At 33.5% G+C, this 72,089-nt stretch overlaps 1 protein-coding gene and 2 pseudogenes across 2 annotated transcripts; 1 reads left to right on the forward strand and 2 right to left on the reverse strand.

Moving 5' to 3' along the window:
- The first annotated feature begins 23,068 nt into the window (after positions 1–23,068).
- On the forward strand, positions 23,069–28,176 carry LOC105953912 (protein NLP9). Of its 2 annotated transcripts, none has more exons than XM_088820975.1 (7): positions 23,069–23,444; positions 23,936–24,943; positions 25,241–25,285; positions 25,380–26,072; positions 26,172–26,295; positions 26,717–27,277; positions 27,490–28,176. In XM_088820975.1, exons 2-7 carry the CDS (start codon positions 24,266–24,268, stop codon positions 27,984–27,986), a joined length of 2,598 nt encoding a protein of 865 aa, XP_088677101.1. In that variant the 5' UTR covers positions 23,069–23,444; positions 23,936–24,265; the 3' UTR covers positions 27,987–28,176. The 2 variants fall into 2 exon arrangements, with proteins under 2 accessions (XP_088677101.1, XP_088677100.1); XM_088820974.1 differs by having other exon boundaries at positions 23,145–23,444; positions 25,241–25,297.
- A 4,419-nt stretch (positions 28,177–32,595) lies between these two features.
- On the reverse strand, positions 32,596–35,660 carry LOC105953911 (uncharacterized; annotated as a pseudogene).
- A 2,236-nt stretch (positions 35,661–37,896) lies between these two features.
- Positions 37,897–38,975, reverse strand: LOC105953910 (uncharacterized; annotated as a pseudogene).
- Between the last annotated feature and the right edge of the window lie 33,114 nt (positions 38,976–72,089).

The raw sequence follows: 72,089 nt of genomic DNA on the forward strand, positions 1-72,089 counted from the left end.
TCTCCAAATTAATTTTGGAGAGAGAGGATGCTGCAGTGGAGATTTTTTTTGCTCTTTATCCCTCTCCAAAGTTGGAGAGTGCCCAAACCCATCTCCACAGTTATAGAGTCATTTAGCCAGCACTTGTGGGCCCATGTGTTCCCTTGTAATTCTTTATTGCTTTTTTTTTATTATTATTATTTAAAAAGAAAAAAAGGGTTTCATTAGCCTCTACGTATTACTTATGTAAAACGTTTTAAATATAATTAATTTGAAAAAAATGCAATGTTATAATAAAACTATATTATTTTTTACGATTCTGTAAAAATAATTAATATTACATTCATTTACTAATTAAAAACAAAATTATAATGTACTATGAGTTTTTTTTTAAATATTTTATTATACTACATGATATTGCAAATTGTAATTAATAGATAAAATATCATAAACTAAACTAATTATATATTGTAATTCACTAATCATAAGTCGTGAACGAAAAAATAAGTCAACATTTACGGATTCTGATAATTAATTTCCATGCATTTTCGTAAATTTTGATTTATTTTGTTTTTGCTTATAGTTGGAGGGATGTTCCAACATTTTTATAATATCATATTCTATGTTTTTAATATTTATGTTATTTTTAAATAATAAATAAATTTTAATAATTAATACATTGTATATGAAAATAGACAAATAAATAAACTAATGAAACTCACAACATAATTAAACATAATAAAATATTAAATAAAGAGGTCGTAATTTAAAAATTAAAGTAATCAAAGAAGTATATCTTATCTATTAATTAAATATATGAATTTTAAGTAATTATTTTTTTAATTTTTATGTTAATTATGAATATATTTTATTATAATTTAATATTTAGAGAGCTATTTTAGAGATGATCAAAATGTACTCATTGGAACAAAAAATATTTTGGAGAGTGTATAAGTGGGACCCACTTTTATTGAGTAGTTAAAAGAGGATGAATATGTGTATGTGGCATATGGGTCCAACGGTTTGGAGAGTTGATTTAGAGAGCACCATTGTGGATGCCCTAAGCAATATTTTAAGATCCAATTTTGATTTCCAGAAATAATTCTAATACTTTTAATCTATTCCAAAAATAACATTTATCATGTTAATAGTGAGTATTATGCATTTTACTTCATAGGTCAATAAATAAATCAATTTTGGACGGAAAAAATTTCGATTTTGGAATAATTTTTTTCATTCTATTTTCCAAAAGTTCATTGTGTCGAATTTTTTTACAATTGAAATTAACTTTTCACATCTATAATTTCGATCTAATCCGTGTGATTTTTGTTCCAGCTAAAACTATATGTAGTTTTGCTCGAATCAAATTTTGTTAGAAAAAATAATATAGTAAAATATCATAATATTCATGTTGGAAATTGCCGAATTTCTCTTTCCCATAATACGCTCTAGTCAAAGTGGTTGTTGATTCTCCTAACATTATGGTTGGTGTTTTCAACCCCATCTTGATTCATCTACTTGTGACTATAAATAGTGTTGTTTTCTTCAAAAAAAAAAATAGTGTTGTTGAAAATGTGCAGAAAGTTAGAGAGAAAAATCGAGAGACGCTTGTGAGGAATAATTAATTGAACACTTCGTAAAAAAAATTGTAGTATTTGAATAAATACTTGGTTGCCACTCCGAACCGAGTAAATCTCGTATCTCACCTGATTTCGTATTTGTGTGCGTGAATTCTCATTTATGTTATAGTTTCCACTATGCGCAACAATTGGTATCAGAGCTCCAAGGTTTTGAATATTATTTTCTTGGAATTACTTTTAATATTAAAGTTGCGGTCGACTCAACGAGTCAAAATTATTGTTGAATATTTTTTATCTCGATTCTACGGAATTGGCCCACACGCGCTAGCTATTGGAGGAAAATTCATTGAAGTATTCGTACCAGCTGACTTCCAAAGTCTTGCAAGTGTAATGTGACATCTTTCATTGGTCCAGTCACATTTGCATTAGTGGCATTTCCAAAAAAAAAAAGTATGTGAAAGACATATTTATTAAGATTGCATAAGACAAAAGGACAGGTGGCTTCGAAGTTTCGAAATTTGATGGAACAAATAATTTCGGGATTTGGCAAGATGAAGTCCTAGGTCTTTTGGTATTGCAGATTTTGGATCTCACGTTCGATTGGAAGCTCGAGGATATATATGTCGGACTCGGTGTCGACAAAGCTTAAATGACAGCTTGTGCGATCATTCAATTGTGTCTAATTAGAATGGACCAAAAATATCCGTTCATGAAATTGATGAACATGGTCTTCCACCAGTATCCTGACAAGTTTGTGATCCTATTCATCGATGATATTCTCATCTACTCTCCGAGCAGGAGAGAGCATGAAGAACACTTGAGAATAGTGTTACCGACTTTAAGACATAAACAGTTGTATGGAAAATTCAACAAGTTTAAATTCTAGCTAAGAGAAGTGACTTTTGTAGGCCAAATTGTCATATTGTCCCCAAGGACGGAATTTTAGTTGATCCCAGCAAAGTTGAAGCAGTTTCTAAGTGGCCAACACCTAAGATCGTAACAAAGGTGAGAAGTTCCATCGGTTTAGCTGGGTATTACAGAAAATTTGTTAATAAAGAAAATAAGAGAGACAATTCAAATTTGGAGTATTAAAATGTATTATTTGTGTGAATTCAATAAGTAAAACATAACCCTAGTTGTTCCTTTACATTTGTTTATATACGAGACTTCTAAATAGACATTTCCTAGTTTAGAATCTCTTGATTTGTCTGAGATTGGATCTTCATTACATGACTGTCGCACACGATCTATTAATTCCCTCGTCTATTTATGAAGAATATATCTGAATCCTTATTGATCTCAACAGCTCTTAATTAGCTCGCCACCTGCTCCGCCCTTTCCTTTGACGCGCGTTGGTTGAAGTATGTTGGCGAGCTCCTTGGTCAACTAGCACTTTCCAAGTCTGCGATCTAGGGGTGAGAACGGGTCGGTTCGGTTCAAGTTTAGGCACAAATCAGAACCGGAACCGAAGTGTTCGGTTCCTAAAGAACCAAAAACCAAACCGATCGGTTTCTTGCGGTTCGGTTTCGATCGGTTTCGGTTCGCTTTTGATTCGGTTTCGATTCCTTCCCGGTTCATACAATTCTCGGTTCGATTTCAATAATGGTTCAGTTTTTGGCTCATTTTGGCCCGAAAATCAGCCAAAAAAGTCAATAAATCAACTCAAAATTCAGAAAAAAAAAAAAAAAAAAAAAAATCAATAAGAAACCAGCCCAAACGTAGGCCCAAAATAGGTCCAAAAATCAATGAAATTCATTCAAGTAAAAAAGAAATATATATATATATATATATACACTTAATGAAACACTTCGTATTGATGTCGTCATGTCGGTTCGGTTCCTCGTTCTGTTTCCTACTTGGAAAACCGAATACGAACCAAAATTTTCGGTTCACATAAAATTGAAAACCGAGTATACGGTTTATGCTTCGGTTCGGTGCAATTCGATTTTGTCGGTTTTCGGTTCGGTTCCTCGTTTTTTTTCTTCTCACCCCTAGTTCTTGATACTACATTTATTAAAAAAAAATTAGATATCATGCGATCTTTCTAGCTTCTTGGCGAATATTGGGGCCCACTTTATATACTTTATGGTTCTTCGGCCCAACCTTCAACTCTAACACCTTTCTTGTCTTTAGGCCCAATTTTGAGTGTTCGGCCCAATATGCAGGAACCGGGCCCCATCAACTAGAGCTCTAATTTGTATAAGATATTCTTCATCCTAAATATTCACATGTAAAATAATCTTAAAATCTCATAGATTCATGTCAAGTATATATATTTTATCTTTTGCAATATTACTTATTATTTATTTAATTTTTTAAAAATAATTAATGAATTTATTAAACAATGCATCGTAATAAATGAAATGAATAAATATTCCATTTGTTCGTAAATCGTAATTGGAAAACTAATTCCAATTTATATATTTTCTAAATCGTAAATCGAAATTTTGGAAGTTTGAATCAAAACAATTTCAAAATCGGAAAATTTTGGATCGAACCGGAGGAATTCAGTAATTCTAAATTCTGGTAACCTATAACAAAAATACATACTAATATTGATATCATAAGTATAATTCTCAGGAAAAAAAATCGTAATTTTCAAAAATCAAAATCGGATGGAAAATCAGAATATATAATATGTATTCCATTTTCATTCTAGAAAATATCGGAGAAAAATAGAAATCGGAACTTTCGGAATTCGAATTGTATGGCTTTCATATATAGCGTAGATTGTGGATTATTTTGCATATCTCGAAATCTAGTATAGTTTATATATATAAATTATAAATTAATAAATTGAATCAACACAAGAATCGAAGACCTTAGTTTAGAATACAGCAAATCTTAACTAGGAATGGATTTATAGTTTATAGTAATAAATGATTAACATGGAATCATATCAGATACTTTGAATTAGTTGAGATTCTGTCTCCACAGGAGGGATCAATCCTTTCTTTTGAAGAATATACTTATTTATTAATTAATTAATTAATTAATTAATAGCAAGGAATATTTTGGAGTTTGCAAATATTGTGACACAATTCCCAACTCACGCTCCATGTGATGAACCACTAAGTCACATGATTAATTCATAAATGATTTTTACTTTCTTAATTTACGGTTTGATTTTTCAAGAGAGCGCTCTCTCTATTACCGGTGGAAATAAGACGGAACGGATCAGAATTAGGATTTTTGGAAAAAAAGTAGGGCTAAATACACTTTGCACCCCTGAAGTATAGCTCATGTAACACTTACCCCCTTAAAGTATCATTTGTAACACTTACCCCCTCAATATTAACTATTTTATATTTTAAAATTTTAAAAAATAATAAACATAACAATATAATAATCTATCTCAGAAGTGAAAAATATGTTCCGATTTCTGTTTCAAAAAAATTGGAATCCAAAAATTCATTCCGATTTCGGAATACCTCGGGATCGGTGGAATTTCGAAAATTTTAGAAATTACATTAGTTTATAATCTCTTGTTCCAGATTGGATATAATAGAAATTTTCATAATATTTTTTTATCTTTTTTTGAAATTTCGCAGGAAAAATGCAAGAAAATTCGAAAAAAGGTCCGACAAAACGCAATAAATAAAAACACATATAGGAACATCAAAAAATAAATTGACAGCAAGAAAAACACAATTATTAGGCCACCATGGCCAAGTTCAAAAGCAGCGAGAAACCCTCGGTATAAATAAATTAAAGTGCCTTGAGTGGCTAATCTACGAGCAAGAAGATTTCCAGAACGCTTAGCGAAATGAAATTCCCAATGAGAAAATAAGTTGGCGATAATTAAACCGTCTTTGACAAATGAACCAAATGAATTGAGCGTGAGAATTCCATCTTTGAAGTGTTGATCACCTCTACACAGTCACCTTCAATGATCGGAAATCGAAATCTCCGGTAATTTTATACAGCATTGCAATTCCATTCCAAATAAATTTGAAGAAAATAAAAAATCGGGAATAAAAAATACGATTCCAAATTCGAGTACCTTTTGAACAGAATTGACGGGACTTGAAATTCCCATATCCGCAAAGTACGGTGGGTTGGACGTGAACAAAGCTTTCCGCACCCAAATTGATTGTTATGCATAAATTATTTTTCTTCTTTTCTCAAATTAATTAATTAGTTTTTCAAATAAATGTTTTAGGAATTGTTTAGTTTAGATAAACTATGTAGCACAGAAACTTCAACTTCTTAACGTTTCCACGTTTCAGACATGTTTTGTGTCGGACATCCGACAACACCTATCGGACACCTTATGGGCCATTATGCAATTTCTAAGAAGTTAGAAATATGTTTGAACAATAATTTTTTTAAATATTTTTGTTAATTCCCTAATTATTTACATAACTTAATGATCACTTGTAAATTGATAGTTGATAGTAAAATTTATTTTGAATACTTTTTGCATGAAAATATATAAAAGGAATTTATATATATAAAAAAACCTTATATATATGTTTATATAACATATTTATAAATATGTCCATATAATTTTAATATTTACACGTTTCCCCAAGTTCCCGTATTCCCATTTTTTGGGATATGCCATTTCCCAATGTCCGTTCACCCGTTTTCCCGTATCACTGTTTCAATGTCCGTGCTACATAGTAGATAACTGATGTTTAGTTTAGTCATGAGTTTCTTACTTAAATGATTTTATAGTTACCCCCACCCGGGGGCTGTTTTGTAATTACCGAACCCGCTGCATGGAGTTAGGTGGAGAAATTGGACAAGTTTGCTTAATTGTGGTTCAACCCCTAGGGGCCCTTTTGGAATTATCGAAGCTTTTGCTGCCTTAGTACTAGAAGCTTTAGTTTATTTCCTTTTTTACCTCATTTTGTGGGTGCACTGTAATAGGCTCGATAGGGTCGTCTCTGATTTTTTATTACCATTGTAGGGGTACTCTTTTTTCTTGTGTTAGGCCCACAAGGTTTTAACGAGACCCCCAAACACTTTATCATAATGAAATAATAAAATCTCTTTGGCCAAAAGAAAAAAAAAATGATCATTAATTCTTTAGTTAAATTAAAAAAATATTGCTTAATTAATTAATTAATTGTGTAGTAATTAATTAAAATATATTTTTTTAATCACAGATGGATAATAAAAATAATGGGTTAATACACATGAGAGATATACAATGGAGGAGACTACTGCACCTCAGGAGGGTAGGACATATATATATATATGCAAAATCGGTCTTGTCTTATAACTTATGATCGTTCCATTCGGCTTGATGAAAATAATATGGTAAACTATGTAGCATCGAAACTTCAACGTCCTAATGTTATTGCGTTTCGGAAATAATTCGTGTCGAAAACTCGAAGACACCTACCGACACTTTATGGGCCATTTTATAATTTTTAAAAGGTTGGAAACATGTTTGAATAACAAATTTTCAAATATTTTTGTAGTTTTCCCTAATTATTTTCATGATTTAGTGATCAACTGCAAATTGATAGTTGACAGTAAAATTTATTTTGAATAATGTGAAAATAATATATATACTCACCACTATATTTGGTATAAAAAATAGGACTTAGTAAATTCAAACTGATGGAAAATGGAAGACGAGGAACGATTCACTAAAAAAATTGGCGAAAAAATAGATTTGAAGATATGGTGATATGTCCATAATCTCCATAATCTTAGGTACAATAATGGTTTGAAGATTGAATATGGGGAGCTAAAAACACCTAAATTGCACGATAAAAATAGGATTCCGAGATATATGGGAATGGGACGACGGCTACTACACAACCCTTCATAAAACATTCTGCAAATTCTTGTACAATTCAATGTAATTATTATAATTTGAAATGAGTTTTTATTGCATTCTTTCAAATTTATTTAAGCTTGACGAAAATATAAAAACTTAATTAAGTTTATTATGATTGCTAAATATTGATTTTTGTTGGGGAATCAGTAGAAATAAATTGGTTTGTGTGGTGATTAATCACAAAATAATATTTTAAATTAAATTATAAATTAGTTTGATATTTGTGGTTGGAGTTATTAAAATACTATCTTAGATATCAAATGAGTTTTTGTACTCTTTTTAATTAGCTAAATGAAACAAAAATTTAGGGTAATTTATGGGCACTAATAAAACTAAATAACTTAAAATTTCTGTAGTATTAGTAATTACAACTATTCGCTGAAATATTTCTTTGTCTACAATTTCATTTTTACGGAGTTATAAGTAACAGAGTTTTGAAGAGAATTCTAAATTACCCTAAGGTGTAAATATAATATACCACATGGCTCTAATGTAATATCTTATCTAATCCTGAAATTTAACCATAGTTTTATTGGTAGAAAAATCTTTTTAACTACAACCACTAACCGTAGCAAACATGTATCAAATTCATCGTAAAAAGGCTTTTGCTACCCATTTGTATGAATTTACTCTGCAGCATATACGACCGTGACAAAAAAATTGCTATGGTAAATGATCGTAGCAAATATTTTCTTACTATGGTAAAACCTAGCTTTTAATAAGACTCTAAGATTGTCCCGTAGTAACATGTGTCTTTTGTTACGGCTTTTTACCGCAACAAAAAAAATCGTAGGAAAAAACCTTTTTTCTACTAGTGTTTTTTTGTTTAATAAAAGTATAATTTATAACATAGCAAAAGCAAAAAATAGTACTTTGCTATGGTAAAAGGCCGTAGCAAATACTTTTTTGCTACGAATTTGCCGTAGTATATACGGGCATGACAAAAGCTTTCCTATGGTAAATGACCGTAACAAATACTTTTTTGCTACAGTAAATCCTAGCTTTCAATACGACTCTAAGATTGTCCCGTAGTAGGTGCCTTTTGTTACGGCTTTTTACCGTAGCAAAAAAAATCGTAGTAAAGAGATTTCTTGTTTGTTTGATAAAAGTATAATTTAGACAATCCATTTAGTTCGTTATTCCATTAAGGTTCATAACATACTATTAATTTTTAGGTGTATTTGTGATTACCGATACCACATTAAGGTTCATAACATACTATTAATTTTTAGGTGTATTTGTAATTACAGATACCACAAAGGTTTGTATAAGTTGTTTAGTTTTACTTGAGGAAAAATCTGTTATTTATCCAAAAAGATACTCCCTCTGTCTCATATTATATGTCTTTTTAGAGAGTTTTTTTTGTCCCAAATTATTTGTCATTTTAGATTTTCAATGAAACATTAATTGCACTATTTTCAATTTTACCCTTAATCACTCCTAATTAACTAATTGAGAATCAATTAATGTCAAGGATATTTTAGTAATTTTATATGTTCTTTTACTATAATCTATACACATTTATTAATTTTCTTAATATGTGCAAAACAACCCAAAACAACATTTAAATTGAGACGGATCGGATGGAGTATTATTTATCCATTAAAAAATATGGTTAGGGATTCATTAAGAAAACACAAAATAAAAAGAAAACACACTTGTTCATTTTTTATGATGCATATCCTAAAAAACAACACACACAAACGACAAAATTAAGTTTCTTTTACTTTTTCTAGGTGCATGCATGTATGTATACTTCCTCTTGATGAGTTGAATCTTATCACACTATTTATTCAAATCCTTTTTGCTACATACATATTAAAATATTCAAGTTTTCAATTGTTTATCCATTTTCCTATTTTAGGCTATAATATAACCTCTTAGCAAATTAAATGGTAATCATTGAAAAATTCACAATTAATTCAGATTATAAAAAAAATATTATTTATGTAAGATTATTAATTTATCAGTATTATTGTAGTTGGTGGAGTAAACAAAAAAATTGCAACGTCAAACAATTGACCCGATATAGGAGTTTGCGCAAATATTGAACATATATCGTTTTGGAAGTTATTTTTATTTTATTTTGAAAAAAATATGTATTGAGGAGATAATTTGAGAATAAAAGTAACGTTTGTTTTATAATTTGAAATTAAACAAAATACACCGTAGTAGAAAAAAAAAATTGAAAAATAAAGTGATGTTTCTTTGTTTCTTAGCGAATACATTTTTTTACTGTAATAGTCAAACACTTTTACTATGCAGTCAAATCATGTCGAAACGAGAGGAAAACTTTTGGAAATTTGTGTTGGAAATGTTAACAAAGACAAATTTATTTTGGGGAAAGAATTAAAATGAAATAAAAACAGAACCAAACATTTCGAATTATATCTTCCGAGTAAATGCAATTTGATATGCCTAATTAGGTCAATCTAATGGGCCTATAATTTCTTTACTTAATGGCCGTTTTAGTAGACCACTAATACGAAGGTCTAATCACTTTCAAATAAAGTTTGGACCCGACAAATTAACTTCAGCCCAATAAACGAGGTATAAATAAAATTTTAATTCATTTCTTAAGGTACATTCAATATTCAAACCATACTACTGCTCGTATTCTCTCTACGATTTTTGTAATCCACACGCCTAACTTGATCGCCGGAGAGGTTTCCACCGGATTAACCCCCAACTTAGTTTACGTGTTCTCTGATCGCAGGTATTTCAAGGCCATCAAATTTATAAGCCAACGATCCACTTTGCTCTTCCAGCTCATCTTACTTCAATTACTTGAGGTGATCTATCCTTTCACAAAACAATAATTCAAATAAATAATTTTGTGTCAATACAATTATTCCAAAAAAAAAAAAAATCTATCCTTTCACAAAACAATAATTCAATATGCTCAAGTTGACAGTGAAGAAAATTGATAATTAATTAGGCAATCGTCATCTTATTATTATAATAAATAATAGTTTTATGTTGTTTTCAGATGATTGCACGTACTTCCAATGCTAGAAGAGATTAATGAGCACGATTCTGATTTTGATTCTTCAACATACTATATATATATTTTGTACAATAGTGCCACTAGGGGTTGAATATTAATTCTTTTTTCTTTTTTTTAATTAAATTCTAATTTAATTAACTAACTTTAATTTTGTATTAGTTAACACATACGTGCTAACACAGTTCAGTGATTAATGGATCATGATTCATGATTAATCATCAATCATATCATATATTTTTATCTCACCCTAATCATATTAACTTCAACGCAATAATACGAAATATATATATTATATTAATTAATTAATTAATTAATTAATTAATTGTTGTCACCAAATCAAATTAGACTCTTAAAATTTTGACCACGAAATTAGACTCTTACAATTTAGACCACCAAAATTAGATATGCCATATAGGGTTCATTTTTACCGAATTGTTTTTTATTTTATGAAAATGAAAACAGTTGCTATATTTGTGTCACGGATTTAATGAATTAGTGACAATAAAAATACCTATTCGTAATAATAACTATTAAGTAATAACAAATTAACAGTACAATTAAATTTAATAGATTAATCAATTTGTTAAGTTCATCTAAGTTTTGGAGTTGCATTTAGGAGTGCGAGTTGGATGGAATAGATCGGAAATGGCTTTTTCGAAAAAAAAAAATGATATTTTTTTCGGAAGTAAAAAATGGACTATAATTTCTATTCCAAAAAACCGGAATGCAAAAATTCAATATGATTTCGGAAATTTCGGAAATTACATTAGCGTACAAACTCTAGTTTCAAATTCAGATATAATGGTAATTTCACAATATTTTCCAATCTTTTTCGAAAATTTTGCTGTAAAATACATGCAAGAAAATCCACAAGAAAATCCAAAAGAGAGTGATAAAACGCAATAAATAAAAACACATAAACGGAAAAACACCAAAAACCGAAACATAGATTTTCTTATAAGGAAAAATGCAACATAAAGTTTTTGATACCAATTAATCTATTCTAATGTTTTAATTTACTTAACGTATTTATATTAACCTTAAAATATAACATAAGTTATAATATGGAATTGCAAAATATATCATAAAATTATATTATATATTTCGAAAAACCATAGAAATATTCGGAACTAAAACCAAACAGATATCGGAATTTCCAGCAATTTTATATATACATTCCGATTCCGTTCCAAATAAATTTGAAAAAGTCGAAAATCGGAACTTCAGACATCAAAATAAAAAATATGGTTTCAAATTCAGATATTATCGGATCGAAATTTTCGATTTCCACCCCTAGTTGCATTGTATCTTTCGAACCATAAAACAACCAATTATGAGATGTTAATTTTCCTTAAGTAAATAATAAATTCCTGTTGATTTTATGTACATGCGTGATTCAATGGATGGTGGTGCAAATTGGACGACTTTAAATTTTCAAAATGTTATTATAAGAAAATAATTATTATTTCATTAAGTCTTTTTCAGGCACTAATTAATTGATTAATTAATTTAATTATGCCTAAAAAACTCCATCGTTATCACTTGAAATGTCAATACATATTGTTGGTGGTTAGTTCAACACTAAGTAGGTTTGTTTCAACTTGCTGCTGAAAGTGAGACAAATCCCATTTGTTTAACACTGTGTTTCGTCTTAATTACAAAGCTTACATCCCAATAATTAACCTTAAAATAATCACTTAATTATGTAATTGTGTTATTTGCTAAAACTTTCGAAAAATAGATTAAACGGTTTTTTAGCTCATAATTTGTTTTTAGGGGGAATATGTCAAACACCCTCCATTGGGTTTTTTATTCTTGATAAATCCTTAATTAATTAATGGTATTTGAGATAAATCCATTGGACTTAAAAACCCATATTGCCCCTTCTTATTAGTATAATTATTAAATTAAATATTACGATAAATTAATACCATATTCCTTCCAAAAATAAATCAATTCCAAATCAATCCCAAAATCACATTACCGTATAATTCGCCCCTCTTCCCCCAAATCACGGTAGAAAACATAACCGTATAATATGCAGTCTTTTTTTTTTTAAATAGTTTTTTTTTAAATTAATTTAAAACATAAGTTTTTTTTTTATTTTACTTTTTTAAATGGTTCATATTTAAAAAAAAAAAAATCCACTACATACACATCGAAAACCACTAAATTTATCGAAAACCACTATGAAATTAAAGTAAAAATTACTATAAAATAAGCATAATTCACATTAATATTAACATAATCCCACTATGTAATTAGTGAAAACCACTATGTAATTAACAAATTTCATTAAAAAAATTCACTAAAAACCTATCAATTAACAAAAACCACTATTAATTAACAAAAACCACTCTGTAATTAACGAAAACCACTGTATAATTACAAATTCCTAGACTTGTTTGTTTATTAGTATGGTTTTAAAAAAATGAATCTTTACAAATATTCACCTCGAGTCGAGGCAGATGAATCATTTTGCTTCGACTTAGTAAATAACTCAAAATTGATTTATTATTATTATTAAGTAAATGTATTTAAATTTTTTTTATTAATATTTCCATTAACCATGGAATATTTTACATCTGGTTACGTCATCATCACAATGAACCTTCACACGAAATAGCGGGATAATTCATTTTTTCTGCATCTTTGGCTTCTCATCAACTCTAAACAATTTACGAGTTTCTCCACGGTGGTCCTCGGCGACGGAAGACATACTCAGTGCACTTCCACCGCAGCGGCCGCCGCTCCTCCACATGCAAATCCTCCTCCTTCCATCGCCGGACCTGGAATATTTATAACCATTAAATTTTTTTATTTGCTCCAATCTTTAATTAGGGTTTCTGCAATTTCCTCCAATGGAGTCGCTGATTCTCCAAGCCCAATAATGGAGGAAGAATCATCAAAAAGAAAGAGATAGGCAAAGATAATACATATTACTTTGAAACGGTTTCTCTGTAATTAAGAGGTGTAACCGTGGAATTATATGAGGATGTGTTGTTACGATATAATAGGAAAAGATATTATAAATATTTTTTAATTTTTTTTTTATTTCCAATCCTAAAACATACGTTACTTTTAAGTTAAGGGTATAATAGTGATAATTTATTATTTTTTATTATTTAATGCTGAAATGGATTTATCTCAAAAAGTTCTAAAAAAATTGGACCTATTGTAATTAGACTTGTGTAATGGGGGGCTTTTGACAAATAATCCCTTGTTTTTAAATATACGCGAACGTGATTTTTTTTTGTTCTCTCTCTTAACATAAGTTGTTTTGAAATATTTAGAGGGTATATGTATAATCTTATACGCTGTTAAAAATAGTTTATAAGATATTTAAATGATTATAAGCTCTTCGAAAGTGTGATAATTTTTTTTCTTTCTAAATGATCTGAAAGTTTTAAATAATAAGATGTCGGGGAGTACATAAGATCTTAAAGAAAAATACATTTACCTTATTTTTTTATTTAAGATTTTATTATGAATGAAAATAACTTTAAAAATTAATATAAATAAGATGTAACAATTTATCTAGTTTAAAATAACTTATTAAATGTAAGTGCTTATCAGATATTTAAAATAATCTTAGTCGAACAGGCTCTTAGAGGGTGTTTGGCTAAGCTTATAAGATGTTAAAATGAGCTTATAAGATGTTTTAGAGCTTATAAGTTCTTCCAAAGTGTTTGCTAATTTTTTTTTAAATATGTCCTATTTTTTTTAAAAATAAGCTGTTGGAGAGTAAATAAGATCTTTTAAAAAAAATACCTCTACCCCACCTTTTTATTTAAGATCTTATAATGAGTAAAAATAGGAAATAAGTCATTATCCAAACACTCTAAAAATTAATCATAAAAATAAGATGTAACAGTTTATTAGCTCTTAAAACATCTTATCAAACATTAGAGCTTATTAGTTGTTTAAAATAAGCTTAGCCAAACACCCTCTTAATCTCAACAGATATATGGAGAAGTTTTTAACTCGGACATGAAATGGAATTGGAGATTTCTTGATTTGTTAATTTTTTTTTACCTAAATTCATTGATTTTTGCCGACATGTTATAAAAATAATCTAAATTTCAATTTATATTGCCAACACATCAACTTCTGAATTAAATGGCTTAATCTTACTTTGCACTCTTGAAATATACCGTTTTGGCACTTTGCATCCTCGAAATAAATTAATAGCACTTTGCACACTCGAAACACAATAAATCATGCTAATGCACCCCAAACGAACTTTTAAAAGCTAAGAAATGTAATTTAATATTTTTGTGATATTTTTTTAGGTTGCCAAATGTCAAATATTTTTTTTATTCACCAATCATTTTGAAACTATAAAGTACAAAAATAAAAATACATTTCATCAACATATTTAAAAATTATATTTTTGTTATCAAAATAAAATATTTTTCGGAAAAAAAAAATCATTCAACTATTGCGTTATTCAAAAATCATATTTTCTTCCAAATATTTTTACCTAATATTTTCAACTAGTTACAATAAAAGGTCCATCAGTCGGATAGTGATAAAAACTTATTTTATTTTATTTTGTAAGGAAATATAATTTTTTTATATAATCCGGTGTACCAAACTCGATCTATGGAATTAAAATCCAACTTTCGTATGAAATGTTATTTATTATTATACAATTTCACAAATTACAAAAAAAAACAAAAAAATAAAATAAAAAATTAAACACCTAAACGACGTCGAATAGTAAAACTTTGAGTTAATTTCAACTCATTATTTGATTTTAGATTAGTTTGACTAACCTCAATTAGCTTAAGTTAATCTTTGAAATTTTTATTTTTTTATTCAATAAAATAATCTATATATAATATAAAAAGAGGATCTATGCCCTCAATGATTGACATGTGGCAAATGATGATGTCATTTGTCAAAATTGCTTAGTTGGAGTTCAATTGATGAGGTGGATTCTTCAATTGATTAGGTGGCATTTTTATTTATGGATGTTTTTAAGTTTTTTCCTATTTTACATTTACAGAATCATTAAATAATTACCACATGTATATATATTATTTCCAAAGTTAATATTTTATAAATTCGAAATATAAAAATTTTATTTATATTTTCAGTATTTCAAAATATATTTATTGAAAAAAGATCATGAAACTCAATTTTTTTACGAATATTCAAATAATTTTCAGAAAAAAACATTTTTTTTAATATTAAAATAAAGGAATACGGTTTTTTTTTTTTTTTTTTTTAATTTTCAATAGTTTGGAATATTCGAATATCCATTCAATAAAAAAAAATTGGGATATCTGTATAAAATGAAAATATTAATAAATTAAAATATATTTCATAATTTTTCATTTGAATCTATAAATTTAATATATATATATAAACTAATATATATATATATATATATATATATATATATATATATATATATTTATATTCAAATTTTTTATAATTAATCAAATAAAATATATAATAAAATTTATATTTTATTAATATATGCAAATATCGTATACATGGAAATAATATATATATATTTATATTCAAATTTTTTATAATTAATCAAATAAAATATATAATAAAATTTATATTTTATTAATATATGCAAATATCGTATACATGGAAATAATATATATATATATATATATATATATATATATATATACATGGAAATAATATATATATATATATATATATATATATATATATATATTCGAATTTATTATTTTTTAATTAATCAAATAAAATATATAATAAAATTTATATTTTATTAATATATGCAAAATATCTTTATACATTGAAATAATATATATATATATGTATATATAATCGAATTTAGTATTTTTTAATTAATCAAATGAAATATAATAAAATTAATATTTTATTAATATATGCAAATATCATTATACATGGAAATAATATATATATATTACAAAATCGATTAAATTTAAATTTCATGATTTCATTTTTACTAAATGTTGATTTGTTTGACTTTATTAAGGAATTTATAAAATAATTTCCTATTTTAACAAAATATAAAAAAATCTTCTCATCTTAAACCCTATAAATACTCCATTGTTTTCATTCATTTTTCACAAACATTGTTTTCGTTTCTTATTCCGTCGTTCCTTATTTCGGTTGAATCTTTAGTTGTTCTTCATAATTTCTTACACATCGAATTTCGTTTTTATTATGTTTTTCTTCATTTTATTTCTTCATTCATATTATTTTTTACGTTTTATACATTTATTTTTTGGTTTCTTTTATTTTTCATTATGTCGTACTAATTTTTTTAATGTATTGTCGTTTTTTAATTTTTAATATCCATTTCTTTTTTTTTTAGACAAAATTAATATCCATTTCTTTTTGCATTGATAATAACTAACTATTATTTTATTTTATGTTTTTCTTTTTTTTTCTTCATGTACTATTTATTCCATTATTTTTAAATGTTAATCTTGCTTTTAATCTTTGTTGTTCTTATTTTGTTTCATATTTTCTTTTTTTTTTCTTTTTTTTTTTTTGCAGAACCTCACCAATATTATTTGTATAATATGCAAAAAGATTTTTCAAGAACTGGACAAGATGGTGAACGCTATATCCTACCAATCTATTGTTTTAAATTAATAATGTGACATACAAAATGTTGCTATAAACGTGTTTGTTTTTTGATTGTGTAATTTATTATGTAAATTTAGTTTATTTTTTTTATTTGAATAATCGTAAACAATATATTAATTTTCCGGTTATGTACATTTTGTAATTTGAAAATAAATTATATGATAATTCAAATGAATAAATGTGTTGTTCAATTTTGTTCCATTTGATCTAATTTGAGTTTCCTATATGACATTGATTTTCAAACAACTAAAAGTTTTAACTAAATACAATTACCTGATATGAAATACAACTTTCTTTTTATTGAATAATTTATTTTACATTTAAAATTTTCTATAATTCATTATATTTTTTTATTAAATCTTTAATTTTAACACTTCAACATAAAAATATTTTTCAGCGCACTATGAATGTATAAATGGAAAAAAAAATTAAATAAAATTGTAATGTAATAATTACTTAAATATACTATCATTAATTTGAATATATTATGCATTCTAAATATTTTTCAAATTAAAATCGTAATTTAATTATAACTTCAATATATTTAAATATAATATTAATTTGAATATATTATTTGTGTATTAATATTTTACATTAACATATTTTTTACACGAAGATTTCTGATATTTTAATATTTTAATTTATTTATTTTTATTCACATGTTTCATATGAAGTGTTTTTTCTATAATTATTTTACTACATTTCAAGAAAGAAGAATCCTATGTGGATTATGTATCTTTATATGGATCACTAGAGGAAAAACTTCCTTAGTTCGGAGTGGATGATATATTGTATTTGCATATCACATTATTTATTTTGGTAATAATGATTTTATTTCATATGCAATAATATTTAAGAATATATATATATATATATATATATATATATATATATATATATATATATATATATATATATATATATATATATATATATATATATATATATATATATATATATATATATATATATATATTAACTAGGACGTGATCAATAAATTGATGGACATTGGTTGTCGGTATCTCATATATATTTTATTATATATTAATTATTGCTATTTTTTGTTATACTATTTTTTATATATTTAATATTATATTTGTGTTCCAGTGCCTACTGTTGTCTTTCCTAAAAGCGTTGGAAAAGATTTTCGAAAAATAAGTATTTACAACATTAAATTTTAATCATATTAAGTGGAGTAAATATTTTCTTTAAATATTAGCGTAATTTAATATTCGTTGTAATCGCTATTAATATATAGCATTAGACATATGATATCATACATTTTTATGTGTAACGACATACAACTATAATATGATTTATATCTTCTCATTTCAGTATATTATTTTTTGAAGTATATTTAATTTTAATTTATTTATACCGATGTTGAATACATTGTCAGTGAAAAGAAAATTATAAAAAATAGGGAAATGTCAATGTATCCTGAAGGGAGTATATCCATTTCCATTCAGGAAAAACAAACTATGAATTAGGAGTATGACATTTATCGGCAATACAATAGATATTGAAGGTTAGTTTGACTATGATGATCGTGCTTCATTACAAATATGTATCTGATCATATGTAAAATTGATTCTACTCTATATGCTTATGATGGATTACATGGTCTCCAAAGAGTTCCAAGCATATTTTTAAATTTGTACTATGAATCAAATAAAACGTACACTTTGTATTTGACATGTAATATTTAGTAGCATTACAAAAAAATGATCAATACAATCATATATGATACAAATAAATGGTTACACATATTACAATTATTTTATATTAAACTAATTAATGTTATTTTGTGTATTATTTTCTTATTATTTTTTGGATACACTGTCAAAAAAGGATACTAAATAGTCAATACACCATATGGTAATAAATTAGAATATATTTAGATATTAAAATATATTATTTTATGGTATTTGTCAATTATTACATCATATGTTGTATTATCATCACGATAACAACTAAATTAACTATGTGCATGTCACGACTAAATTAGTTATTGTATTATAATCATGCTTTTAGATACTAAATAATTACGTATGTGAATTATGTAGGGCAATCATATGGTATGCAATTAATATTAGTATTAGTATTAGTATTAGTATCAATATTAGTATTAGTATTAGGATTAAGATTATAATTAGTATATTAGTATCACCATTAGTATTAGTATATTATAGTATTTGTATTAGTATATATATTAGTATTAGTATATATTAACACGAGTATTAATATTAGTATTAGTATTCGTATTAACTAGCATTTCCCTCGTGCGATGCACGGGATAGCATTTCAAAAGTGAAAAAATGATTTATTTATTACACGACATTAACAATTAAATAAAGAAATATATTATACTAATACATAAAATTTAGGAAAACATCAATATTTATACAAATTTGATAATGGAGAACCACTCAAAAAAATATATGAACATAATTGTCATAATATGAAATTAGTAGTTATATAAATGAACAATTAATAAAGCAAAAATTAATAAAAACAAAACATAATTACCGATATTCATATATAATTTTTGTTTCATATATTCATATTTTAAGTTTCAAACAAATATAAAAAATAAGTCTTTCATCTTCCAAATAAATGTATTCATGTAATACTCATATTTTATAAAGCTATTTGTTTTTGTTCTTTTTGTAGTATTATGTAGTAAAATTTATTTTCCAAACAAATAAGTTGAGATGTACCAAAAATAAATGCAATGTAGTATCTTTATCCCTTAAAATTTACAATATATACATGGATGAAAAATAGGAGATTGATGTGGGAGGGATTCTACCCGATTATGTTTCAATTTTGATGATGATTGAAAAATATAGTTCGAAAGTTAAAGAAAAATATTAAAAATTAATAATTGTAAAAATGTCATTAGGATTTCTTAAGTTGCCGGCCGTAGCGTTTCTTTCTTATATATATAAAGATATTAGTATTAGTATTAGTATTAGGGTTCGTTTGGTTACCGCTATAAGGTGCTACTGACTAAATAGTAGAGACTAATAACATGTCCGATTGGTAAGATTCGCACTTTTTCATATCCGCTACTAAATTCAAAACCCGCTATTAAATGCTACTATTTCATTAAATTAGTAGCACCCCTCCCCCTGAGATTAATTTAATAGGGGGTGACAAAAAAGGAAATATACAATTTTATCCTTAAATTTATATTTTATTATTGTAAACTCAGTGGTTTTATAGACAATTCATATATAATAACTGATTTTAACAAATTTAATAGAAAATCTAATCCAAGAAACCGAACATGCTACTAACTAAATAATTAATTAGTCAGTAGGGAGTTAATCCAATCTCATCTAATTCAATCTAATCCAATATAGGTAACCGAACGAGCCCTTAGTATTAGAATTAGTATTAGTCTTTGTATTAGTATTAGTAATATTATTAGTATTAGTGTTAGTCTTGGTATTAATATTATTAGTATTATTATTAGTATTAATATTAGTATTACTATTAATATTATTAGTATTATTGTATTAGTATTAGTATAATCATATTAACATTAATATTAATTAACATTAGTATTAGTATCATTAATAGCATCAGTATTAGGATTATCATTAACATATTAGTATCAATATTAGCTTTAATATTATATTTAGCATTAGCATATGCATATTAGTATTTGCATTAGCATTAACATTAAATTAGGAGCGTCCTAAATTCCACACTAAAATTTACTAAATCCCACACATAAATTATAAAAAAAAAATTCTCTACTCAAATTCTCTCTAACTTCTCTCTAAAATGATTTTATCCAAGTCACTCAAAATTCATTAATTTTTTACATGAATAATCATAAAAAATGAGTTTCGTTTTATTTAATATTTATTCAATTTCATTAAACCTTTTTACTTATTCAAATTCATATAAATTCGATTTTTTTTCTCAAATTTCATCATTATTTTAGTTTGAACGTGTGAAGATTTTTGTTAAATTCGAACTTGGAATGGTAGGGATGTTTTTAGTGTGTGATTTTGTGAAAAAGTTAGGGGAAAAGAAAAAATGTGGGGGAGGAGAAAATAAAATCTTAGAGAGAAATACTTTTACTTATGTGCAAGATTTGGTAAAATAGTGTGTGATTTAGCATTTCAGTTAACATTAACATCCTTTTTAATTCATATAGAAATTTATAGAGGTATTCGATTTACATCATCGATATGCTTTAGTTCGTTGATTTGAATTATTTTGATCATAGAATTGATCCCCGTGCATCGCACGGGTGAGGTACTAGTGGTTTAATAAAAGGCTAACAACGCTCCACGTAGCCAATTACTGCAAATGGTTGTATTCGTAGCAGATGACCTCATCACTTCTCCTCTGATTAGTTACACAATTAGCGAAGTGATTAGTTTATTGTATACAATTAGTGAAGTGATTAGTTTATTGTATTAAATGAGATTTTTTAAGACAAATGACAGCTCTGAGTTTGGTTGGCGTAAGTTAGCAAGTGTCAATAACATAGTATATTTGTTTGGAATCTTAAAAGCCCCCACTTGCCCATGATTCTAAATATCCCATCATAGGATAATTTATTACAACTAGTCCATCAAAATAAGGTTACTTTTGTCCTTTAATAATAATAATAATTTAATCAACAAAAAAATCTTAAAAAAATATCTATCATCACAAGTTATGTTTTTATTAGGCTCATTTGGTTAAAGTTATTTTAAAGAGCGGATAAACTATTATATCTGATTGGTTTAAAAGTTGATAAGTTGTTATGTTTTATTTTTAGAATTAAATTTTAAAGTGCTTGAATAATGATCTTATAAGCTATTTTTACGTATCAGAGGATGTTAAACAAAAAGTTTAGGTCAAAGTATTTTTAAACAAAATTTTATTTACTCTCCAGTAACTTATGCTCTAAAATATTAAGAATTTTTTAACAACAGTATCGAACACTTTAAGAAAAAATTATAGGTTCCCAAATATCTTATAAGCTATTATATCGGACAAGCCGTTTTCAAAGCTGATAAGTTGTCATGTTTTATTTTTAGAATTAAATTTTAAAGTGCTTGAATAATGATCTTATAAGCTATTTTTACGTATCACATGATGTTAAATAAAAAGTTGAGGTAAAAATATTTTTAAACAAAATCTTATTTGCTCTCCAGTAACTTATACTCTAAAATATTAAGAATTTTTTAAAAACAGTATGGAACACATACAGAAGAACTTATAAATTTCTTAATATCTTATAAACTATTTTTAACAGCTTATAAGTTTAGCAAATCGGCCTATTTCAACAATCTCTTACTCCCTTTTGCAAGATGAATATTGAATAATGAGATTTTGGTGTTGATGGGAAATTTCTTTTTGGTGGTGGTGACTTATTAAAATATTGGGATGCTATCGCCTATCCGTACCATTTTCAATATTTTTTAATTTTTTTTTTTAAATGTATGATTTTAGAGGTGGTGGACTTTTTCAATAAAATTGACTAAATTAAAAAAAAAAAGTACATTGTAACGAAGGATCTAATTGTTTTCTTGTTTTTTGATAAATAAAAAATAAGCAATTGAATTTATGTTTTTTAAAAAACTTTTAAATAATATGAATTTTGAATTTTATTGACTGAAAATAACATAAACTAGAAACTAAAGACATATAATTCATTCTGAAACACATTTATTATATAAAAAAATAATATATTTATTATCTTAGCTAGATTTATAAGTATTAGCTTCTTACCTATAATATTGGCCCATTTTTTTTTCATTTCAATTTCTGAAATTTTCCATTCTCAATTTCGTCAAATTAAACATTACTGGAATTAATTTATTTATTTTCTGAATAGTTTTTTTCATTTCAATTTCTGAAATTTTCCATTTTTCGATTTCTTCGAATTTTTTCGAAACATAACCAGAATTAATTTTTGTTTTCCGAATAAAATAGAATTCTTTTCCGAAAGTGCTAATTTTCGAACAGATCCATCCAATCTCCACCGCCTGGTAAACTTAAAAATATGTTATTATGAAAATCATTTCTATATATATATTTATCAATTCAAGAATCATTATCAAAGTAGAAATCCTTTTTTTAATTGTTTCTTTTAAGTAATCCATAATTTATTAGCAAGTAGTGTCAATATAATTATTTTAATGTGAAGATCAATTCCCTTATGAAATACATCATCACACACACCTTTCTTCAATAGAAAAACTGGTTTAGATTTCAAAGCAGACGCAGATTCACACACTTCTCTCCTCTCTCCTCTCTCTCTCTACTCTCTCTCTCTCTCTCCTCTCTTTCTCTCTCTAAGTTCAGAAATACATGCACTCTGGTCTCTTCTTACCGATTCACCGACCTCCCACTGTGAAAATTTGTAGTTTTTCGCGAAACGCATGACGTATTACACTTCCGACAAACTCACTAATTATAGCTACAAGCCTTTGCTGACAAACTAAAATAAAATTTGCAGGTAAATTTTTGTCTCCTGTTCTTCCTTCCGTCCATTACTTTCTCTCTCTAGCACCTCTCTCTCCTCTTTATATTCTTTGTTCCTTTTTTATTCATTCATTTTTTTTCTTGTATTTGTTTCTGATATAAGTTCGCTTGTCATGAATTATGTTTCTTGTTTCTGGGTTTCTTTTTTTTTTTTTGCAAAAATAAATTATGCATTTGACTAAGAAATATATAATTCGAATTTTCTTGATATATATATATATATATATATATATATATATATATATATATATATATATATATATACGGTGTAGGAAGATGAGAAAAAGAATGAAATTGGAAGTATATGGCTAAGAGAATATAGTTTTAATTTAGGCAACAAAGAGTAGTAATATCAAATTTGTTTTGGTTTTCTAATTCTATATTATTTTTATTGTTTTTAATTATTATTTAATTTGTTATTGATTTGATTCGTGGATTAACTGGTGGAGTGTTGGAATTTTGCAGGAGAGACCCTCTTTGATTAAGGTTATTGTCTTCTTCTCAATCAATTTAAAAAAGAAGGCTGCAACATCTCTATAGGCTCTCGAGGTAAGTTCGAAGGCATTCGTCGTCGTTTTGCGAACAATCCCTTGTACGAAAACAGAAACACGTCGTATGTGCGTGTATTCATTGAATGCAAGTGGATCGATTAATCTTTCGATTTGGGAAAAAAAAGAATGTGGATAAGGTGATGTATATAAGTACCGAACATGTTGCCTAGCCATTTGTCCGTAAAATCGAGCGAATATTCATATTCGAGTCAAAATTAAATAAATTTGGTTCCAACTCAATAAAATGGATAGTATGGTTGCCAACTTGATGGACGACTACGTGAGAGGCTCGAACTACGACGATTCCTTCGGCAACGTCTTGGACCTCATGAATTTCGAGCCGCAAGACCAAATGTTTTCGCCCACGTATTCTCTCCAATCCATCGAACAATATTTTATGGAAAGCCAAAATGAAGTAGTGAATATTCCAAGGAATATTCTCAAGGTATCGCTCAACGAGAAAATGTTGAGGGCACTGCATCTCTTCAAGGAGTTGTCCGGTGGAGGTATCTTGGCCCAACTGTGGGTCCCGATGAAGAACGGTGATCAGTACGTTTTGAGCACTTGCGAGCAGCCGTTTCTATTGGATCAGACGCTCTCTGGGTACAGAGAAGTTTCTAGAATGTTCACGTTCGCAACGGAAGTGGGGCCCGGTTGTTTTCCGGGCCTTCCTGGGAGGGTTTTCATCTCCAAGGTCCCCGAATGGACTTCCAATGTGATGTACTATAGTAAAGCGGAGTACCTTAGGGTACAACATGCGATTGATCATGAAGTGCGTGGCTCGATTGCTTTGCCGGTGTTTGAGGACGATGATGATTCGATTGATGGTGACAGGTCGTGTTGTGCTGTTTTGGAGATTGTCACCACTAAGGAGAAACTCGATTTCGATTTGGAGATCGATAATATTTCCTGTGCACTGCAGGTTTATCTCTTACTTTTTTTTTTTAAGCATTGTAGATAATTTTTTATTCCCTGTTTAGAGAAATTAGATTCCTAGTGCTTGGAGGCTGAAAAAAAAAAAGTTAGTTTGTCTTTATTTTGCATGTTAGCAAACTGAATAAATTGTTTCTTCACCTTATTATTGTGTTCTCAACTTTTCTCTTTCTTGTTTATTGAAATTAAATTCACTCCTGCAACTTTCTTGGTTGTAGATCGAAGAATTCGATTTAACTTTCACATAAACTTTTTTTTAAGTCTTTGTTATTGATAATATTTTCAGGCTGTGGATTTAAGTAGCATTGCGCCTCCTCGAATTTACCCCCAGGTCTTAATCAAGGTTTATACTCAATTATCTCAATTCCTCAATCATCAACTTGAATCGTTTTTCTAACTCAGGTTATTAAATTCCCATTATGCAGAGTCTCTCGAAGAATCAAAACGCAGCTTTAGCAGAAATAACCGATGTTTTACGTGCAATTTGCCATGCGCATCGACTCCCACTCGCTCTAACATGGATACCTTGTAGCTACACCGAACAATATTCAGGAAACCAAACCATACGAGCGAATTCAATAAAAAACAATATTCTAAATCCGAATGAAAAACCCGTATTGTGTGTAGAAGAATCCGCGTGTTATTCGAGCGATACATACATGCAAGGATTCATACGTGCGTGCGGAGGGCATTTTCTTGAACAAGGACAAGGTGTGGTCGGAAAAGCACTTCAATCAAATCAACCATTTTTCTACCATGATGTGAAGGAGTATCATATAAGCGAGTATCCACTCGTTCATCATGCTCGAAAATACGGATTAAATGCTGCAGTTGCGATTAGGCTTAGGAGTACTTTTACGGGCGATGATGACTATATATTGGAATTTTTTCTGCCTGTGAATATTGAAGGGGGTGTAGAACAACAATTATTGCTTAATAATCTCTCAAGTACTTTGCAAAGGATTAGTAGAAGTTTGAGAACTGTTTCGGATGAAGAGTTGTTTGGGAAAAGGGGTTTTGAAGAGCCGTCGGTTGTAAATGATGATGTGTTTGTTTTAAAGACTGCAGAAATAGACGATAATACCCTCCGTGAGAAAGTTGATCATGTTTCTTTACAGGTACTCATTGAAATTTTTTAATACGTTAAATCGTACCGTGTAGTAGATAATGCAACTGTAATACCGTATAAATAATGATGATTATTATAATTCATGTAGAAAATGGCTGGGTCGAGTAGACAAATGGAGAAGAAGAAAAGCGCATATGAGAAGAACATCAGTTTACGTGTTCTTCAACAATATTTTTCGGGAAGTCTTAAGGATGCTGCAAAAAACCTTGGTGGTAAGAAATATTTATTTTTCAAATATTTCTGAGTATCTTAATATATCTATGTTGTTTTTATTAGGAATAGGGTATTGTATATTATATGTTATTTAAATAACAGTGTCTTGCCTTTCCCTTAGAAAATTATGTTATCTCAATACTTAAATTGACCTAGGCTCAAATAACTAGAACTTTTCATTTTCTGTTATTTTTGCCTACTGGTTGTACTACAAGTCTTTCTTTTTTTTTTTTTTTCTTTTTTTTTTTTTATTATTTATTATTATTATTATTTTTTATACTAGAGTTTGTCTTGTCTACTTGTTGTACTAAAATTTGCTTATGTCACTGTTATAAATTAAGTATTTTTTTTAAAACATGTCGAGAAATTTTAATAAAATCATTTAGTGACAATTAAATATTGTGTTTCTCATTTTTGTAGTTTGCCCAACGACGCTTAAAAGAATATGCCGACGACATGGTATATATAGATGGCCTTCGCGCAAGATAAACAAGGTTAACCGGTCCTTGAAGAAAATACAAAGTGTGCTCGAATCCGTCGAGGGAGCCGAAGGAGGACTAAAATTCGACGCAACAACAGGAAAACTTGTTTCCGCAGGCTCGATAATGCAAGAATTCGATCCGAGCACACAATTCTACTTCAACACGAAAACCGATTATTGGGCGAAAAATCCAGATGCACCCATAGCAAACGTAACATCACTCTCCTCGACTTCTTGCATCGACTACGAAGAGTATCTTTTCGATGTGAAAAATTGTGATGAATCAAAGTTGGCTGCATTAGATACACGGGGCCCGTCATGGCCACCTAGTCTAAAGACGATACCGTGGACGACTTCCCCTAATGCTCCGAAGAATTCTTTTCTTTTAAGAGAATATAATGCATTGGAACTACGCGATGTCAATAATATCAAATCAGAGACTTCTGGATCTTATCTCTTCTCTGATTGCTCAAGCTCGAAAATATCTATCGATGACACAGGTAATATGCATTACAAGAAATAATCTTTTGAAAATAACTCCTATTTTCACGTGGTTAGGCCCAAAATGTTGTTAGTATGCTTGTCCTTAGTGACTAAAAATAAGTTTAAATTACAGCAAAATGAGCTTACTAAATGTTGTCACTTATTAGTGACAACTTCTAAATATTATCACAATTATGGTAAATTAATTCCATTTTTTTTCTTCTTGTAGTGAGGTTTGGAGGAAGTACTATGATCAATGTGGATGATGGATTTATCGAGCAAAGCCAGATTAGTTCCTCAAGAATGACAGGTTCTTCAAAACAAATGAATAGCAGTTCATCGAGTTCGAGAAGTTTTGACGAGAAATCACCTTTAAAAACCGAAGCAAGCTATGAAGGAGATAGTGGGACTAAAATTACGGTGAAAGCTACGTATGGTGGAGACATGGTTCGGTTTAAATTCGAACCTTCGTCTTCTTCAGGGTGTTGTGAATTGTACGAAGAAGTGGCAAAGAGGTTCAAAATTGAGACGGGGCAATTTAGGCTCAATTATTTGGACGACGAAGAGGAATGGGTGATGATGGTGAATGATTCGGATTTGCGAGAGTGTCTTGAAGTATTGGAGTTTGTTGGGACTCGCACAGTGAAGTTCCTCGTTCGTACTGACGTGGACGGTCCCACGAGGAACTCGGGTACGGGCAATCATTTCTTGGCGGGAAGCACTTGATATATATTCTTGGGCATGAATCTTGTGATGTTCCAGGCTTTTCAACATATAGTCTTAATTTAGGTTGAGTTTAATAGTTTTTTGTGTGTATTAGAAGAAATGTGTTATGAGATTATATTTCTTATTCATGTACATAACTACTGTAGTACGAGTATAGTTAGGTGTTGAAATTAAAAAGGTTCTTGTTTTATATGTTGTTCATTAGCTTTTTATTTTTTTACAATTACAACTTTAATAATATTATCATTGTTATAGAATATAATATTATATTAGCCTATAAAAAATATAAATAAACTAGAAATATAATCTATATAATCTATATCATATACAAAATATGAATTCCATCATACTGTGCTTGATACTTTGCAATTTTATTTGCCCACATATCCCTAATTTCATCATATGTGGTTATTTGATTGGTTGAAAAAAATTATAAAAGACATATCATCTATTTTTTTTCTTCCACGGCATTTTTCTTAGTTAGGTATTATTATGTCACGTATTATTTGGCATTTTATCTTTATGGAAATAACCAATCAATTTTCAACAATTCCTGGTTTTCGCATGGAAAATGGATTTGTTTTCAAAAGTATGATACTTTGTAATATATTATGTTCATAGAACCAATAAATAACAAAACAACTGAAAAACGATAACAAAATAAACATTATTAAAAAAATATATAAGGAAATAAATGCTTAAATGTACAATTTGTGGTACTCATTTTCACTCATATTGAACTGGTTTAGGATTGGTTTTTCAAGCTTTAATTATTGTAGTATTTTTATATTTAAACATTATGTTCTTATTGAATAAAATCCATTTCCACCGTATATAATTGGTTTTTAAAAGTGCAAAAAACTTATAATAGACTAATACTTAATTCACATATGTTATAGAGTATATTAATATTTTCTAATAATTATCGAGTTAATTATTCTGCTTTTCTAATTTGTATTATTTATGTTAATGGCAATGTGATAATGGATAATTTGATTAATTAATACAATTTGTAAGAAGATCTGAAGACGATGTGCATCATTTAAATAATTCAAGAATTTTGTGAAAGTTGCACTAATCTTTTACAGTTTCTATAGCACGCATTTTACAGTTTTGCCCCCACTATTGGTTGAGAAAACAATTAGTAACAATAGACACAAATCTTTGCCTATTATCAATTGCTAACACAAATTTGGGGCAATTACATAGATGCATATCACAATTATTCATGGTGGATTATATAACTATAACATTTAAACTTTACATTAAATGATAAAAAAATTCGACAAGTCAACTCAATATATATATATATATATATATATATATATATATATATATATATATATATATATATATATATATATATATATATATATATATATATATATATATATATATATATATATATATATATAGATAGATAGACACACGTTCAACTTGGACATGTAATCCAAGTTGAACATGTAATCCATCGGCGACAAAGAATAAATAACTTATGCCAATAATGATATTATTCATTCGACTCATAATATTTCTTTTTTGTAATAATTCATATATTTTTTAACTGTTTTTACTATGTTACTGCTATTTTGTTGGAACCAGAAAAGTGCACGTGCGTTGCACGTGTCGTAATAAATATATAATATGTTGACGGCATGTTATTTGGCATTCTTAAGAATGGTGTGAGCCAGATGCAAATTTGTTACACAAACAAGATATAGATGGGGATTTTCTGTAAAGTTGTTGAGCAATATTAGTTAAAACAGAGAAAATTAGGTTTGTTCATAATGTTGTGAACAGTCTGCTTTTCTAAATGGGCGTTAGATGTCATTGAAAATTCATTGCCCCACATGTATGATGAAAATGTAAGTAATGTATAACTAATACATTGGATATCCCTCCATATATAACTTGAGAAGAAAAAAAAAATAGTCCTCATAATTACAAATTTGGCATAAATTGTATAATGTTGTTGTTTGCTAATCGTTATGGAAAATTAAGATTAATCAAGTGTAGCATAGAAGAAAGTAAAAAAACATCCTCAATCCTCAGAAAATGGGTAAAATACAGTTTGCACCCCATTAGTATCAAAAAGGTCGCCTTCACCCCCCTTAAGTATTAAAAAACTAAAAAAATCACCCTATTTTTGATAGCCGGTCAAAAGAAATTATATCATATTAAATTGTACCATATTTTTTACCCCTAAATTATACCATATGCAACACTTGTCTCCTTAAAGTATTATTTGTAACACCTACCCCTCAACCTTCATTTAATTTACTGATAAAAAAAAATAACATTTAATTTGTATATCAAATTTTAATATCTTCAAAATTTATCTTTTATTGGATGGAATAACTAAAAAGAATAATTAAATTATATTATTAAAATATATATTAACAAAATGTCATATCTTAATATTTAAAAATATTATATTGCATTGGGTACAAATTCGATAACATAACATCTAATTGTTTTTGTCACAAATAAAATTTTAAAAACACTAAGAATTAAGTTATTAAACAAACTTAAGTATTTTAATTTATTTTAATTCATCAATTTCTGAAAATATATTTTCACTCATTATTATACAATATATATTATTATCAATGTTTTTCCAATAATTATTAGTTACTTTTAAGTTCTAAGGATCCAATAATTATTGCATTGTTATGCTATTTATTCTACCAAAAAAATATACAATTTTACAGTTTCAAATATTGCATTGACTTTTCAATTGATATTTTTGATAAATTATGTGAATTGTTTTTCAATTATTCCATCCAACCAAAGTGGATATATATTCAGATTATTATTATTTTTTAAAACTTAAGATGTAAAATAATGAATGTGTTAATCTTATGCAGCAGACTTTCAAGTGTTCACGTGTGTACAGAGAAAAAAAATCGGTTGCCGATCGGCTTGCGGCATGGGCACATAATCACTAACACCTTCAATAATTATTTTTGGCAAACGACCTTCCTAGGTCAGTATGGATTGCATATCGATGTGATGTTCTTGGGATATAGGACTTTCGACCATAAGGTTTGAAATGCAGTCGCAGAAACTCAAGATGACTATGGATCAATCTCAACGTAGGAGAAGAGGGCAAAAGTTGAATAATTTAAGTTGGTGGTGAGCTAGATATTTTAGATATTGGCATTTCCAACCCCATATGGGGCCTTTTTTATATTTTAGTTACAATAATCAGCATAGGCATATTCTTTTAGTTATTTATTTTCTTATCCACTTTTGGGGGCTTTTGTGTAATAGATTGTAATAGGGTTTTTTTTTGTCCGTTTTTATTCTTGATCTCTTAAGGGTACTATTTTCCTTGTGTTAGGCCCACAATATTTTTAACCAGACCCCTTTATACTTTCATTAGTATTTAATGGAATAAAAAATGTTTGGCCAAAAAAAAAAGTAGAAAAAGAGGGTTAAGGGTTACATAGCCTATAAATCAAGGCTGCAAACGTATAAGGGTTACATAACCTATTTTCTTCAAATGAATATTACGGAATTAAATTATTTTTTATTCAAAAATTAAAACATGACTGTTAACACTAAATAAATGAAGAATATTACAGAATACATGACTGTTAACATTAAATCAATCAAGAATATTAAAAAAATAAAATTTTATTTATTCAATGTCACCCTTTATTGAAACTTCACCAATACCACCATTGAAATTGACGAACAATGAAAAAACACAATGTTGTGGCAGAATGGTGCAAGAATTTGGGGAGATTTCTGGTTATGTATTGTATTATTATGTTTGTATAGATTTGCTGATCGGTGTGAGACAGATGCAAATTTTTTACACAAACAAGATATAGAAGGGGATTTTATGTATAATATTGACTCCTCGTAATTACAAATTTGGCATAAATTGTATAATATTGTTGTTTGTTAATAGCTATAGATATTTAAGATTAATCAAGTGTAACATAGAAGAAACTAAAGAACTATCCTCAATTTTAAGAAAATAAAAGTAAACATAATCCGACAACTACAATTCAAGTGATATATACAAAAACCGGAGTGAAAAATGAAATCACCTATTACCAGATTTCACGTGAATACGTTGAACTTTTCCCTATTCGGAGAACGGTCGTTTGAAGTCCAAATGGCTATACTCGAATCCAAAATAAATTTATCCCAATCCAAAGTGCGTACAAACTTTGAAATGTATAATATAAACAAGTATGTAGTCTGAAATTCCCCCAGGAAACCACTATATAGATTAATGAGTCAGGATCATCTCATGCAAAATAATGTCGTTGAAAATAAATGTCGGGTGAACATAATCTTCAATTTTAGCACTCCATGTCGAATAACCAGCAGATTGAAGCCAAAAATTATATTTAAATTTTATATTCCAATAAATGAACACATCGAGGCATTAATACTGGTACACTAGAATACGAACTTTGTACTAATACAAATTGAAAATAACATACTAAAATATAAATTTTACTTTGAATTTGAAAAGTGTGTCATAAATAATTTTTTTTCGAATAAGGTCATTTAGTTAATTCTAATATTGTACTAATAGATTATAAAAAAATCATGATCCTGTTCCCTCTGTCGGTGAACCAATTCCATATTATGATCTGAGGCAGCTATCGGAGAATCAAAATAAATAATGCAATTAGAATTATAAGTGATGTAATTGTAAAAAAAATGAAAAGATTACTTTTATATATTAACCTTTTGAAAGATGCACTATTCATCCACCCAATTTCAGTCACATAGAAGGTTTCATCGAATTTGTATTCGAGATCTACAGACAAACAGAAAAAAAAAGAATAAGGAATGATAAATTGGATTAATAGTTATTAAATATACACTTGAAACAGGATAAAGTATCTTCATGGGGAATTAAACATTGTAGAGGCTATTGGAAGAAAAAAGATGGAAGATTTTAAATAACCTCATTTTCTTCATTTTGTAGCCTCTTTGACGAGCCTCCTAATAAACATAATACCACTATTTACTATCTCATAATATTCATACATTATATATACACACACACATTATATATGTATGGAAAAATTATTTTACCTGCATTTAGAACTTCTTTGTAAACAACATTTTTTGTTGCCCTTTTTTCTCGAATATTGTTGGTATCAGGCTTGATTAGAACTTTTGTTGTCGATGATGAAGTTCCTCTTGATAGAGCTACATATAGTTGGCCATGAGAGAACACTGGTTGAGGCAAATAGACTCCTATATTAGGAATTGTTTGGCCCTGTGTTTTGTTGATTGTCATAGCGAAGCAAAGTCTAATCGGAAATTGCTTACGCTTGAATTTGAAAGGATAACCCTCATTTTCAGCTAGCGAAAGTGGTATTCTAGGAATGAAAGCATGTTTTCCGGCGTGTTGGCCAAATACTATTTCCGCATCAATGACATTGGATTTGAAATTCCTACACACCATTCTTGTACCATTGCACAGTTCATTTGATGGGTCCAAATTCCTTAGGAGGATTATTGGACAATTTCTCTTCAAGACCAACTTATGCGGAGGCAAGCCATTTGGAGTCAAAGAATTGAGAAAATCTTCTTCATAGTTATTATTTGTATCATCGATAGCTTCATCGAAACTTTGAAATGTTCTTACTTCTCCCGAAAACATAGAAATTAACTTATCATTCAATTTATCAACTTCCTCATTTTTAGATGCTAATATCGCTCGAGTTGTCATGTAAGTAGATGATTCAGCATTACTACTCAAGCTCGGGAAAATTGAATCAATAAGACGTGCCATGGAGTCCTCTTCATTGTTATACTTCACCACCATCTCTTCAGGAATTCTAATGTTACTCTCAATATTGGAGGTTTCCTCTCCATTCCAACTCTATGTAAGAAATCACCGAATTCAGGATCTTTTTGCGCTCTCATATTCTTAGACAAAGAAAATTTTATCATTTTATGCCATAGCCTTGATTTCACCAAACTGGCAGAAATAGTTTGGTGAATTGTACGTACCCCTTGGAACCACAGGTAGTACTTGCCTAAAATCACCACCAAAGACCACCACTTTACCCCCGAAATGTTCATCATTTCCCATTATTCCCTTGAATAACTTATCAACATTCTCAATAGCCCATCATTTTGCCATTGGAGCTTCATCCCATATAATTAATTTTGCTGTACGCAATAGATTAGCCACTCCACTTTGCTTTGATATATTGCAGTCACTGGATTCATTTGCATCGATTGGTATTTTGAAACGTGAATGAGCTGTTCTTCCGCCAGGCATTATTGCAGCGGCAACTCCAGATGTCGCTGTTGCAATGACTATTTTTTTCTAGATCTTAAATGAGCTAACAACGCACGATATACGAATGTTTTTCCAGTTCCCCCTGGGCCATCAATGAAGAACATACCGGCTTTACCTTTGTGTATGAATTCTAAGATTACTTTGAAGGCATATTGTTGTTCTTTATTCAGTTTTTTTCTCGGCGTCGTAACTTTCAGAAGGTATTTCTATTGATAGCTCATCTTCTATCTCTCTTGACAGATTTGTAGTCACGTGGTTAGTATCAATTGGAGCACTTGGAAGATCATATGATTCCATTTTTTTCCCCATGCTCTTCAAAAAATAATTCACACTTTGGAGAGTTCTCGTAATTATCTCTCCTTTGATGTATCATTTTCTTTTCTAAAGTCCTCTGACATTGCTTCAAAATATGTGTCCCAAAGAACTCTCACATCTGTTGGAGCACAATATACCAAGACGGTTGCAAATAATCGACGCAGTTCATGAGGCATTTGAAAAGTGATGGCTTCATTTAAACATTCAATAACACTTTGATCAGACTCTAGTAAGTCTCTTTTTTGTGATGCTTCTTTGAAGTTAACACATCGTATTCCATTAACTGTTAAAAGATCTAGAAAAGATGTTGGACCTCTTACATGATTCAATAGTAATCGAAGATAATACCGTTCTTCTTCAATAGGATTTGCACCATGTAAACGCCCTATCACATCCATTTTCTTTCTTTCAGACCAACATCTACCTTGCTTGTCCCATACGTAATATTCTGGGAACTCCTTGTAAAGGTATTTTCGCGCTTTTTCACTTCTCGAACACATTGGAAAATACTCGGTGAGCATTGTCTTAGACACATGGTCCCATTTGAGGACGTTGCTCAAATTTTGATTTGCCCAGTAAGTGACACATTGTTGGTTAGGTAGATGAAGATGGAGGTCAATGACTGGTGGAGCTATTTCATTCAAATTGAATTCGTAAATTCTCCAAATGGCTTCTTGAGACGAGACCCATGGAGCATCTTGATATTCATTGATCTCATCAATATTATTTTCTTCATCATTCTGTGAGATATTAACAGCCACTCTGTCATGCCCTTTGTAGATATACTTGTATAGATACTTAACTGCTGTCACTCCAGAATATATCTAAACATTTATATGACAATTATATCTGGACAAAAGATATGGGTTATATGGTACTACCCACTGGTTATTTAGATGAGCTCTGCGAACTTGGACAGTAATTCTATTTATTCTCCTTCTATATATCGGATATCCATCTTTCCCTTGAATCGTGCTTTCACAATATGGTCGTGGATAATGATATTTGCATTTTTCATCAACCATACAAGAATTACTCTTGTTCTTTGCTCCACATGGTCCATGCATCATATGTATCACAACCAAAGCATAAAGTACATGATGTTTTTCTGGATCTGGAAGTTCCGTACTCACGAACCTATCATAGGTATCTAGAGTTGTGATTTCAGGGCCGGCCGTGAGGCCATGCGGCACAAGCAATGGCTTTGGGCCCCACTCTCAAAGGGGCCCCCAAAAAAAGAAAAAAAATATATATATATATATATATATATATATCCTTACCTTTTAGCAATTTAAAATTGGTATTTTATACATCATGAATGAATAAGTTGAGCTATCCATATACAAGCCTTTTCTTTCAGTTTAATTAGGTCCTTATATCTATTTTCAATTAAGGCTCAGATTACTTACACAATTATTCTGTCAAATTAAAAATGTTTTTCATCCTGGCTTTTTGTTCATCCATTATGGTCACCGGGGATGGAAAACAAAAACCACTACGCATAAAATTTAAATTGGCAAAAAGAGAAACAAATAATTCGCATTTGTTGTAGTATCTTGTGGCGCACAGAAAAAAAAATAAAAAAAATAAAAAATATATATATATATATATATATATATATATATATATATATATATATATATATATATATATATATATATATATATATATGGTGTAGGTTTATGCATTTTTATCCTCCATTAATAAGGTGTCATTTTTCAAAAGCTCGCTTAGGGCCCCGTAAATGTTAGGACCGGCCCTGTGTGATTTAATACTCCGACTTCAGTATAATCAACATATGAGCATGTGGAAGTCCTCTTTTTTGGAATTCAATCACGTGCACATGTGCAGCCACTTTTCCAAGTATCTCCTTTTTAAACAACTGATCTTTTAAATCTTGCAATTTTGCTCGAAAGACTCTTGAGGTTAAATCAGGTCGATCCTGAGCCTTTTGACCAAAAAAAATCAGGTTTTCCAAACCTTTGGACTAACGCCAATGCATCAAGATATCTACGACGCATATCTCTCGGACCTCCGATAAAAGATGGTGGTAGAATAATTATTTTTCCAACCTCGCTGCCTCTTGTCTCTCCTTGTTGTACACTTTTCATGATTCCTTGGTATAACTCAGATCTCAAATTAGACTGATTAAGTCTACAGTAATCTAACCTTGTTGTCTCTAATTTATGTACATGTCGACAACGTATTGTTGGAGTAGACGTCCTGCAAACAACAATGTGGATTGTCGTGGATTTCTTATTTGTAGCCTGTAACAACTATACTCTCGACAAGACACCTTTTTATTATTTTCTTCACGGATTCCTGCAATTATAAAAAATATATAAAGGTTCTAAATTTGGTCTAAGGACTAACTGTATGAATTTGTTGGGTAAGATCAGTACCTTGTTGTTCTCGTGAGAGAATGTCATCTGCAGAAGTTATATTTTTCGATTTCACAGCTACATCATTTGCTGGAAAAAATAGTTAGGGAGAGATTATAAATTGTTGAAGACTAATGGTACTTCGGGGGGGGGGGGGGGGGGGGGGGGGGGGATAAATATTATTTTTAATGCTCATTTAGAACCATGGCCTTGCAAATAATTTGGTGTAAAAATATTAAATTACCTTTATTAGCTTTAAAATTTTATTTGGGGTGCATTATGCATGATTTATTGTGTTTCGAGGGTGCATAGTGCCATTAATTTGTTTCAAGGGTGCAAAGTGCCAAAATTGTATATTTTAAGGGTGCAAAGTGGAATCAAGCCATTTTTTTGTTGTAGAAGTACTTGATGAAGTAAATGAATAAGAAAAAGTCTTTGTTGTTCGGACTTCTGTATAAGTAACTCCACTAATTGGTCAAAGAAAACATTATGAAATTGCTGGGTAAATGATTAATGCATCAGTGCCTTGTTGTTCTCGTGAGAGAATGTCATATGAAGAAGTTATATTTTCCGATTCCGCAGCTTCCTCATTTGCTGAAAAATATAATTAGAGATAAATTAGTACTTGTGGAAGATTAATGGTACGATACAGGGGAAATAAATATTTTTTTTAATGCTCTTTTTAGTTTAACCATGGCTTTGTAAAATAATTAGGTGTAAAAGAAGTGTATGGAATGGTATTGATTCAAAACTTTATTTTGTTGCAAAGAATCATGGTAGGTAATTTTGAGGGAAAGAAATGAATTATACTTATTAAAAAAAGAAACATCATTTTTATTTCATTTATTAATGTAAATGTAAAAAGAACATGTTTTTGTTGTAGAAGTACTTGATGAAGTAAATGATTAAGCGAACCTCTTTGTTGTTATGCATGTATAACTCCACCAGTTGGTAGGGATGAACTAATTATAGTATTCGATGTCTGGGCTCCTATTTTTGGTATATTTTGGTGCCACCCTGTATCACCTTTTGGAAAGAGAAGGGGATATTGCATCGGATCATCACAACCGTAATAATGTTTGATTCTATGCTTATGGTCTGACCGTGCATGAACAACAATATCTCGTTCAGCTGGTATATGAGGATCATTTCCTTCAACCCAAATAACTGCTACTTGATCCGCAGTTGGAGAATTGTAAACACGCTGGTCTAATCGGACGTTTTTCGAGATATGAAGTTGAACATTATCCATAGAAGGATAATCCTCTAATGTTATGAATAATCTTGGCATATGGATTTACCTCCATAATTTCATAACTTTGTTGATTATAGGTTCAGATAGTTCCGAATTATCTAGAATCTTTAACCGATTCTCAATCTCTTTTTCAGTTTCAACAAAATATAACTGAAAATTGGTAGGGCCAACTTCATTTGGAGTAAATTCTGGAAGATCATGATATACCATGCCTTGTGCTCGAAAAGTGTAAACCCCACGCTTTGCAGATGCAAGATCCTTATCTAATTTCACTCCTAATGAGGTGAAAGAGAATATGCAATTCAACGCACGGTTATTCTTGCTAAATGTTACAGCTTCTTCTGATTCAGAGACAAACATGTCATACATTTCATCTGGCATTTCAATAGTCGCAACTCTAACTTTTCCATTGCCACAACAAAATGTCTTAGGTTCGTATTCAAATCTTACGGCATGACAATGTATGCAATTAGGAACGTGTTTTAATTCATACAACTCTGAGCATACATGATCATAAATTGTCAGACCTAGTAAAACAAGAAAACAAAAAAGATGATATTAAAATTACAAGTGACATTTAGATTAATTAATACTATACCGAAATTACCTTCTGATCGTCGCTCAGGAATCATTTGTGCTCTTAAAAGCCACTTAGTAATTGGCAATTTTTGGCATTTTTCATTGGTAGAAGCTAATGCTACTGCATTTGATGCAACTTCTGTAAAAGGGCTAGTGACTTCCTCATGCATAGGATTATGGTTGTAACCAATCGAATTTCTTTATTTCCTCAACGTCTTAGTTTTTTTCACTTTGTCTATGTACTTTTGTTTGTCTATGGCAGTTAGCTAGGCATATTTCCTCTTCATCCTAGCTAGTTTCCGGTGTCGTAATACATCTACAACAATAAAAGTAATGTGGATTGTTGTCAATATACATAGTAAAAAAATTAGTAAACCTTGTCGAAGATCCTATTTCAAATGAATTTAAGAGTAATACTACAATATTTAAAAATTAAATAAACATGACTCCACATCGTTACGTTGTTTATGCATTACCATGTTTAAAGTCACTTGGTACAAAATATATCTGTAAATGATCAAGTTATCATATTAACACAACAACTACATAGAATTGACCAAAGAATAATTTCAATTTTTTTGGTTAAAATATATATATTTTATATGTTGGTTTGAAAATACAGAACAAAGAAAAAACAAAAATTCCACTATTTATATTTATAAAACTTTAATGTGCTAAAGCTTAGGATGATTGAGCATATATATATACCGAAGCAATTCTTGTTTCCTTGTTTTTGTGATTAATCCAAATTTTATTCGGATCTTTAGTCTGTTAATAATTGAACTCTTTATAAGTTTATACACTACATTCAAGAGCAACATCTCACTAATGTATATATTAGTTGTACCACATTCAAATAAAGAATAAGAAGAAAAATAAAATGTAAAATCATGTACATAATCCATTATAAAAGAAGAGATTCTAGCTAATAAATTGGTTCTATCTTCATATATTTTAATATTTTAAACATTTATTAAGTTTTTATCACCACAAATACTTAAGCGCATTTAAAAAAAAAAATCCTACGAAGACATAGATTTTCATATGAACCAGGGGAAAATGAAGATATGTTTCAGAGTAATAAAATTTTGTCATGGTCTTTCGATGGCCTATAATCAAAGGAAAAGAAAGTTTTCGAACACACTTACACCGTATGATGGACGTGTAATCATTCGTCAAATTGGGAAACTCTATCAATCGTGGTGACTCGGGTAAGAACAATTTATATTCGTCGTTGTCAATAAGAATCTGGCCCATGTGGGAAATCTAAAACAAATGTTATGTTGGAATTAACGTTTAAAGATGTAGCATAAAAAAAAATGTAAATGAAGACATATTTGTGGGAAGTTGATTCTATCAATTTGCTTCCTACGTATGTACGTACCTGATAAAAAAATCAAACTTAGTGCCTACTCTTTGTGTTATATGGATATTGTTTGGTATGGAAATTAAATTATAGACTGAATATATATATATATATATATATATATATATATATATATATATATGTATATATATATATATATATATATATATATATATATATATATATATATATATATATATATATATATATATATATATATATATATATATATATATATGCATGGAGTACAATTTGTAGACATATGCAGCTGTTACTAATTAAATGTAATTTATTTTGTAATTATGACCTCAATTTTTCTTCATGTCCGTTTTTATTACAATAGAGAAGCAATGACTTTTTGTATGCAATTGTTTCTTCAATTTAAGACTTGTTGGCAGTTTTTGGGTGATGTTGGATGGATCCATGTAATGGTAATTATTTTGTAATTAATGACTTAATAATTGTGTGACAATACCAAAAGATGCAGAATTAGATGATGAGTTTTAAGTTACAAACATGTGAAATGTTTGTGAGACGTATTTTGAAGATTTTTTATCTTTTTTTTTTTTTTTTTTTTTTTTTTTTATAGTTACCCCATTTTATGACTAATTATAACTTAATTTATAGTTAAATTTATAGTTAAATTTAATTTTTACCCGCATGGGTGTAGCTCAACTGGTTCCGGAGGTGGTAAGTTGGTGCAAGGTCCTAGGATCGAATCCTGGCAGCCGCAGTGTGGGAATTTCAACTCCAATGAGGGTTGGTTCCTTGTGGGCACCAGGTCCGGGTCCGTTACCTTAACGGGCCGTTGAGTTACCATGATTTACATTCCTCCATCAATCCTTGTCGGGCCAAGGGATGGGGGCCCTGGGGGCGAGGGATTTCGCCTTTTGGTGCAATTTATAAATACATGGAATGAGGTGTTAAAGATTCAAATGTGCCTTCCAATCTAAATTCTAACCTATAATAAGGAAATGACAAACTTTCATATTTTTTTGGGATGATAATCAATTACATATGAACACCACATCTTAGAATTTAGTGTATCTATTAAAAGTGTTACAACCTTTGTAGAGTAATTATTATTTAAGTTGGGGAATTTGATAAGAATTACTATCTTATATTTTCCTCGAGCCAAAACAAAGTTATTTCGGCAATCTTCGAATAGTTTGGACACCTCTCTGTAAAACAGACATTACTCTCTCGTCCCACCTCCAAATGAGGTTCCTTCGACCCTACTGTTGGGTTTCGGGCACGCATACGCAGCGGAAAACAAAAATTTTACGTGATTTAAACCACTTTAAAGCACACAAGTACATGCCCGACAAATTAAATCAATTAATTGCGTACCTTTGCGCTTCCAGCGAAAATTAAAAACAACATACATGCTAATAAATTTAACCGAATTTAAATCAATTAACATGCTCGCAATTTAAACCAAATAACATGCTCGCAACGATTTAATCGATTACACATAATCACATAAAATCATACAAACACAAGCATGAAATCATAGTTTAAATTAAACCCTAAAACGAAACTAGGGTTTCGAGTATTTACCTCTTGACGCGTGAGGTAGGAGCGAACGATTCGTCGTGATTACTACGGAAACCAATCCGTAGAATCGGGGCAGCAATGGAGCAGCAGCAGCGGCGGTGTGGCAGCTCACGGCGGCGCGTGTACAGCACGCGCGGTTGTGCGAGGCGGCGCGTGGGGCAGCGTGCGGCTTCGGCTCGTGCGTTGCTCCTCGATTCTTCGATCTACGGTCTTCCTCCTCTCGGATTTCACCTCGTATACTTCGATCTACTAAATCGTGGCACTAGACACGAAGTAGTTAGAATAAAACGGAAAGAAAATAAAGGAGAAAGAATACCGAACAAGAGCCGGCCGAGGAACGGCCGTTTCCGGCGACGGAGCGGCGGTGGTGGCGCGGTGGTGGCCGCGCGGAAGAGAGGGCGAGAGAGAGAGGGTGGCCGATTAGGGTTAGGGTTTTTTTTGTGTGTGTGTGCTAGGGTTATAAATCATGTATTTATAGTCCCTAGCATGAAACCCTAGCGGGCTTAAGTTGGACTGGGCCCAACAGCTTAAGCTCGTTAGTTTCTTTAATCGCTCGTATCTCTCAATTCAATGATCGAAAAATTGTAACGATTACAATTTCCGAGTCATTATAATTTTCTCGTCATTACGAGTGCCATCTCTTATTTTCCAACTTTCCAAAAGTGGAAACCCTAGTTCAGTGGACTTTCTAAATTTGGAAACTTCCCGATTTAGAAAGTTCACTAACATGTTCGCTTATTCTTTTCCTTTTCTTATTCTCATTCATAATTCCAAATTACGAATGTTGGACTCAATCATATTGACTTCCAATTATGCAAAGATAAACTATTTTATCTCTGACCGTTTATTCAAAGATCTCATGTGCACGAGCAGTGTGACCCTCGATGGTTCAGGTGTAAGCTAGCCGTGGGCCCACAACTCTTTGTGGTCAAAACTCGTCCCCTTCGAGTTACAATTAAGATGAAGCTCGTTTCACCTTAATCACCCAACGAATCAAGATTGGCGTCTAGCAACTACGCGTCATGATTCCCTAGATACAAATGAAGTGCCTGCAAGAACCTTCAGATATAGTTAACGTACAGTACGGTCCCTTCGATTCATATGTCCCGATTGAACTAGAGGCATTGGTTCATCGAGACCTCTTTATATGTTCAATAACGGTGCGATCGTTCTAAGTGTTGTAATCCTTACGTGCATGACTTAAAGAATCGAATTCTCTAATCATCACTTAGTCAGCTCTGGCCAGAGACTTAGAATGAATACAAACTTTCAGAACACACAGGACATCCAAGACTATTCTAGCGATCGAATCCCCGACTACAATGCACAGACCTCCCACTAGATTTCGGACGGCACGAACACTGGCCCTTGGGATGGTCCTCGGTGGAACTCAGGGACAGGTCACGATACAGCTGGTCCTCTAGTGAAGTCACGGTGATGTCTAGGTCATAAGGACTAATGGTGTACAACTATACCATAGATATCTCTACTCGATTATTGGGAACCACGTAGAGATTTCTAGGGTGAGGGAGTTCAGTGAACTCGTCAACTTACGAGCACCCACTTATGCATGCCGATATCACAATACCGTTTACTGATGAGATGCAGTACACATACACTAAGTGCTAGTCTTAATGGGAAAGGCCGATATCCTCATTAGTGGCGTAACCCTTCGACTAGGAACACGTTTAACAGTTATAATACTTAAGTAAATATCTCACGATCCTAACGATCAATTACTAGTACTTGTAATAACTGTAAGGACTATATCTATGCTTGTGACAAAGGGACAAAGATATAGAATGCCAATGTGTTTTATCATTAATACGAATAAAGGTTCGTTTATTACAATAATAAATACGAAAAACCACAGCCACAAGTTGGCTTGTTGGTCACCTACTCTAACAATCTCCCACTTGACCTAAAGCCAACTACCCATAAACCGCAATCCCATCGACTCTCGATGTTTCTCATGGACCGATCTTGGTAAAGGCTTCGTGAAGGGGTCTGCAACGTTCTCTTCCGAGGTGACTCGTTCTACCTTAACTTCACCTCTATCAATGATCTCTCGGATCACGTGATACTTCCTCAGAATATGCTTCGACTTCTGATGAGATCGCGGCTCCTTAGCTTGTGCCACGGCTCCGGTGTTATCACAGTACAACGGTACTGGATTACTAGCATCAGGAATGACACCCAACTCTTGGATGAATTTCCTTATCCAAGTCCCTTCTTTTGCAGCTTCGGACGCTGCAATGTATTCCGCTTCGGTAGTGGAATCGGCCGTCGTGCTTTGCTTGGAACTCTTCCAACACACGGCACCACCATTAAGCGTGAATATGAATCCAGAATTCGACTTCGAGTCGTCCACATCCGATTGAAAACTAGAGTCAGTGAAACCCTCTAATTTCAACTCGGCACCCCCATAGACCAAAAATATATCCTTAGTTCTTCGCAAGTACTTGAGGATATCTTTCACGGCTTTCCAGTGAGCCGGGCCGGGGTTAGACTGATATCTGCTTGTGACACTCACAGCATACGCAATATCGGGTCTAGTACATAGCATGCCATACATTATGCTTCCTATGGCAGAAGCATAGGGCGTCCTTTTCATCTCCTCGATTTCACTAGGTGTTTGGGGACACATAGATTTCGAGAGACGAACCCCATGGGACATTGGCAAGAATCCCTTCTTGGATTCTTCCATGCTAAAACGTTTCATAACGGTGTCTATGTACAGGCTTTGGGACAAGCCAAGCATCTTTCTTGCTCTATCTCTATAGATGCGTATTCCCAATACGTAAGATGCTTCTCCCAAATCCTTCATTGAGAAACGTGTGGACAACCATGCTTTCGTTTGCTGTAACATTCCTACGTCATTCCCAATGAGTAGAATGTCATCAACGTAAAGCACTAAAAATATTACTGCCCTCCCACTAACCTTCTTGTATACACAAGGTTCCTCCGGATTCTTCTCAAAATCAAACTCTTTGATAGTTGAGTCGAATCTAATGTTCCAACTACGGGATGCTTGTTTCAATCCATAAATGGATCGCTGGAGTTTGCAAACCTTTTGCTCACTTCCAGAAGATATGAAGCCTTCCGGCTGCGCCATGTAAATTTCTTCCTCAATATCTCCATTAAGGAAGGCGGTCTTCACATCCATTTGCCATATCTCGTAGTCGTACCACGCAGCTATGGCCAGCAAAATCCTAATGGACTTCAGCATCGCGACCGGCGAAAAGGTTTCCTCATAGTCAACACCTTGCCTTTGAGTGTATCCTTTTGCTACCAATCTAGCTTTATAGGTCGACACCTTTCCATCTACTCCAATTTTCTTCTTATAGATCCACTTGCAGCCTATAGGAACAATTCCTTTAGGTGGATCTACCAAGGTCCATACCTTGTTGGAGTACATGGAGTCCATTTCGGATTTCATGGCAGTTAGCCAATGTCCCATGTCCGCATCCGATACGGCCTCATTGTATGTTCTTGGATCTCGTCCAAGATCAACATGATCTTCATCATTTTCGAGGAGGAATAACCTGTCCGGTATTTTCCGAACTCTTTCGGATCTACGTACCGTAGGTTCAGGAGGTATATTAGTGGTTTGTTGTTTTGGTTCGATTACTTGTTCTTGCGTTTGAACTTCATTTTGTGGTTCTTGAACTATTTCAAGTTCTATCATGCTGCCCTTTCTATCGGATAGAAACTCCCTTTCCAAAAAGGTGGCATTTCTCGAAACAAACATCTTTGCTTCTTTGACATAGTAGAACTCGTATCCCATTGAGTCTTCGGGATACCCCACAAAATAGCACAAGTCGGATTTACTATCCAACTTATCTCCCACTAATCGCTTCACATAAGCGGGACAACCCCATATCCTAATATGTTTGTAATTGGGTTTCCGGGAATGCCAAAGTTCATAAGGTGTGGATTTAACTGCTTTGGTGTTAACTCTATTCAGCAAATATGCGGCAGTACGGAGTGCATGACCCCACAAGTATGCCGGTAAGTTTGTGAACCCCATCATTGATCGAACCATATCTAATAAAGTTCGATTCCGACGTTCGGACACTCCATTAAGTTGAGGAGTTCCCGGTGGAGTCCATTGGGACTGTATCCCATTTTCTTTTAGATAGTCAATGAACTCGATGCTCAAGTATTCCCCACCACGATCGGATCGCAGCTTCTTAATACTTCGTCCGAGTTGCTTTTCCACTTCGTGTCTAAAATCTTTGAACCTTTCAAATGTTTCAGACTTGTACTTCATCAAGTACACATACCCATACCTAGAATAATCGTCGGTAAAGGTAGCGAAGTAGTTATATCCACCCTTCGCACTAACACTTAGTGGACCACATACGTCTGTATGGATCAAATCCAAAAGACCTTCGGCTCGTTCCATTACCCCTTTGTAGGGTGACTTGGTCATTTTCCCTTTAAGGCAAGATTCACAAGTTTGTAGTGATTTCACGTCCTCCAAAGAGAACAATCCTTCACTAACAAAATCGTTCATCCTTCTTAAAGAGACATGACCTAATCTAGCGTGCCAAAGTTGTGCGGGGTTTTGATCTATCTCCTTACGTTTTGCTGATATAACGTTAATAGGTATTTCACTTGGATTTAGTTCATATAAGTTGTTTAATAGCCGTCCTTTGCAAATTAAATTCTCATTCTTTTGTATAATGCAAATCGAATTTCCAAAAACAAAAGTAAAACCTTCAATATCTAATACAGGAATAGAAATAAGGTTTCTAATGAGCGACGGAACAAATAAACAATCGTTCAAAACAATAGGAAAACTAGAATCCAAAACATTTAAGTAAATAGTCCCAATGGCTTCAGCAGCAACTCTTGCTCCATTCCCCATCCTTAGGTAGGTCTCACCCGCTCTAAGTCTTCGACTTCTTGTCATTAGCTGCAAATCATTGCACAAATGTGAGCCACAGCCCGTATCCAATACCCAAGAAGAAGAGTTGACAGACAAATTTACGTCAATGAAATACGTACCCTTTTCAGAACCTTTCTGCTTTAGGTAAGCCTTGCAGTTGCGGCGCCAATGTCCTTTCTTTCCACAGTGATGGCAAGCATCATCAACTTGTTTGCTAACCTTTGCTTTGGGGCCCCCACTGCCTTCACCCACTTCGAACTTGCTGTTTGGGAAGGAAACTCTTTCCTTTCTCTTCTTTTGGAAAGAACTCTTCTTTCCAGAAGGAGCAGCAATGAGAACAGACTTCTCTTTCTTAATGGTGGACTCGAAGCTGACCAACATGTTCATTAACTCATCCAAGGGAGGATCTAGTTTGTTCATGTTGAAGTTCACTATGAACGATTCATAGGAACTAGGAAGAGACAACAGGATCAAATCCAACGAGAGCTCGGCCGGGAGGGTGACATCAAGATTCACTAGCTTTTCAAGGAGAGTGATCATTTTGAGACAGTGCTCGTGGACCGAAGTCCCTTCGCGCAGTCTCGCTGTGATCAACTCCTTTGTAGCAGCGTATCTCGATGCCCTAATATTCTCACTATACATGCTATCGAGATGAGCCTTTATATCGAAAGCATGCAAGTGAGACTCATATTTCCTCGCAAGCGCGGGCTCCATGGCGGCTATCATATAGCACCTAGCATGAGTGTCATCTTTCTTCCAAACTTCATAAGTTTCCTTTTCAGCATCAGTCGCTGTGGCAGGTATAGTGGCGGGAAGCCTCTCGTTCAAAACGTAGAGACGCCCCTCAACAGTTAGCACAAGCTTAAGACTACGCAACCAATCTAGGTAATTAGGGCCATTGAGTTTATTGTCGAGGATTGACATTATGGGATTCTTAGACATAATTATCTGAGACATATAGAGAAGAGGATTATTAGAGATTCGCGTTAAATGATTGTTACAATTAAATGTTTGGACTTATGTTATTTAATTGTTCTCCCACTAATTTTATCGAGTTCCACTTCCCTCTAGTAGACAAACGAGAAAACTGATTTTTCTTAATGGGCTTTAGGTCCAATAGACAAATATAACCCGTAGTTAATCTAGCCCGATTATATTTGCCCAAAGGTAGATCACAATCAATCATATCCACAATATGACCCTAAATATTTTCCTCACACTTGATAATGACCTAAGTTAATCTCGCGAATATCAAAATCGTCGTGTGTCAAGTCTAACCTACCAATCAAAGATGCTCATAGAACTCGATTATGCCAAACTAATGCAGTCCCTAGTTAATCTAGCCGACCACGTTAATTCAACATAACCCTTTTCTATGGCTACCTTCATCATTATGTCAATTGAATTACAGCTTACTCTACCATAGCACTCCCCGCTAACACGGCTTACTGCACTATAGTAAAGGGCTACACATAATCCAACCGTTGGCAGAAGGAAAGAAATAACTCAACAGATTGGGTTTTTCTTTATAGCTTGAAATGATTCTTAATTAAAAGAATGAGGGGTTTTGATTAAGTGTTTTATCTCATCAGAAGGTTTTGGATTGGTCTATGTGATTCCTACATCTATGTTCTCTAAAGGTATATGGAAAACGCATATTGTCCTAAGAGGAACATACGACCTAATTTCATAATTAATTACATTAATTAATTATCGAGTTTTCAAAATAATTATAGAACCTCAACTAGCATAAGTCATTCAAATAATGTTGAGGTACTACTAATTAAGTTGAACTTATAATCAATATTATATATGTGTTCTATTAATTGAAATCAATTTAACAATTTAAATTAATTAATTAATCTAACACCTATTTACTAAAATAGATGATTGTCGATCCAATTATCTAATTGGGATTAATTGAAAATAATTTTCCAAAAATTAAAATCAATTTGTTTTAAGTTTAATTTTAGAAATCTGAAATAAATTTTTTTTTTTTTTTTTTTTTTATTTTTCAGTGGTCCGGTTCGGCCCAACCGGTCTGACCGGTTCGGACCGAATCGGGCCGGTTCTGTCCGGTCCAGCTGACCCAAATCAGTGGGCCGGGTCAGTCGGACCGAGAACCGGTCTGACCGACCCGAATCCACTTGGATTCGGTCAACTAAACCGCACACAACCATCGAACCGGCCGGTTCGGCCGGTTCGATCCGAACATTTAAAAAACCGACATTTTAAAAACAATTTCAGATCCGATTTTCCAATTTTAAACAATTTTAAAGCTGGAAAAATTCTAAACAATATTTCAAAAATATTTTAAACTTACGAAAACTCCCAATTACATAATACGACAATCGCTACTTTAATAAATCGAACATGCATATTAAAACGAACGCAATTAATTGCGCAACGAGCTCTGATACCACTGTTGGGTTTCGGGCACGCATACGCAGCGGAAAACAAAAATTTTACGTGATTTAAACCACTTTAAAGCACACAAGTACATGCCCGACAAATTAAATCAATTAATTGCGTACCTTTGCGCTTCCAGCGAAAATTAAAAACAACATACATGCTAATAAATTTAACCGAATTTAAATCAATTAACATGCTCGCAATTTAAACCAAATAACATGCTCGCAACGATTTAATCGATTACACATAATCACATAAAATCATACAAACACAAGCATGAAATCATAGTTTAAATTAAACCCTAAAACGAAACTAGGGTTTCGAGTATTTACCTCTTGACGCGTGAGGTAGGAGCGAACGATTCGTCGTGATTACTACGGAAACCAATCCGTAGAATCGGGGCAGCAATGGAGCAGCAGCAGCGGCGGTGTGGCAGCTCACGGCGGCGCGTGTACAGCACGCGCGGTTGTGCGAGGCGGCGCGTGGGGCAGCGTGCGGCTTCGGCTCGTGCGTTGCTCCTCGATTCTTCGATCTACGGTCTTCCTCCTCTCGGATTTCACCTCGTATACTTCGATCTACTAAATCGTGGCACTAGACACGAAGTAGTTAGAATAAAACGGAAAGAAAATAAAGGAGAAAGAATACCGAACAAGAGCCGGCCGAGGAACGGCCGTTTCCGGCGACGGAGCGGCGGTGGTGGCGCGGTGGTGGCCGCGCGGAAGAGAGGGCGAGAGAGAGAGGGTGGCCGATTAGGGTTAGGGTTTTTTTTGTGTGTGTGTGCTAGGGTTATAAATCATGTATTTATAGTCCCTAGCATGAAACCCTAGCGGGCTTAAGTTGGACTGGGCCCAACAGCTTAAGCTCGTTAGTTTCTTTAATCGCTCGTATCTCTCAATTCAATGATCGAAAAATTGTAACGATTACAATTTCCGAGTCATTATAATTTTCTCGTCATTACGAGTGCCATCTCTTATTTTCCAACTTTCCAAAAGTGGAAACCCTAGTTCAGTGGACTTTCTAAATTTGGAAACTTCCCGATTTAGAAAGTTCACTAACATGTTCGCTTATTCTTTTCCTTTTCTTATTCTCATTCATAATTCCAAATTACGAATGTTGGACTCAATCATATTGACTTCCAATTATGCAAAGATAAACTATTTTATCTCTGACCGTTTATTCAAAGATCTCATGTGCACGAGCAGTGTGACCCTCGATGGTTCAGGTGTAAGCTAGCCGTGGGCCCACAACTCTTTGTGGTCAAAACTCGTCCCCTTCGAGTTACAATTAAGATGAAGCTCGTTTCACCTTAATCACCCAACGAATCAAGATTGGCGTCTAGCAACTACGCGTCATGATTCCCTAGATACAAATGAAGTGCCTGCAAGAACCTTCAGATATAGTTAACGTACAGTACGGTCCCTTCGATTCATATGTCCCGATTGAACTAGAGGCATTGGTTCATCGAGACCTCTTTATATGTTCAATAACGGTGCGATCGTTCTAAGTGTTGTAATCCTTACGTGCATGACTTAAAGAATCGAATTCTCTAATCATCACTTAGTCAGCTCTGGCCAGAGACTTAGAATGAATACAAACTTTCAGAACACACAGGACATCCAAGACTATTCTAGCGATCGAATCCCCGACTACAATGCACAGACCTCCCACTAGATTTCGGACTGCACGAACACTGGCCCTTGGGATGGTCCTCGGTGGAACTCAGGGACAGGTCACGATACAGCTGGTCCTCTAGTGAAGTCACGGTGATGTCTAGGTCATAAGGACTAATGGTGTACAACTATACCATAGATATCTCTACTCGATTATTGGGAACCACTTAGAGATTTCTAGGGTGAGGGAGTTCAGTGAACTCGTCAACTTACGAGCACCCACTTATGCATGCCGATATCACAATACCGTTTACTGATGAGATGCAGTACACATACACTAAGTGCTAGTCTTAATGGGAAAGGCCGATATCCTCATTAGTGGCGTAACCCTTCGACTAGGAACACGTTTAACAGTTATAATACTTAAGTAAATATCTCACGATCCTAACGATCAATTACTAGTACTTGTAATAACTGTAAGGACTATATCTATGCTTGTGACAAAGGGACAAAGATATAGAATGCCAATGTGTTTTATCATTAATACGAATAAAGGTTCGTTTATTACAATAATAAATACGAAAAACCACAGCCACAAGTTGGCTTGTTGGTCACCTACTCTAACACCTACACCCGGTGATAAACACCGGGTGGGTCTTCTGCTGCCACGTGTCCCTTTTTTTATTTTTCTAAAACCCGTATAGGTAAGCCCTAGCGGGGAATATATTATAAAATACAAAAAAGAGACACGTGGCAGCAGAAGACCCACCCGGTGTTTATCACCGGGTGTAGGGTCGAACAAATCTCCAAATGATATGTGTAAATATTATTCGTAAAGACAAAAGAAGGATTTACAACTTTTAAGCTTGGAGTTTTAGACAATTGCGTATGAATTGAGGTCTAGTAGGAGATCAAATTAAAGCCTCTGGACATGCAGGCTCTCTGAGAATTTCACCAAGGCCCCACTTAAGTAAAACTAATTTGGGGGAGTGCTTGAAATCAAAAAGAAATCTTAAAAAAAAAAGGTTAAATACACTTTAGACCCCTAAAAGTATACCATATGTAATGCTTACCTCCTTAAAATATTATTTGTAACACTTACCCCTCAAATACCATTTAATTTACTGATAAAAACACACCATTTAATTTGTGTTTCAAATACATTCAAAATTTTATCTTTTATTGGGATGAAATAACTAAAAAGAATAATTATATTATATTATTAAAACCACAAGGACCTTAAAGTTATTTTAGCATAACTCAGGGGTGTAGGTGTAATTTACCCTTAAAAATATTATCTTGCGTTGGGTACACATTTAATAGGGTAAATAGCACTTAACACCCCTGTGGTTACAAGCTTTTGGAGATGGCCCCTGGTACTTGTAATATCTTCACATAACCCCCTTGTGGTTTATGTAGCGTAGCTTCCGTTAGTTTTTCCGTCAAACTTAACCACGCCTGTCAAATTTTAATGGACTGCAAATAACTTAAAACTAAGAAAACATTTTTAAAAATCAATGAATTCCAAATAACTAACTATTCTAGAATTTCTACGTCATTAATTTCATAAAATGTTTATGCAATATATTTATAATAAACTTTAAGAAATTCTTCAATAGTTAATACTAATCTTTAAGTATTTTAATTTATTAGTTTCTGAAATATCGTTTCGTTCATTATTATACAATATATATGTTAGAGTAGGTGACCAACAAGCCAACTTGTGGCTGTGGTCTTTCATATTTATTATTGTAATAAACGAACCTTTATTCGTATTAATGATAAAACACCTTGGCATTCTATATCTTTGTCCTTTTGTCACAAGCATAGATATAGTCCTTACAGTTATTACAAGTACCAGTAATTGATCGTTAGGATCGTGAGATATTTACTCAAGTATTATAACTGTTAAACGTGTTCCTAGTCGAAGGGTTACGCCACTAATGAGGATATCGGCCTTTCCATTAAGACTAGCACTTGGTGTATGTGTACTGCATCTCATCAGTAAACGGTATTGTGATATCGGCATGCATAAGTGGGTGCTCGTAAGTTGACGAGTTCACTGAACTCCCTCACCCTAGAAATCTCTAAGTGGTTCCCAATAATCGAGTAGAGATATCTATGGTATAGTTGTACACCATTAGTCCTTATGACCTAGACATCACCGTGACTTCACTAGAGGACCAGCTGTATCGTGACCTGTCCCTGAGTTCCACCGAGGACCATCCCAAGGGCCAGTGTTCGTGCAGTCCGAAATCTAGCGGGAGGTCTGTGCATTGTAGTCGGGGATTCGATCGCTAGAATAGTCTTGGATGTCCTGTGTGTTCTGAAAGTTTGTAATCATTCTAAGTCTCTGGCCAGAGCTGACTAAGTGATGATTAGAGAATTCGATTCTCTAAGTCATGCACGTAAGGATTACAACACTTAGAACGATCGCACCGTCATCGAATATATAAAGAGGTCTCGATGAACCAATGCCTCTAGTTCGATCGGGACATATGTATCGAAGGGACCGTACTGTACGTTAACTATATCTGAAGGTTCTTGCAGGCACTTCATTTGTATCTAGGGAATCATGACGCGTAGTTGCTAGACGCCTATCTTGATTCGTTGGGTGATTAAGGTGAAACGAGCTTCATCTTAATCGTAACTCTAAGGGACGAGTTTTGACCACAAAGGGTTGTGGGCCTACGGCTAGCTTACACCTGAACCATCGAGGGTCACACTGCTCGTGCACATGAGATCTTTGAATAAACGGTCAGAGATAAAATAGTTTATCTTTGCATGATTGGAAGTCAATAAGATTGGGTCCAACATTCGTAATTTGGAATTATGAATGAGAATAAGAAAATGAAAAGAATAGGCGAACGTATTAGTGAACTTTCTAAATCGGGAAGTTTCCAAATTTAGAAAGTGCACTGAACTAGGGTTTCCACTTTTGGAAAGTTGGAAAATGAGAAATGGCACTCGTAATGACGAGGAAATTATAATGGTTCCGAAAATGTAATCGTTGCAATTTTTCGGTCATTGAATTAAGAGAGACGAGCAAGTAAAAGTGCTAACGGACTTAAGCTGTTGGGCCCGGTCCAACTTAAGCCCGCTAGGGTTTTATGCAAGACATATAAATACTTGATTTATAGGTCTTGCACAAAAATGACAAGACAACCCTAACCCTAGCAGCCGTCCACTGTTGGGTGCTAAATACCAACACGCAAGTGCACGTATCGCAAACAAGTAATAAAGTGGACTCGTGAGAGTCGGATGTCGATCCCACAGGGAATACGCAAATTACCTAATCCTAAGTACCAAATTCTAACAATTATGATTTTTATCCAGCCTACGCAAAGTTGTCAAATTTAATCAACTAAATAATTAAACTAATTACGAAAGCAAATAAATACGAGAAGATATCAATAAAAACGGACCTAGGATTTCATCTTCCCCCTATGCAAGAATTGCTCACCCAAAACCCCTCAATTATGAAATATATGATTCATGATTATTAACCCGAGACACTAATTTACTCATAACCCGCTGTCGCGTGTATTATGAGTCTATCATTCATAAACGATTCACTATATGTCTATGCAAACCAATTATAAATAAAGCATTAACTAACAAGTCTCGTAAATGGCTACCTAAGGTGATATCTGTATGTCTACGACACCACATGCAATTGACACACTCATCCGGTGAAAACTACTCGAAGGCTCTTCTACTTACCGTCTAATTATCAAAATAGCTCTATCGAGTCAATCCCAATAATCACAGATAAAGCACATAAATTGATCAAGTTCATGCACTAACAATCATAACAAGTAGAAGAAATAATCATAAAATCATAATTGCATAATCTCAAGAAAAAGGGTTCGCAATCCCTACATAGGGTTCCAACAAAATCCTAGATTAAAAACTTAGCTACGCATGTTCGTTACGAAAAACATAATAAAAATACGAAAAATCATAAAACTATAAATAACAATAAAAGAGGAGAACTATGATGAAGATTCGTCAAGTCTTCGTCTTCGTTCTTGTGCTCCTTGATTGCGTGTAGAAAGATGAAAGATAAAAACTAAAAATAAAGATAAAAGGTAGAAAGATCCAAGATAATCCTAATTGTGTGCTTGTGGCCTTTAAATAGGGTGCAAAAATATAATAGGGCGGGTTTCCTTGTGTAATTAAAATTCCTTCACTGCGCCATCACGACCATCCGGACGGCCGTGTGAGATTTATGCCTAAAATCCGCACGGCCGCGCGGTCCTTGATACTCCAGAATTCTGCTTTTTCACTTTTGGCCCACTTTTTCTCCGAATTTGCAGTTTTCACCCCAAAAGTTGTCAATTCTTCAATTTGCACCTAAAATACAAATAATAACCCAATTAAGCACCAATTATCGTAAAAACACATCAAAAGCTCCAATTAAAAGGTACAATTAAGTGTATAAATATACACTTAACACACCCCCAAACTTGAACTTTTGCTTGTCCTCAAGTAAAATCAATGTAAAGACACAAAACACGACTATACATCTCATTACATAGATCGATTGGTCAACTTCGCGTTTTCAGAACTTGCAATTGTGATGATAATTCCTAGGTATTCGCAAGCTTAACATTCAACGGCACTTAGTCACTCACTATTACCAAAAACCACAAATCATACAATTGCTTCAAATATCCAATATTTGCAAGTTAAAGATAGAAAGAATTTGTACTTACATGCATATATTTGACTCCAAATACTCACCAAATTATTTTACTCAACTAATATTGAACAATAAGCTATTGGGATCATTGGGACTTTGTGGCTTTCAATTGTTAGGCTCTTTGGTCCGAGGTAGGTAATATGGGAATGTGTGGCTAATTTTCTTGAATTGAGGTGATTACGCCAAAATTTGAAAGCTAGGCGTTTGAAACAATAAATTCACCTCTAGGGACTTTAATAAACTCGACTCTCCAAAATTCACACGTCAACACTTTTGCCTTGAGGCAATGGATCGAGTTTTCAACACAATTCAACCACTAGTCCTTATTTCTCCCTTCTAATCTATTCTTCTTCTTCTTCTTCTTTTTATCTTTTTTTTTTTTTTTTTTTTTTTTTTCGAATCGAATTTAGATATATATATATATATAAAGATGCACGTATATATATATATATCTATATATTTTTTTCTTTTCTTTTTTTTTTTTTTTTTTTTTTTTTTTTCGAAGAAGAAGAAAGATCTAATAAAACATTTCGACCGAACTCCAAGGGATAATTATTCAAAAATCTCCACTTTTCCACCTTCTACAAATTGGCTAAAAGAAAGAACACCTTTTTTCTCCGAGGCTCAAATCAAGGTTCGAAGGATAAAAATTTAAAGGTAGGCTTGAAAGGCTCAAACGGTTCAAAGAAGGCCCAAATCATATCCCAAATCACTTATTATCAACACTTCGTATCATAAATGTCCTAAGGTGAGATTTAAAACCGAACAAAGCATGATTGAGCACAAATAAATTCCAAATTTAAAATGCAAAACATTCAACCAAAGCAATGCACAAAGTGTGATTCCTAGCAATAATTCACTTCTACGTTCCGTTGAATCGAAAGCTAAACAAATATCTACTCCTTATCAACATAAAACAAGTAATCTCATCATCAAACATTGACCATCTCCCATCATAATAATTCATCGATGCGTCGAACCAAATTCTTTTTTTTTTTTTATTTTTATTTTTTTTATTTTTTTTTATTTTTTTTATTTTTTTTATTTTTTTTCAAAGCAAATAAAAAAAACGGGAATAATAAAACGAAAACTAAAGCAAAAACTAAAGCATGCAAACTAAAAAAAATTAAAACACAAAAAAAAAAAACACAAATAAATCGCACATAACGAAAACAAGTAGTTAACCACCCCCAAACTTAAAATTCACATTGCCCTCAATGTGATTCGCCCGGAGTTTAAGGATAGAAAACACCTGTTTAAACGTCGGGACCACCGTTCGGGTTGCTCACCAACTCCACCATGTGCATGAGCATCATCCTCCTCGTCATCCTCCAATAGCTCGGGTACCGGCTCAAGAATCGGTGCGGGAAAATCGTCGAACACCTTGTGGGCGTTCTTGGTGGAATGGGTTTTTTTTTCGAGAAAATTGCACCGTTCTTGAATCTCCCTGCGCAAATCAACAACAAACCATCTTGATTACGTAGTATATGTGTGTAGTAGGTAAATTTTCGGTGAAATTTGTCAAAGAAAAGGGAAAATTTCGAAAAAAGGAAGGCGAGGGTTCGAATTGGGGGAGAGAGGGAATTTGGGAATTATGGAAATTGCTTTTTTTTTTTTTTTTTTTTTTTTTTTTCTTTTTTTTTTCGCACGGCCGTGCGAAAGTATGGCCTAAAATCCGCACGGCCGTGCCATTTGGTGAATTTGGGCAGTAGCCCTTCTTAATTTAGGACGGCCGTGCGAAATTATGGCCTAAAATCCGCACGGCCGTGCCATTTGGTGAATTTGTGCAGTAGCTTCCCCGAAATCTCACACGGCCGTGTGAGATTTCTGCCTCTTTCTTGCACGGCCGTGTGAATAATTGCAATTGGGTCCCTGAAAAATAAAAACTTCTAATTAGTGCCCAGAAACTTTTTTTTTTTTTTTTTTTTTTTTTTTTTTTTTTTTTTTTTTTGAAAAATAAAATAAAATGAAAGCAAAACTAAAAATTTAAAATAACATAAAATAAGAAAAACGAAAGCTCGGGTTGCCTCCCGAGAAGCGCTAAGTTTACAGTCTTCAGCCAGACTTTGTTCTTGCTCTTCAATTCCTTAGCTTTTGAACCCATCTCCTTACTTCCTTTTGGAGAAAGTCTTGAATAAATGGGTTGATCCGATTCTTCTTTCGACTGGTTCGTTTAGGAATGCCCTTGAATTTATTCTTCTTGATGTCATGAGGCTTGCCAACATCGTCTTTTATCACGGTGTTTTGAGTAGGTGTTGTAACCAACTCAACCCTTTTCTTTTGTTCTCCTACATGCACATTAGTATCCACAAAAAAATTTAAATCATGTAATTTAACAGGAAAAAATTTAGAATCACTTACCTCATCAAGAAGATAACATCCATTAGCCGTAATAGGCTTTTCATCCACCCGGTACACCTTGAAGATCATTGTTTCTTCCCCCACACTCATTCTTAGCTCTCTCTTTCCTACATCAATAATTGACCTACCGGTTGCTAAGAATGGGCGTCCTAAAATAAGGGGAATATTTTCATCTTCCTCTATGTCTAGTACTAGAAAATCGGCAGGGAGTATGAACTTATCTACCTTGACCAACACCTAAAGGGTGAGTAAAAGATCTATCGGCTAGCTGCACGGTCAAGGAAGTAGGCTTAATTTCTCCTAAATTCAATTTCTCATAAATTGATAAAGGCATTAAATTTACACTCGCCCCTTGATCACACAACGCCCGCCCAAAATACCTAGTACCTATTGTGCATGGAATGGTACAACTACCCGGATCTCTAAGCTTCGGTGGAATTTTATTTCCAAGGATAGCACTACTTTGCTCATTGAGGTCTATGATTGATGCACACTCCGGAAGCCTCATCTTCTTCGATACAAGTTCCTTTATAAACTTAACCCAATTCGGCATATGCTTAAGCGCCTCAACAAAAGGAATATTAACATGCAATTTTTTAAGATAATCCAAAAATGACTGAAATTGCATATCAAGCTTGGAGTTTTGAAAACGTTGAGGGAAGGGTACCTTGGGAGTAGATTCACTTACTGCGATCTTTGTGTTGCTTGGCCCGACCTCGGTCTTTTCTTTGGGCTCCTCTACAATAGGCGGTGGTGCAACGGACTTTTTAGGACCTTCCTCTAATTGCCTCCCATTTCGCAAAGTTACTGCATTGCACTGCTCGATGTTGCTCTTTCGAGGATCTTCCGTATTCGACGGCAGTGCTCCCGACGGCCTCGCGTTTAGCTGGGTTGCAAGTTGACCCATTTGTGTCTCAAGGTTCCGAATGGATGCTTGGGTTGTCGTCATGAATTTCGCTAAGATATCAGCGAGGTCTACTTCTTGGGCCGGAGCTTGAGGTGGATTTTGGAATCCGGGAGCTGGCCTTTGTCCTTGTTGATTTCCTCCCCATCCAAAGTTGGGGTGATCTTTCCATCCCGGATTATAAGCGTTGGAGTACGGGTTCCTCTGTTGTCGATTAGTGTCATGTACATAATTTAGAGACTCCGTTTCTTCTACGCACTGGTTGGGAATTTGGACTGCATGGACTTGCTGAGTTTGCAATGCTGCTACTTGCTTTGATAGCTTCTCTAATTGGGCAGTGATTGCCGTGACCCCGTCTAACTCTAAAATTCCTCCCGTCTTATTGGCTCCGCTATTTGACCGGTCCGATGCCCGCATGTAATTGTTCCTTGCGATCCGCTCCAAAAGTTCGTAAGCTTCATCATATGTCAAGCTCATGTACATCCCGCCAGCTGCTGAATCGAGCACCGTTCTCGAATTATCTTGCAATCCATCATAAAATATTTGAAGTTGCCGCCACTCTTGAAGACCGTGATTCGGGCATCTCCGAATTAATTGTTTGAATCGCTCCCACGTCTCGAACAACGCTTCACCGGCTTCTTGTAAGAAGTTTTGTATTTCTCTCCGGATTCTCTCAGTTTTGGTTGGGGAGTTGTACGTATTCATGAAGAGCTGTGCTAGCTGGGGCCAAGACGAGATGGAATGCGGTGCACGAGTTTGTAGCCATTCTCTTGCGGCTCCTTGGAGAGAGTGCTTGAAGAGGCGGAGCTGCAGTGCTTCCGGCGATACTCCGTTCATCTTGTGCGAATCACACGTTTCGAGAAAGTTGACCAAGTGGAGATGCGGATCTTCATGAGCTAATCCGCTGAACAACCCATTGTTTTGGAGCATAGTAAGGAGCCCCGCTCGAATTTCGAAATTGTTGGCTTCAATGGGGGGCTGCTGGATGCTCGATTGAAACCCATTGAGTGTTGGAACGGTGTACTCATGCAATGCTCGTTGACGAGGTGGTGGATTAATTAGCTGAAGTTGCTCTTGCTCGTTGACGATATTTCCTGCCGCATTCGGTAGGTGCCCTTGGTCATCTCCCCTACGATTATTCTCTTCTTCCATTCGCATAAAAAGTACCTAAACAAAAATAATAAAAATAAAATAAGCAAAAACAATAATAAAATAAAATAAATAAAAACGGCTGAAGTAAGAAAAATTGCTCAAATTTAATATTAGGATAAATAGATAATTTAGCCGTATTCCCCGGCAACGGCGCCAAAAACTTGTTGGGTGCTAAATACCAACACGCAAGTGCACGTATCGCAAACAAGTAATAAAGTGGACTCGTGAGAGTCGGATGTCGATCCCACAGGGAATACGCAAATTACCTAATCCTAAGTACCAAATTCTAACAATTATGATTTTTATCCAGCCTACGCAAAGTTGTCAAATTTAATCAACTAAATAATTAAACTAATTACGAAAGCAAATAAATACGAGAAGATATCAATAAAAACGGACCTAGGATTTCATCTTCCCCCTATGCAAGAATTGCTCACCCAAAACCCCTCAATTATGAAATATATGATTCATGATTATTAACCCGAGACACTAATTTACTCATAACCCGCTGTCGCGTGTATTATGAGTCTATCATTCATAAACGATTCACTATATGTCTATGCAAACCAATTATAAATAAAGCATTAACTAACAAGTCTCGTAAATGGCTACCTAAGGTGATATCTGTATGTCTACGACACCACATGCAATTGACACACTCATCCGGTGAAAACTACTCGAAGGCTCTTCTACTTACCGTCTAATTATCAAAATAGCTCTATCGAGTCAATCCCAATAATCACAGATAAAGCACATAAATTGATCAAGTTCATGCACTAACAATCATAACAAGTAGAAGAAATAATCATAAAATCATAATTGCATAATCTCAAGAAAAAGGGTTCGCAATCCCTACATAGGGTTCCAACAAAATCCTAGATTAAAAACTTAGCTACGCATGTTCGTTACGAAAAACATAATAAAAATACGAAAAATCATAAAACTATAAATAACAATAAAAGAGGAGAACTATGATGAAGATTCGTCAAGTCTTCGTCTTCGTTCTTGTGCTCCTTGATTGCGTGTAGAAAGATGAAAGATAAAAACTAAAAATAAAGATAAAAGGTAGAAAGATCCAAGATAATCCTAATTGTGTGCTTGTGGCCTTTAAATAGGGTGCAAAAATATAATAGGGCGGGTTTCCTTGTGTAATTAAAATTCCTTCACTGCGCCATCACGACCATCCGGACGGCCGTGTGAGATTTATGCCTAAAATCCGCACGGCCGCGCGGTCCTTGATACTCCAGAATTCTGCTTTTTCACTTTTGGCCCACTTTTTCTCCGAATTTGCAGTTTTCACCCCAAAAGTTGTCAATTCTTCAATTTGCACCTAAAATACAAATAATAACCCAATTAAGCACCAATTATCGTAAAAACACATCAAAAGCTCCAATTAAAAGGTACAATTAAGTGTATAAATATACACTTAACATCCACCTCTCTCTCGGCCTCTCTCTCCCACGGCCAACACCGCCGCCCACTCCGCCGTTTCGCCGGAATCGGCTGTTGATCGGCCGATTGGCTTGGTAGTCTCTTTCCTTCTCTTTTTCTTCCGTTTTTCTAACTATTACGTGTCTAGTGCCACGTGTTTAGTAGATCGAAGTATACGAGGTGAAATCCGAGAGGAGGAAGATCGAAGATCGAGGAATCGAAGAGCAGCGCACGAGCCGAAGCCGCACGCTGCCCCACGCGCCGCCCCGGAAGTCCGCGCGTGTACCTCACGCGCCGCCGTGGGCCGATCTGCTGCTGCTGCCGCTGCACCGCTGCTGCCCCGATTGTACGGATTGGTTTCCGTAGCAATCTCGACTTGCTAAACGCTCCTACCTCACGCTTCAAGAGGTAAATATACGAAACCCTAGTTTCGATTCATTTTGTTTAAACTATGAATTCATGTTTGCTATCGTATGATTTTATGTGATTATGTGTAATCGTTTTAATCTTTGCAAGCATGTTAATTGGTTTAAACGCGAGCATGTTAATTGATTTAAATTCGGTTAAATTATTTAGCATGTATGTTGTTTTTAATTTCGCTGGAAGCGCAAAGGTACGCAATTAATTGATTTAATTCATCGGGCATGTACTTGTGTGTTTTAAAGTCGTTTAATTCGCACAAAAATTTTTGTTTTCCGCTGCGTATGCGTGCCCGAAACCCAACAGTGGTATCAGAGCTCGTTGCGTAATTAATTGCGTTGTATAATATGCTATGATTTTACGCATGTTCGATTTATTGAAGTAGTGATTGTCGTATTATGTAATTGGGAGTTTTCGTAAGTTTAAAATATTTTTGAAATATTGTTTAGAATTTTTCCAGCTTTAAAATTGTTTAAAATTGGAAAATCGGATCTGAAAATGTTTTTAAAACATCGGTTTTTGTTTAATCGGATCGAACCGGTCGAACCGGCCGGTTCGATGGTTGTGTGCGATTTAGTTGACCGAATCCACGTGGATTCGGGTCGGTCAGACCGGTTCCCGGTCCGACTGACCCGGCCCACTGATTTGGGTCAGCTGGACCGGACAGAACCGGACCGCTTCGGTCCGAACCGGTCAGACCGGTTGGGCCGAACCGGTTCAATGAAAAAAAAAAAAAAAAAAAAAAAATTATTTCAGATTTCTAAAATTAAACTTAAAACAAATTGATTTTAATTTTTGGAAAATTATTTTCAATTAATCCCAATTAGATAATTGGATCGACAATCATCTATTTTAGTAAATAGGTGTTAGATTAATTAATTGATTTAAATTGTTAAATTGATTTCAATTAATAGAACACATATATAATATTGATTATAGTTCAACTTAATTAGTAGTACCTCAACATTATATGAATGATTTATGCTAGTTGAGGTTCTATGATTATTTTGAAAACTCGATAATTAATTAATGTAATTAATTATGAAATTAGGTCGTATGTTCCTCTTAGGACAATATGCGCTTCCATATACCTTTAGAGAACATAGATGTAGGAATCACATAGACCAATCCGAACCTTCTGATGAGATAAAAAAAAAAAACTTTTAATAAAACCCCTCATTCTTAATCTAATTGAGAATCATTTCAAGCTATAAAGAAAAACCCAATCTGTTGAGTTATTTCTTTCCTTCTGCCAACGGTTGGATTATGTGTAGCCCTTTGCTGTAGTGCAGTAAGCCGTGTTAGCGGGGAGTGCTATGGTAGAGTAAGCTGTAATTCAATTGACATAATGATGAAGGTAGCCATAGAAAAGGGTTATGTTGAATTAACGTGGTCGGCTAGATTAACTAGGGACTGCATTAGTTTGGCATAATCAAGTTCTATGAGCATCTTTGATTGGTAGGTTAGACTTGACACACGACGATTTTGATATTCGCGAGATTAACTTAGGTCATTATCAAGTGTGAGGAAAATTAATTTAGGGTCATATTGTGGATATGATTGATTGTGATCTACCTTTGAGCAAATATAATCGGGCTAGATTAACTACGGGTTATATTTGTCTATTGGACCTAAAGCCCATTAAGAAAAATCAGTTTTCTCGTTTGTCTACTAGAGGGAAGTGGAACTCGATAAAATTAGTGGGAGAACAATTAAATAACATAAGTCCAAACATTTAATTGTAGCAATCATTTAACGCGAATCTCTAATAATCCTCTTCTCTATATGTCTCAGATAATTATGTCTAAGAATCCCATAATGTCAATCCTCGACAATAAACTCAATGGCCCTAATTACCTAGATTGGTTGCGTAGTCTTAAGCTTGTGCTAACTGTTGAGGGGCGTCTCTATGTTTTGAACGAGAGGCTTCCCGCCACTATACCTGCCACAGCGACTGATGCTGAAAAGGAAACTTATGAAGTTTGGAAGAAAGATGACACTCATGCTAGGTGCTATATGATAGCCGCCATGGAGCCCGCGCTTGCGAGGAAATATGAGTCTCACATGCATGCTTTCGATATAAAGGCTCATCTCGATAGCATGTATAGTGAGAATATTAGGGCATCGAGGTACGCTGCTACAAAGGAGTTGATCACGGCGAGACTGCGCGAAGGGACTTCGGTCCACGAGCACTGTCTCAAAATGATCACTCTCCTTGAAAAGCTAGTGAATCTTGATGTCACCCTCCCGGCCGAGCTCTCGTTGGATTTGATCCTGTTGTCTCTTCCTAGTTCCTATGAATCGTTCATAGTAAACTTCAACATGAACAAACTAGATCCTCCCTTGGATGAGTTAATGAACATGTTGGTCAGCTTCGAGTCCACCATTAAGAAAGAGAAGTCTGTTCTCATTGCTGCTACTTCTGGAAAGAAGAGTTCTTTCCAAAAGAAGAGAAATGAAAGAGTTCCCTTCCCAAACAACAAGTTCGAAGTGGGTGAAGGTAGTGGGGGCCCCAAAGCAAAGGTTGGCAAACAAGTTGATGATGCTTGCCATCACTGTGGAAAGAAAGGACATTGGCGCCGCAACTGCAAGGCTTACCTAAAGCAGAAAGGTTCTGAAAAGGGTACGTATTTCATTGACGTAAATTTGTCTGTCAACTCTTCTTCTTGGGTATTGGATACGGGCTGTGGCTCACATTTGTGCAATGATTTGCAGCTAATGACAAGAAGTCGAAGACTTAGAGCGGGTGAGACCTACCTAAGGATGGGGAATGGAGCAAGAGTTGCTGCTGAAGCCATTGGCACAATTTACTTAAATGTTTTGGATTCTAGTTTTCCTATTGTTTTGAACAATTGTTTATTTGTTCCGTCGCTCATTAGAAACCTTATTTCTATTCCTGTATTAGATATTGAAGGTTTTACTTTTGTTTTTGGAAATTCGATTTGCATTATACAAAAGAATGAGAATTTGATTTGCAAAGGACGACTATTAAACAACTTGTATGAACTAAATCCAAATGAAATACCTATTAATGTTATATCAGCAAAACGTAAGGAGATAGATCAAAACCCCGCACAACTTTGGCACGCTAGATTAGGTCATGTCTCTTTAAGAAGGATGAACGATTTTGTCAGTGAAGGATTGTTCTCTTTAGAGGACGTGAAATCACTACAAACTTGTGAATCCTGCCTTAAAGGGAAAATGACCAAGTCACCCTACAAAGGGAAAATGGAACGAGCCGAGGGTCTTTTGGATTTGATCCATACAGACGTATGTGGTCCACTAAGTGTTAGTGCGAAGGGTGGATATAACTACTTCGCTACCTTTACCGACGATTATTCTAGGTATGGGTATGTGTACTTGATGAAGTACAAGTCTGAAACATTTGAAAAGTTCAAAGATTTTAGACACGAAGTGGAAAAGCAACTCGGACGAAGTATTAAGAAGCTACGATCCGATTGTGGTGGAGAATACTTGAGCATCAAGTTCATTGACTATCTAAAAGAGAATGGGATACAATCCCAATGTACTCCACCGGGAACTCCTCAACTTAATGGAGTCTCCGAACGTCGGAATCGAACCTTATTAGATATGGTTCGATCAATGATGGGGTTCACAAACTTACCGGCATACTTATGGGGTCATGCACTTCGTACTGCCGCATATTTGCTGAATAGAGTTAACACCAAAGCAGTTAAATCCACACCTTATGAACTTTGGCATTCCCGGAAACCCAACTACAAACATATTAGGATATGGGGTTGTCCCGCTTATGTGAAGCGATTAGTGGGAGATAAGTTGGATAGTAAATCCGACTTGTGCTATTTTGTGGGGTATCCCGAAGACTCGATGGGATACGAGTTCTACTATGTCAAAGAAGCAAAGACGTTTGTTTCGAGAAATGCCACCTTTTTGGAAAGGGAGTTTCTATCCGATAGAAAGGGCAGCATGATAGAACTTGAAGTAGTTCAAGAACCACAAAGTGAAGTTCAAACGCAAGAACAAGTAATCGAACCAATACAACAAACCACTGATATACCTCCTGAACCTACGGTACGTAGATCCGAAAGAGTTCGGAAAATGCCGGATAGGTTATTCCTCCTCGAAAATGATGAAGATCATGTTGATCTTGGACGAGATCCAAGAACATACAATGAGGCCGTATCGGATGCGGACATGGGACATTGGCTAACTGCCATGAAATCCGAAATGGACTCCATGTACTCCAACAAGGTATGGACCTTGGTAGATCCACCCAAAGGAATTGTTCCTATAGGCTGCAAGTGGATCTATAAGAAGAAAATTGGAGTTGATGGAAAGGTATCGACCTATAAAGCTAGATTGGTAGCAAAAGGATACACTCAAAGGCAAGGTGTTGACTATGAGGAAACCTTTTCGCCAGTTGCGATGCTGAAGTCCATTAGGATTTTGCTGGCCATAGCTGCGTGGTACGACTACGAGATATGGCAAATGGATGTGAAGACCGCCTTCCTTAATGGAGATATTGAGGAAGAAATTTACATGGCGCAGCCGGAAGGCTTCATATCTTCTGGAAGTGAGCAAAAGGTTTGCAAGCTCCAGCGATCCATTTATGGATTGAAGCAAGCATCCCGTAGTTGGAACATTAGGTTCGACTCAACTATCAAAGAGTTTGATTTTGAGAAGAATCCGGAGGAACCTTGTGTATACAAGAAGGTTAGTGGGAGGGCAGTAATATTTTTAGTGCTTTACGTTGATGACATTCTACTCATTGGGAATGACGTAGGAATGTTGCAGCAAACGAAAGCATGGTTGTCCACACGTTTCTCAATGAAGGATTTGGGAGAAGCATCTTACGTATTAGGAATACGCATCTATAGAGATAGAGCAAGAAAGATGCTTGGCTTATCCCAAAGCCTGTACATAGACACCGTTATGAAACGGTTTAGCATGGAAGAATCCAAGAAGGGATTCTTGCCAATGTCCCATGGGGTTCGTCTCTCGAAATCTATGTGTCCGCAAACACCTAGTGAAATCGAGGAGATGAAAAGGACGCCCTATGCTTCTGCCATAGGAAGCATAATGTATGGCATGCTGTGTACGAGACCCGATATTGCGTATGCTGTGAGTGTCACAAGCAGATATCAGTCTAACCCCGGCCCGGCTCTTTGGAAAGCCGTGAAAGATATCCTCAAGTACTTGCGAAGAACTAAGGATATATTTTTGGTCTATGGGGGTGCCGAGTTGAAATTAGAGGGTTTTACTGACTCTAGTTTTCAATCGGATGTGGACGACTCAAAGTCGAATTCTGGATTTATATTCACGCTTAATGGTGGTGCCGTGTGTTGGAAGAGTTCCAAGCAAAGCACGACGGCCGATTCCACTACCGAAGCGGAATACATTGCAGCGTCCGAAGCTGCAAAAGAAGGGACTTGGATAAGGAAATTCATCCAAGAGTTGGGTGTCATTCCTGATGCTAGTGATCCAGTACCGTTGTACTGTGATAACACCGGAGCCGTGGCGCAAGCTAAGGAGCCACGATCTCATCAGAAGTCGAAGCATATTCTGAGGAAGTATCACGTGATCCGAGAGATCATTGATAGAGGTGAAGTCAAGGTTGAACGAGTCACCTCGGAAGAAAACGTTGCAGACCCCTTCACGAAGCCTTTACCGAGATCGGTCCATGAGAAACATCGAGAGTCGATGGGATTGCGATTTATGGGTAGTTGGCTTTAGGTCAAGTGGGAGATTGTTAGAGTAGGTGACCAACAAGCCAACTTGTGGCTGTGGTCTTTCGTATTTATTATTGTAATAAACGAACCTTTATTCGTATTAATGATAAAACACCTTGGCATTCTATATCTTTGTCCCTTTGTCACAAGCATAGATATAGTCCTTACAGTTATTACAAGTACCAGTAATTGATCGTTAGGATCGTGAGATATTTACTCAAGTATTATAACTGTTAAACGTGTTCCTAGTCGAATGGTTACGCCACTAATGAGGATATCGGCCTTTCCATTAAGACTAGCACTTAGTGTATGTGTACTGCATCTCATCAGTAAACGGTATTGTGATATCGGCATGCATAAGTGGGTGCTCGTAAGTTGACGAGTTCACTGAACTCCCTCACCCTAGAAATCTCTAAGTGGTTCCCAATAATCGAGTAGAGATATCTATGGTATAGTTGTACACCATTAGTCCTTATGACCTAGACATCACCGTGACTTCACTAGAGGACCAGCTGTATCGTGACCTGTCCCTGAGTTCCACCGAGGACCATCCCAAGGGCCAGTGTTCGTGCAGTCCGAAATCTAGTGGGAGGTCTGTGCATTGTAGTCGGGGATTCGATCGCTAGAATAGTCTTGGATGTCCTGTGTGTTCTGAAAGTTTGTAATCATTCTAAGTCTCTGGCCAGAGCTGACTAAGTGATGATTAGAGAATTCGATTCTCTAAGTCATGCACGTAAGGATTACAACACTTAGAACGATCGCACCGTCATCGAATATATAAAGAGGTCTCGATGAACCAATGCCTCTAGTTCGATCGGGACATATGTATCGAAGGGACCGTACTGTACGTTAACTATATCTGAAGGTTCTTGCAGGCACTTCATTTGTATCTAGGGAATCATGACGCGTAGTTGCTAGACGCCTATCTTGATTCGTTGGGTGATTAAGGTGAAACGAGCTTCATCTTAATCGTAACTCTAAGGGACAAGTTTTGACCACAAAGGGTTGTGGGCCCACGGCTAGCTTACACCTGAACCATCGAGGGTCACACTGCTCGTGCACATGAGATCTTTGAATAAACGGTCAGAGATAAAATAGTTTATCTTTGCATGATTGGAAGTCAATAAGATTGGGTCCAACATTCGTAATTTGGAATTATGAATGAGAATAAGAAAAGGAAAAGAATAGGCGAACGTATTAGTGAACTTTCTAAATCGGGAAGTTTCCAAATTTAGAAAGTGCACTGAACTAGGGTTTCCACTTTTGGAAAGTTGGAAAATGAGAAATGGCACTCGTAATGACGAGGAAATTATAATGGTTCCGAAAATGTAATCGTTGCAATTTTTCGGTCATTGAATTAAGAGAGACGAGCAAGTAAAAGTGCTAACGGACTTAAGCTGTTGGGCCCGGTCCAACTTAAGCCCGCTAGGGTTTTATGCAAGACATATAAATACTTGATTTATAGGTCTTGCACAAAAATGACAAGACAACCCTAACCCTAGCAGCCGTCCACCTCTCTCTCGGCCTCTCTCTCCCACGGCCAACACCGCCGCCCACTCCGCCGTTTCGCCGGAATCGGCCGTTGATCGGCCGATTGGCTTGGTAGTCTCTTTCCTTCTCTTTTTCTTCCGTTTTTCTAACTATTACGTGTCTAGTGCCACGTGTTTAGTAGATCGAAGTATACGAGGTGAAATCCGAGAGGAGGAAGATCGAAGATCGAGGAATCGAAGAGCAGCGCACGAGCCGAAGCCGCACGCTGCCCCACGCGCCGCCCCGGAAGTCCGCGCGTGTACCTCACGCGCCGCCGTGGGCCGATCTGCTGCTGCTGCCGCTGCACCGCTGCTGCCCCGATTGTACGGATTGGTTTCCGTAGCAATCTCGACTTGCTAAACGCTCCTACCTCACGCTTCAAGAGGTAAATATACGAAACCCTAGTTTCGATTCGTTTTGTTTAAACTATGAATTCATGTTTGCTATCGTATGATTTTATGTGATTATGTGTAATCGTTTTAATCTTTGCAAGCATGTTAATTGGTTTAAACGCGAGCATGTTAATTGATTTAAATTCGGTTAAATTATTTAGCATGTATGTTGTTTTTAATTTCGCTGGAAGCGCAAAGGTACGCAATTAATTGATTTAATTCATCGGGCATGTACTTGTGTGTTTTAAAGTCGTTTAATTCGCACAAAAATTTTTGTTTTCCGCTGCATATGCGTGCCCGAAACCCAACAATATATTATTATCAATGTTTTACCAATAATTTAATTTTACTTACTTTTAAATTTTATATGATCCAATGATTATTGTATTGTTATGCTATTTATTCTAGCTAAGGAACATAAAATTTTACAATTTCAAATATTGCAATAAATTTTAAATTGATACTTTTATTTAATTATATGAATTATTTTTCAATTATTCCATCCAACGAAAGTGGAAATATATTAAGATTATTATTATTTCTTAAAATTTAAGATACAAAATAATTGATATTGAGGGATTAAGTGTTACATAGACTATAAACTAGGGGAGCAAAACGTATTTGACCTGTTTTCTTCAAAAGAAAAGTAAGGAAAAAAATATTTATTCAAATGATAAAACATGATTGTTACCTCTAAATAAATGAAGAATATTATACATACATGACTATGACTGTTAACATTAAATAACACAAAAGTTTTATACAATAAAATATTATTTATTCAATGTCACTTTATTGAAAATTTACAAATACCACCATTAGAATTGACGAACAATCAAAAATCCCAATACTGTGGCAGAGTACTGCAAATGAAAGAAGAAAGAATACTGAGAGTTGTGCAAGAAATTGGAGAGATTTCTAGTGATACTTATATTCAAGTGTGTCTTCATCATCAGAACTCTCAACGATACTTATATTCTTACGGGTTCTTCCTGTTATTTTAGGAACATATTCTTCACTGTCATTTTCTTCAACGGCTCATTTTTTTTGGAATTTGCTTTTGATGTCGCAACCCTTTTTTTCTTTATTATCTCAGGTTCAAATCTCTTTGTCTTTTTAATGATCCTTCCTTTTCTTTTAAGCATATCTTCTTCACTGTGATTCTCTTCAACCTCAAGCTGTTCTTTTTCTTTTTCGCACTTTCTTTTGATGTCGTTAACCTTTGTTTATTTACCTCAAGCTCAAATTTTTGAACCTTCTTAATGAGCCTTTTTTTTTTGTAGGAACATCTTGTTTCTCTAACCTCAATTGGCTCATTTTTCTTTGCACCTTCTTTAGATGTCTCTGGCATATCTTCTTCTTCTTCTTTTTCTTCTTCTTCTTCTTCTTCTTCTTCTTCTTCTTCTTCTTCTATAGTAGGCTGAATTCTTTGAATTGCATCAGCCACAGCCTCTTCTTCTTCTTCTTCTTCTTCTTCTTCTTCTTCTTCTTCTTCTTCTTCTTCTTCTTCTTCTTCTTCTATAGTAGGCTGAATTCTTTGAATTGCATCAGCCACAGCCTTAAGTTGTCCATTGGAATATGACAAATTGTTGTTTGGTGCGATGAGAAAATATAATTCACTTGATGATTGGAGGCTCAGTGCTCTGTAATACTTCGACTTATTTTCGCCCTATAGAAATGGATCATGTAGATGGATGGTTAGAGATATTTAATTAAATGGTATATGTATGTAAAAATTGTATTTCCACAAATAATTTTATTCACGTGCATGTAGTTATATAGCGGTCAGAGTAAATAAAATTATACATGTTCGATTGGTTTAAGATACTCATTGATAGGGCACCCAATATAAACGCATGCGGCCTCCTCAAATAGTGTCATGCTTGCACTGTATTCTCCTTGTGTGATTGTTAAAATCAACCGGTACCTAAAATGAGACCAATAATTTTATTTGTATAACTAAATTGTATATATTTTTTAAACAAATTTCGTATATTTATTACCTTGGTATTGATTCTGTATCTTCTTTGTGGCATTTCGGACATGTGATCGTTTCTTCAGATTTGACAACTGATGCCATGCAATTCTTGCATGAATCATACCATATACTTAACTTATTTTCCACCTTTTCCACAATCCCCTTGAAAAAATACTTTGTATCCTACGAAAAAAATAAAAACAGAGTGTGTTTGTTTTGTCTAACCTAGTATACTAATAAGATTTAATTTTATTTATTTATTTTTACCCTGGATAAGGAGTCCTTTTTGTGAATTAACTCCTGCAATGTAATCTCCCTTGCTGAATTAATTTTCCACCTCATTGCCTCTTCATGAACACTAAGTACCTCCGGACGTTTTGCAACAACAACAACAACAACAACAACAACAACAACAACAACAACAACAACAACAACAACAACAACAACAACAACAACAACAACAACAACAACAACAACAACAACAACAATAAGAACAATAATAATAATAATAATAATAATAATAATAATAATAATAATAATAATAATTCTAAACACTATTTCAAAATGTGGATGTGCACTAAAATACGAAAGATTTCTATTCTTAACAACTGCGTTCGAGATTATGTAAGACTTGTGCAGGGAGAAACAACCATCAAAATGTGGAAGGTCGTCGTTAAATATTACGACCCCATACGATCACCCTGCAACCATTTTTAAGGTAAGTTGGTCATCAAATGGTATATTTGTTGTATATGTTAGAATTTTTAATGTTGCCTTACTCACCTGTTCGTCCATCATAATTATTTTTTTCAACTTTGTAATGAAGTCTGTCCCGCAGCTTATCTCACTCCCAACCCGTAA

The sequence above is a fragment of the Erythranthe guttata genome, chromosome 7 (genome assembly GCF_056151865.1).
Source record: "Erythranthe guttata isolate IM_541 chromosome 7, IM_541, whole genome shotgun sequence".
NCBI lineage: Eukaryota > Viridiplantae > Streptophyta > Magnoliopsida > Lamiales > Phrymaceae > Erythranthe > Erythranthe guttata.

Excerpts from the sequence above, each read along its gene's own strand:
- LOC105953912 (XM_088820974.1), top strand. The coding sequence starts at position 24,266 with ATGGATAGTATGGTTGCCAACTTGATGGACGACTACGTGAGAGGCTCG. Across the intron at positions 25,298-25,379 it reads ACCCCCAGGTCTTAATCAAG|AGTCTCTCGAAGAATCAAAA; the intron begins GTTTATACTCAA and ends CCCATTATGCAG. Across the intron at positions 26,073-26,171 it reads TTGATCATGTTTCTTTACAG|AAAATGGCTGGGTCGAGTAG; the intron begins GTACTCATTGAA and ends TAATTCATGTAG.